A 58,656-nucleotide genomic window follows, 5' to 3' on the forward strand; every position below is an offset into this window, starting at 1 on the left:
GTTTGATCTCCTGAATCTTCAGTCGTCTCTCCTGGATCTTCTGCTGAATTTCAGCCTCCGTCTTCCCCAGTTCAGCCTTCTTTCCATCATATTCTTCTTCCAGAGGGACAAAGCGATGTGACTTGTGGTCTGACTCAGTGCAGAACTGACAGACACACATCTGGTCAGTCTTGCAGAACAGCTCCAGCGGTCTGTCATGCTTCTTACACATCCTGTCTTCCAGGTTCTCCACAGGATCCATCAGCTTGTGTCTCTTCAGGCCTGAGATTCTCTGATGAGGCTCCAGGTGAGTCTCACAGTAGGAGGTCAGACACACCAGGCAGGACTTCAGGGCCTTCTCTTTGGTCCCAGTGCAGACGTCACAGGGAACTTCTCCTGGTTTGGCACTTTGTTGGTCTGGGCAGCTGCTGGCTTTCATCTGAGCTGACTTCCTGAACTGAGCAACCATCTCAGATATGAAAGTATTGACCCGCAGCAGAGGTCTTCTGTCAAAAACCTCTTTACACATGGGACACTGGCAGTGGACACTAACATCCCAGTGCTGTGTGATACAGTTCTTGCAGAAGTTGTGTCCACATGGTGTGAAGACTGGATCACTGAACACATCCAGACAGATGGAGCACAGAAACTGCTCTTCAGAGAGGAGACTGCTGGCAGCAGACATATCTGAGACCTGAAGGGAAAGTGTGAAATAACATTTATTACATAATTCTTGAATGCCAATACCTTAAAAAGGGAAATTTAAGTTAAAAAAAAAGGGGACTACACTCCCATTTTATGCACTTTTAAAGTGTCATCGAGGAGGACTAAGTGTGCAATGATTTAAAAAGCCTTCATTGGCATGTCTAGAGACACTGTTGGATTAATGACAATGAATTTAGCTTCTGTTGAACACCTCATTATTTCTACTGACTCTGTACAAACAGCCTAGAGACAACCCACCTCAGGTCTCCCTATTTTATATGGTTATATGGTTCATTTACCAAACCTGCATGTATTGACTTCATTATACCATAATGAAACTGTCCTATATTGAGGACACAACTGATGTCTTGAATAAAATGTCTGGCCTCAGTAATCTCCATTCACACTTCTTGGTAGCCTATATGCTAACATCTCTATCATGAGTTCATGTCTGCTTTGTGACACGTCCTGATCGGCTGGATATCCAGTTGTTCCTTTACTGTCTTTAACTGCCTGGATCATTCACAATAATGTCTTATCTTTACTGTCTTTAACTGCCTGGATCATTCACAATAATGTCTTATCTTTAGGGACAACATTTACTGTCTTTAACTGCCTGGATCATTCACAATAATGTCTTATCTTTAGGGACAACATTTACTGTCTTTAACTGCCTGGATCATTCGCAATAATGTCTTATCTTTAGGGACAACATTTACTGACAAAAGACTGCATGGTGTTCTAGTTGGCTCAAGTTTTTCTCCCATGAGTGTGTTCATCTGTTTAAAACCCTCTTAATAATCATTTGTATCACTGTATTACTACTCTGTGGTCAGTAGGCTACATTGATGATATTTTCTTGATGTCATATTCAGTGGAAACTTTCATATATTAAATTGTAAAAATTAGAACATTAGATTGTCAATGGATTATTCCCAGGCACAGATTTGACTGACCTCTGGGTCAAACATGAACGCTATGTAACACATTCAGAATTAACAGAACACATTAAACCAATAAGGCCTGCCCACCTGTCAGCTGATGGCCTGATGAAGACCATGCTGATAAAGGCTTTGAAGTTAGTGGGCACTCCTAGCTCTCCTCTTTGTCACTTTAAGAGTGTCTGAAAGCAAGTGGAGTCTTAATTTTTGGACGTACACTAAACACTTCAGTTGAAATCTCTAAAGATAGAGGACAAACCGAATTCCATTCCATTAGGCCTATCTGGATCGGCCGACAGCTCAAGTTTGTGTTATTTTTTGCTCTGTTTCAACACAGTAAATATGATCTGCTGTTACTCACCGCTAGTTTTCTTTTCTTTTCTTTTGAGAGTCTTTTCTCGAAGCTCACTTGAGAATTGGACAGACCCAGGTCTTTTCTCGACTGCAGCAAACAGCAATCTTGTCGCAAGTTACTTTCTCTTTCAATTCCGGAATGTGACGTTGAAATTCGCTCTCCTCCGTTTCCTGTTGCTCCGCCTTTTTCTGGGCGGGGGGGGGGGGGGGGGGGGGTCAAATCAATGTGTTGATTCATTTTTATTCTTACCATTAGAGAGCTGTTGTACCACAAATAGTTGGCACACAAGTTTATTGTGCATTTATTTTTTTATGAACACACATATAAACATGACATCATACAGTGTAATTTGTGATTTCGGCAAAAAATGAGCAGCATACAAATATTGTGTTGGATGGATTGGATTGATCCTGTAGGCCTACTTAATATTTTAGTCTTGCACAGAGCAGAGAGAGGGGAAAATAGAGGTGAGAGAGTATGAGATACGGCTCAGGAGAATTCATATGCGATATTGATGTGATCGCTGCGCTGCATACTTGCCCTAAGTCAAATCCTCCTTTGTAATATGATTACTCATTATGGCTATTAAAATGAATCTTGAAAAAACAATCTTACTTGAGTAGATCAATGTAGCAAGTAAAGGCACTAAGGCAGAGCAAAATCTGCCAACACAACACCTGACAACCTTAAAATGATTAACAGGCATGTTTGTTTGTTTTGTTGTTAGTAAAAAATGATTGTATGTCAAACGTCAAATGCATTTAGATAGATGGAGAAATTGCAAAAAATCTGAATAGTATTACAAAAGTTGCGTCATTATTCCATATTTGCCACACACACACACACACATTCCCTAGAAGAGCTGAGCTTCTGACCACGGCTGGGTCATATTGACTTCCCCTGTGTGATGGCAGGAACATACAGTGTATTAAGAATTCATGGTGCATGTCTTTGACTGCAACCATCCAAAGGCTGAGGGCGGCCACAGCTAGCCAACAGTGGAGACACACACACACACACACACACACACACACACACACACACACACACACACACACACACACACACACACACACACACACACACACACACACACACACACACACACACACACACACACACACACACACACACACACACATTTTAAATACTTTATTTGGTTCCACAAATTACATTTCATAAGCAGGGAAACAAATATATCAGGGTCAATTAATACTGAGTACTTATGGATACACATAGCACCTCCTTCTCCACACTGCTAGACGTTTAAAATACGTATTTCAAATACATTTGTGTATTTTGTCATTTGTATTTGGCTGGACCAAGAAAAATAAGATGTAATTTGTATCAAAATACCTTCAGACCTTGTATTTTGTGTATTTTAAATACATAAAATACTTTTTTTTATGTTATGTAATTTTATTCTCAAATTGACACATTTGACATTTTTGACATTGACACAGGTTTAAACTGTGGAATAAAGAAAGGCAATGTGACTGACATGTCACTTCTACTCTACCTCTGATTGGCTTACCCTCAGAACAAACTCAACCACAAATCAGAGGCAGAGTAGGGTGGGTCTTGAGTCAGACTTCACATAAACTAGTAGTGAAGCATCGTGTTGGTGGAAATTCCCCCAGAGATAAATTACTAATATAAATGTGATGATTCGATATTGTATGCACTGGCCTATCTGCAAATTAAATGGTTTTTCAAACCAGTGTATCATATTAGAGAGACACAACTAATATAATCTGGCTAAGTGGGTGGCGGTGTGTGTGGCGTGGGAGTAGCGGCAGTGTGGGTCACGATTGTGATGTCATCAGTGATGTCACTCGAGTAATTGTTGTGATGTCATCAGTGATGTCACTTGAGCAACTGATGGCCCAACTGTGATGTCACTCAGGCAGTTGTGATGTCATCAGTGATGTCACTCAAGCAACTGTAATGTAGTGTGAGCCAATGCGGTGCACAGTTGCATGATGGCACCTAGGTGGGTGGGCGGTGTCTGTCTGTCTGTCAGTCATGATTTTGGAAGTCCGTGGAGCGGGCGATTTCCATAACTGCAGCCATGGCGCATCATCTCCAGAGTCTCCACCTATATTGTTATGATGTCAGATATCTATGGCTAAACATGGTCAAAGTTTGAAAACTTGAAGTTAACATGTAGATATGCTGCCTGTAAGTCAAAAGCCCTCACAGAAGGTGATTAACAGCTGAAGTGAGGGAGAAATTAGCTGTGCTGAAAAACAGCTAAAACTGAAATGGAAAAACTGTAGTGTGTTAGAGCGTACACAAAGGAGAATACTGTCACAGAGGATGATTTACCATCTAAAGAAACCAGAAAATTTCACATTTGAGAAGATGGAATCAGAGAATTAGGACATTTTTCCTGAAAGAAATGGCTCAAAATGATTAATAGATTATCAAAAAAGGCAATTGATGTAATATTTGGCAATTAAACGATGAATTGACTAATCCTTGCAGCTCTTTATCGGTTTTTATAAAATGTATTTTTATGTATTTTCAAAATACAAAATACGTATTTGTATTTCAAATACATTTTTCAGACCAGTATTTTGTATTTGTATTGTGATACATTTCTTGAGCAAGTTTTTGTCATTTGTATCAAAATACTTTTTGATGTATTTTTGCCCATCTGTGCACACACACACACACACACACACACACACACACACACACACACACACACACACACACACACACACACACACACACACACACACACACACACACACATACACACACACACACACACACACACACACACACACACACACACAGCTCATTCCCATTCAATCCTACACCAATGATTCTCAACCCTTTTCATATCAAGACCTCTAATTTAGTCCACATTAGCGCCACAGACCCCCATTTGATGAGATTGTGTCTCTTGGACCCAAATCTGAGAATATGTTTATTGTTGGATATGATTTTGTCCAGAATTCAAGACTATTTGCTGTACTGTCAACTACTTTTTATAAGTAGCTTTAGTTAACCACATTTCTCCCTATGATTCTCCCTGTTAGCTTTACTGTAGTTAATTTCTTCCCAGTGTGAAGTATTTGATAGCTTAAGCCAGGCCCCCTCCTACCTCACTGACCTGCTCCACCAACATACCCCCTCCTACCTCACCGACCTGCTCCACCACCATACCCCCTCCTCCCTCACTGACCTGCTGCACCACCATACCCCCTCCTACCTCACTGACCTGCTCCACCACCATACCCTCCTACCTCACTGACCTGCTCCACCACCATACCCCCTCCTACCTCACTGACCTGCTCCACCACCATACCCCCTCCTACCTCACCGACCTGCTCCACCACCATACCCCCTCCTACCTCACCAACCTGCTCCACCACCATACCCCCTCCTACCTCACTGACCTGCTCCACCACCATACCCCCTCCTACCTCACCGACCTGCTCCACCACCATACCCCCTCCTACCTCTCTGACCTGCTCCACCACCATACCCCCTCCTACCTCCCTGACCTGCTCCACCACCATACCCCCTCCTACCTCCCTGACCTGCTCCACCACCATACCCCCTCCTACCTCACCGACCTGCTCAACCACCATACCCCCTCCTACCTCCCTGACCTGCTCCACCACCATACCCCCTCCTACCTCCCTGACCTGCTCCACCACCATACCACCCCCTACCTCACTGACCTGCTCCACCACCATACCCCCTCCCATAGCCTCCGCTCCTCCGATGCAAACCTCTTGTCTCCACCACTCAGGATCAAGCTCTGGACCCGGGGTGACAGAGCCGTCTCCCTTGCTGCCCCCTCCCTCTGGAACTCTCTCCCTAAACACATCAGAGACTGCATTAAACTGCCCACATTCAAATCATTACTAGAAACTCACCTGTGCTTTTAACCTGTGATAACTGTATTGTATCTGTATTGTCTTAACATGATTTTCCCTCATTCTTTGATCATTTGTATTGTGTATTATGTTTTTAATGTGTTGTTTACTTGATCTTTTTAAACCCCCTTGTAAAGCGTCTGAATACCATGAAAAGTGCTCCATAAATACAATGTAGTTATTAAATGTATTATTATTGTATCCTTAACCTTATGTATTCATAAGACTGAACAGACACATGGATATAGTTTAGAAGAATAGATAAACAGTCAACTTACTAAGAACGATTCGGGTTCAGGCCGGGCTTGTTGTTTTGGACCTGCTAAGCTCTATATTGTATTAGCAAACACTGCAACAGGAAGTCAGCTCTATATTGTATTAGCAAACACTGCAACAGGAAGTCAGCTCTGCACGGCCAACGCACACCAGCACGACAAAAGTGGCTTGGAGTCACTGCTCGCTTGGTGCTGCAGCTTGATTGGTTGTCTTGCTGTCTTCTGGCCCCTCCTCACGTCGCTGTTGTTACTCTCATCCATCACCAGGTATCCCAGCATGCTTTGGAAGGAGATGACAGACGCATCCAATACACAATGAATGAATGAGGCAAATGACTATAGTGTCACTGTGGTGTGCATCATGTTGAGATGTTACAATGAAACTGGAAAAGTTGTCGTTTTCACACACTCACTTTAATGATCAAAGAAAAACAGGATATGAAAGGAAATACTGAACTCTTCTTTAACTTTAACCCACACACATGATCTAACTAAATCATTATGTCTACATCACATGAACATGAGCCATAACACCACACATTCTGCCAAGAGGAGGAAAAGGTAAAGAGACAAGATACATCAGTAGTTACTGGTCTTCTCTCAGTGGAGACTGAGCCCTATTGAAAGAACAAATTAATAATCTTAATGGGCTAGACAAGTCTGAAAAGTGTTGTTGTTGTTCTATAAAATAAAATTCAACATTAGACTGGCTGCTAGATACCTGAAGTCAAAACATGTGCGTAAATTGTCTTAACTGACAATGAATCCTGAGGCAAATTAATGATCAGTCTAATCTGTGTGATTGACAGGAGAGATGATCAGAGGGGCGGAGTTTTTACCACCATTATTATTGCAGGGACTGAAGTATGGGTAGAGTTTCTCAGTGAAGGTGCAGCCAGTAAAGGAGTAGATCAGAGCTGCAGCATCTACATCATAAAAGGAGACTAGACCCTCCTCATAATCCACAAACACCCCCACCTTCTGAGGCTTCATCTTCAGAGAGAGGAGGACAGCAGGGCCAGCAAGAGCTTTGTACTCATTTCCATTCCTCAACCCTACAGTCCAGTAGCCTTTCCCTGGGCTCAGAGAGGTTTGTCCCTTCCTGTTGCTCAACCCTCTGGCCACTCCCACATCCCAGGCAGTCTTCCCTTTAACCTGAACCTCATAGTAAAACTTCCCTGAAGAGAAGCTCTGCTTTGCTAAGACACAGGCACAAAAAGAAAATCTCTGTGGGTTGTCTGGGAGACTCTTCTTTACATCACCATGATGTACTTGTTTCCCATCATCAGACAGGATGAGATGGGCGTTTGCTGTATCAGGATCGAGAGTCACATCCACTGCAAACTGCTGGACCCTCTTCAGCTCAACATCAAGCAGCTTCTCCATCTCTTTACTGAGTGTCTCCTCCAGCTGAGCCACAGCTCTCCTCACAGTCCCCTCATGTGATGAGTGGACACTGACCTCTGTCCAGTCCTTGGTGTGTGGAGGATTGTTCAGGGATGGGAAGCTTTGGAGGAGGTGAAGGTGGTCTTCAGTGTGTGAGAGCTGCTCCATCTCAGCGGTTCTCTTCATCAGCTCACAGATCTCCTGTTCCAGCTCTTTGATGAAGCCTTCACCCTGTTTCTCTGTTGTTTTCTGCTTCTCTTCAATCGTCTCAATGAGCTCAGCCTGGCCTCTCTCCACAGACTGCCTCAGAGCCGTGAAGACCTGCACACTGTCTGCTATCTCTCTGTCTGCATTTGCATTACTGAGCTCTACTGACTGTTTGATCTCCTGAATCTTCAGTCGTCTCTCCTGGATCATCTGCTGAATTTCAGCCTCCGTCTTCCCCAGCTCAGCCTTCTTTCCATCATATTCTTCTTCCAGAGGGACAAAGCGATGTGACTTGTGGTCTGACTCAGTACAGAACTGACAGACACACATCTGGTCAGTCTTGCAGAACAGCTCCAGCGGTCTGTCATGCTTCTTACACATCCTGCCTTCCAGGTTCTCCACAGGATCCATCAGCTTGTGTCGTTTCAGGGCTGAGATTCTCTCATGAGGCTCCAGGTGAGTCTCACAGTAGGAGACCAGACACACCAGGCAGGACTTCAGGGCCTTCTCTTTGGTCCCAGTGCAGACGTCACAGGGAACTTCTCCTGGTTTGGCACTTTGTTGGTCTGGGCAGCTGCTGGCTTTCATCTGAGCTGACTTCCTGAACTGAGCAACCATCTCAGATATGAAAGTATTGACCCGCAGCAGAGGTCTTCTGTCAAAAACCTCTTTACACATGGGACACTGGCACTGGACACTAACATCCCAGTGCTGTGTGATACAGTTCTTGCAGAAGTTGTGTCCACATGGTGTGGAGACTGGATCACTGAACACATCCAGACAGATGGAGCACAGAAACTGCTCTTCAGAGAGGAGACTGCTGGCAGCAGACATATCTGAGACCTGAAGGGAAAGTGTGAAATAACAACATTTATTACATCATTCTTGAATGACAATACCTTAAAAAGGGAATTGAAGTTGGATAAAAAAGGGACTACACTCACATTTTATTCACTTTTAAAGTCTGCATCTATTGACTTCATTATACCATAATGAAACTGTCCTCCTATATTGAGGACACAACTGATGTCTTGCCTAGAGCCTAGAGACAACCCACCTCAGGTCTCCCTATTTTATATGACAATGGTTCATTCACCAAACCTGCATGTATTGACTTCATTATACCATAATGAAACTGTCCTCCTACATTGAGGACACAACTGATGTCTTGAATAAAATGTCTGGCCTCAGTAATCTCCATTCACACTTCTTGGTAGCCTATATGCTAACATCTCTATCATGAGTTCATGTCTGCTTTGTGACACGGCTGGATATCCAGTTGTTCCTTTACTGTCTTTAACTGCCTGGATCATTCACAATAATGTCTTATCTTTAGGGACAACATTTACTGTCTTTAACTGCCTGGATCATTCACAATAATGTCTTATCTTTAGGGACAACATTTACTGTCTTTAACTGCCTGGATCATTCACAATAATGTCTTATCTTTAGGGACAACATTTACTGTCTTTAACTGCCTGGATCATTCACAATAATGTCTTATCTTTAGGGACAACATTTACTGACAAAAGACTGCATGGTGTTCTAGTTGGCTCAAGTTTTTCTCCCATGACTGTGTTTATCTGTTTAAAATCCTCTTAATAATCATTTGTATCACTGTATTACTACTCTGTGGTCAGTAGGCTACATTGATGATATTTTCTTGATGTCATATTCAGTGGAAAGTTTCATATATTAAATTGTAAAAATTAGAACATTAGATTGTCAATGGATTATTCCCAGGCACAGATTTGACTGACCTCTGGGTCAAACATGAACGCTATGTAACACATTCAGAATTAACAGAACACATTAAACCAATAAGGCCCGCCCACCTGTCAGCTGATGGCCTGATGAAGACCATGCTGATAAAGGCTTTGAAGTTAGTGGGCACTCCTAGCTCTCCTCTTTGTCACTTTATGAATGTCTGGAAGCAAGTGGAGTCTCTTAATTTTTGGACGTACACTAAACACTTCAGTTGAAATCTCTAAAGATACATGACAAACCGAATTCCATTGCATTAGGCCTATCTGGATCGGCCGACAGCTCAAGAAAGAACACAAACGTGTTCTTTCTTGCTCTGTTTCAACACAGTAAATATGATCTGCTGTTACTCACCGCTAGTTTTCTTTTCTTTTGAGAGTCTTTTCTCGAAGCTCACTTGAGAATTGGACAGATCCAGGTCTTTTCTCGACTGCAGCAAACAGCAATCTTGTCGCAAGTTACTTTCTCTTTCAATTCCGGAATGTGACGTTGAAATTCGCTCATCTCAGTTTCCTGTTGCTCCGACTTTTTTTGGGCGGGGGGGGGGGGGGGGGGGGGGGAATCAATGTGTTGATTCATTTTTATTCTTACCATTAGAGAGAGCTGTTGTACCACAAATAGTTGGCACACAAGTTTATTGTGCATTTATTTTTTTATGAACACATATAAACATGACATCATACAGTGTAATTTGTGATTTGGGCAAACAATGAGCAGCATACAAATATTGTGTTGGATGGATTGGATTGATCCTGTAGGCCTACTTAATATTTTAGTCTTGCACAGAGCAGAGAGAGGGGAAAATAGAGGCGAGAGATATGAGATACGGCTCAGGAGAATTCATATGGGATATTGATGTGATCGCTGCGCTGCATACTTGCCCTAAGTCAAATCCTCCTTTGTAATATGATTACTCATTATGGCTATTAAAATTAATCTTGAACAAAAAATCTTACTTGAGTAGATCAATGTAGCAAGTAAAGACACTAAGGCAGAGCAAAATCTGCCAACACAACACTTGACAACCTTAAAATGATTAACAGGCATGTTTGTTTGTTTTGTTGTTAGTCAAAATGATTGTATGTCAAACGTCAAATGCATTTAGATAGATGGAGAAATTGCAAACAATCAGAATAGTATTACAAAAGTTGCGTCATTATTCCATGTTTGCCACACACACACACACACACACACACACACACACACACACACACACACACACACACACACACACACACACACACACACACACACACACACACACACACACACACACACACACACACACCTTTTCATATCAAGACCTCTAATTTAGTCCACATTAGCGCCACAGACCCCATTTGATGAGATTGTGTCTCTTGGACCCAAATCTGAGAATATGTTTATTGTTGGATATGATTTTGTCCAGAATTCAAGACTATCTGCTGTACTGTCAACTACTTTTTATAAGTAGCTTTAGTTAACCACATTTCTCCCTATGATTCTCCTGTTAGCTTTACTGTAGTTAATTTCTTCCCAGTGTGAAGTATTTGGTAGCTTAAGCCAGGCCCCCTCCTACCTCACCGACCTGCTCCACCACCATACCCCCTCCTACCTCACCGACCTGCTCCACCACCATACCCCCTCCTACCTCACTGACCTGCTCCACCACCATACCCCCTCCTACCTCACCGGCCTGCTCCACCACCATACCCCCTCCTACCTCACCGACCTGCTCCACCACCATACCCCCTCCTACCTCACCGACCTGCTCCACCACCATACCCCCTCCTACCCCACCGACCTGCTCCACCACCATACCCCCTCCTACTTCACTGACCTGCTCCACCACCATACCCCCTCCTACCTCACTGACCTGCTCCACCACCATACCCCCTCCTACCTCACTGACCTGCTCCACCACCATACCCTCCTACCTCACTGACCTGCTCCACCACCATACCCCCTCCTACCTCACTGACCTGCTCCACCACCATACCCCCTCCTACCTCACCGACCTGCTCCACCACCATACCCCCTCCTACCTCACTGACCTGCTCCACCACCATACCCCCTCCTACCTCACTGACCTGCTTTATGGGCATTTCATATTTGGGTTGAGCAACTATTTGTATTTACCAATACATTTGTAATTTGTGCATCCTATAATGTGTGTATATGTGCATTCTGTCTAAAGAGGATGTTGAAACCTGTAAATGAGCATAGTTTAAGCTCACATCTCGGGGCAGTATTGATTGTATATGTTAAATGGTCAATTGTGTTATGGGAATTGCTGGTATTAGATAATAGTAATTATCTGTTTGTTTCTGTACTGCATATATTGTGTTAGAGAGCCACCTTGTGGTCCATTTGAGTATGGAACTTTGTTCGTAGTTATATAGCTCAATTGTTTGGTCACTCAATCCATTTGAGTTATTCATGTTTCCATTGTTTATTTGTTTCTTAGGAAACCACACCTAAAGTAATACCTGTATGCAGGACTACGGAAACACATGGGTTGAATAAAAGGACTAAACCTTCTTTCTTGGACTTTTGATTCTGACCGATCACCTGTGGTGGACTAGTGACTCTGATCCGGCACATAAGCAGAAGTTCAGTGGAATAGCCTCAGTCAGTTATTCCTTTTTTTCAGCCCACATTCAAATCATTGCTAGAAACTCACCTGTGCTTTTAACCTGCGATAACTGTATTGTCTTTTCCCTCATTCTTTGATCATTAGTATTGTGTATTATGTTTTGAATGTGTTGTTTACTTGATCTTTTTAAACCCCCTTGTAAAGCGCCTGAATACCATGAAAAGCGCTCCATAAATACAATTTACTGTTATTAAATGTATTATTATATCCTTAAAACCTTACATATTGATAAGACTGAACAGACACATGGATATAGTTTAGAATAGATAAACAGTCAACTTACTAAGAAAGATTTGGGTTCAGGCCGGGCCGGGCTTGTTGTTTTGGACCTGCTAAGCTCTATATTGTATTAGCAAACACTGCAACAGGAAGTCAGCTCTGCACGGCCAACGCACACCAGCACGACAAAAGTGGCTTGGAGTCACTGCTCGCTTGGTGCTGCAGCTTGATTGGTTGTCTTGCTGTCTTCTGGCCCCTCCTCACGTCACTGTTGTTGCTCTCGTCCATCGCCAGGTATCCCAGCATGCTTTGGAAGGAGATGACAGACGCATCCAATACACAATGAATGAATGAACAACTGACTAGTGTCACTGTGGTGTGCATCATGCACCGTTAGAGGAGTGAATAGAGATGTTACAATGAAACTGGAAAATGTGTCGTTTTCACACACTCACTTTAATGATCAAAGAAAAACTGGATATAAAGAAAAATACTTTTTTTGGTTGCAATTTTCAGAACATAGGCTCCGACAAAAACATCAACATCAACATTCCAATGTTACCACTAACCAGCCACGTCAAGTGCTTGTGTGCTTGTAAGAGTTGTGTGCGGGATCCCACGTAAGGGGTCCATGAAAAGACAGCCGGGCGAAACACCCGTCACTCCTAACCTCGTCTAAGTAGGCCAGAAGCTTTAATGATCAAAGAAAAACAGGATATGAAAGGAAATATTTAATTCTTCTTTACCTTTAACCCCCCCCACATGATCTAACTAAATCATTATGTCTACATCACATGAACATGAGCCATAACACCACACATTCTGCCAAGAGGAGGAAAAGGTAAAGAGACAAGATACATCAGTAGTTACTTGTCTTCTCTCAGTGGAGACTGAGCCCTATTGAAAGAACAAATTAATAATCTTAATGTGCTAGACAAGTCTGAAAAGTATTTTTGTTGTTCTATAAAATAAAATTCAACATTAGACTGGCTGATAGTTACCTGAAGACAAAACAACATAGTGTAAACTGTCTTAACTGACAATGAATCCTGAGGAAAATTACTGATCAGTCTAATCTGTCTGATTGACAGGAGAGATGATCAGAGGGGCGGAGTTTTTACCACCATTATTAGTATGGGGACCGAAGTATGGGTAGAGTTTCTCAGTGAAGGTGCAGCCAGTAAAGGAGTAGATCAGAGCTGCAGCATCTACATCATAAAAGGAGACCAGACCCTCCTCATAATCCACAAACACCCCCACCTTCTGAGGCTTCTTCTTCAGAGAGAGGAGGACAGCAGCAGCTTTGTACTTATTTCCATTCCTCAACACTACAGTCCAGTAGCCTTTCTCAGCACTCAGTGTGATGCGTCCCTTCCTGTTGATGGACTCTCTGGCCACTCCCACATCCCAGTCAGTGTTCCCTTTAACCTGGACCTCATAGTAAAACTTCCCTGAAGAGAAGCTCTGCTTTGCTAAGACACAGGTACAAGAAGAAAATCTCTCTGGGTTGTCTGGGAGATTCTTCTTTACATCACCAACATGTACTTGTTTCCCATCATCAGACAGGATGAGATGTGCTTGTGCTGTATCAGGATCCAGAGTCACATCCAGTGCAAACTGCTGGACCCTCTTCAGCTCAACATCAGCAAGCAGCTTCTCCATCTCTTTCCTGAGTGTCTCCTCCAGCTGAGCCACAGCTCTCCTCACAGTCCCCTCATATGTTGAGTGGACACTGACCTCTGTCCAGTCTTTGGTGTGTGGAGGAGTGTTCAGGGATGGGAAGCTTTGGATGAGGTGAAGGTGGTCTTCAGTGTGTGAGAGCTGCTCCACCTCAGCGGTTCTCTTCATCAGCTCACAGATCTCCTGTTCCATCTCTTTGATGAAGCCTTCACCTTGTTTCTCTGTTGTTTTCTGCTTCTCTTCAATCGTCTCAATGAGCTCAGCCTGGCCTCTCTCCACAGACTGCTTCAGAGCAGTGAAGACCTGCACACTGTCTGCTATCTGTCTGTCTGCATTTGCCTTACTGAGCTCTACTGAGTGTTTGATCTCCTGAATCTTCAGTCGTCTCTCCTGGATCTTCTGCTGAATTTCAGCCTCCGTCTTCCCCAGTTCAGCCTTCTTTCCTTTATATTCTTCTTCCAGAGGGACAAAGCGATGTGACTTGTGGTCTGACTCAGTACAGAACTGACAGACACACATCTGGTCAGTCTTGCAGAACAGCTCCAGCGGTCTGTCATGCTTCTTACACATCCTGTCTTCCAGGTTCTCCACAGGATCCATCAGCTTGTGTCTCTTCAGGCCCCTCACTCTCTGATGAGGCTCCAGGTGAGTCTCACAGTAGGAGGTCAGACACACCAGGCAGGACTTCAGGGCCTTCTCTTTGGTCCCAGTGCAGACGTCACAGGGAACTTCTCCTGGTTTGGCACTTTGTTGGTCTGGGCAGCTGCTGGCTTTCATCTGAGCTGACTTCCTGAACTGAGCAGCCATCTCAGATATGAAAGTATTGACATGCAGCTCAGGTCTTCTGTTGAAAAGCTTCTGACACATGGGACACTGGCACTGGACACTAACATCCCAGTGCTGTGTGATGCAGTTCTTGCAGAAGTTGTGTCCACATGGTGTGGTGACTGGATCAGTGAACACATCCAGACAGATGGAGCACAGAAACTGCTCTTCAGAGAGGAGACTGCTGGCAGCAGACATATCCAAACACTGAGACCTGAAGGGAAAGTGTGAAATAACATTTAAATCCCACTGTGACATCATCAGTGATGTCATAAATCCCACTGTGACATCATCAGTGATGTCATAAATCCCAGTGATGTGTGACATCATCAGTGATGTCATAAATCCCATGGATGTGTGACATCATCAGTGATGTCATAATGCAAACCTGCATGTATTGACTTCATTATACCATAATGAAACTGTCCTCAGTAATCTCCATTCACACTTCTTGGTAGCCTATATACTAACATCTCTATCATGAGTTCATGTCTGCTTTGTGACACGTCCTGATCGGCTGGATATCCAGTTGTTCCTTTACTGTCTTTAACTGCCTGGATCATTCACAATAATGTCTTATCTTTACTGTCTTTAACTGCCTGGATCATTCACAATAATGTCTTATCTTTAGGGACAACATTTACTGTCTTTAACTGCCTGGATCATGCACAATAATGTCTTATCTTTAGGGACAACATTTTCTGTCTTTAACTGCCTGGATCATTCACAATAATGTCTTATCTTTAGGGACAACATTTACTGACAAAAGACTGCATGGTGTTCTAGTTGGCTCAAGTTTTTCTCCCATGAGTGTGTTTATCTGTTTAAAATCCTCTTAATAATCATCTTTATCACTGTATTACTACTCTGTGGTCAGTAGGCTACATTGATGATATTTTCTTGATGTCATATTCAGTGGAAACCTTCATAAAAAAAATGAGAACATGCCCCCGGACCCCCTAGGGGTTCAGTGGTCCATGACCTTTGGGTGGGCTGAGCCCACCCCGGAAGAAAATTGTGTACAGTTTCAAGTAAAAATGGATCAAACTGGCGCACTTTGAGATCAAAATGAAGAGACTAGATATATGAAGAACTACACACATCAATATCTTCTTTACCGTTCTGTGGTTTTACAGCGATGAAAAAATAATTGTTTCCCTATATACTGTATACTATATATATTCTGCATACAGGTTACTATATGGTAGAATTATGCTTGCATAAATAATTGGGTGGGCTGAGCCCACCCAAAGCTCTGATGCTAAAACCGCCCCTGCCACTTGCCATAATACACAGGTAGGTTGGAGTGATCTAATGCAGCGTGGAACCAATGTTTTGATGTCGGACTGTTTTCGCATTCATTCCATGGATGATGGTTCATTCATATTGCCAAATATTTGATCGTGTTTTGTTTAGTTTTGCACAGGTTGCACTTTATTGATGTTCTTTTGAAAATATGTGCAGTGCAAAATGGGTTCATTGCAGCCACTAATAGGCTACAGTGATAAGACTTAATGCAAAATTTTCTTGTAAAATATTTCTTATTTTTTGCACAGATATAACTTTATTGATATCGTTATAACAAAGTGATTGCACATTTCATTTGATTTTTATCTGATGGAGCAATCTGGTTAACTTTGTTTGTTCTAGCAAAGTGATTGCAATTTCTGTTTGATTATTTTAATTAATTATTTAAAAAAGCACAGATGTACAGTAGCAGTCACAAGATTTTGTATAAAGTTGAAATGGAAGTCGTTTTTTTATTTGGACAACATTACTGAAAGAAAATAGAAAGGAATAGTCATGATCTTGATGTTATTTCAATAAAAGTTCAACTTGGACCTTTTTGTTACAATTGTGTTGGGGCGGTGGGGCATGAACATTTTTCCTCCTTCAAAGTGGGGCATGACAGAAAAAGTTTGAGAACCACTATCTTAAGCAGAACCCCCCCCCCTGGGGGGGGGGGGGGGGGGGGTGACAGCGATATGCGATATGCAGTTTAGTTGGTGCATTATTGCAGTGATTCCCAACCAGGGTTATGTGTACCCTAGGGGTACTTGAGCAGCTTGCAGGGGGTATACTTGGAATGATTGGGGAATACAATTTACCTCCAAAATGATAAATAAATATATATATATATTCCAAGTCATTTCATAAGCCCATTGTTAAAATGTGATGTGTGTGCCGCAACTAGTTCTGCTATCTAAAAGCATCTGCGTCGTTATTCCATGTTTGCCACACACACACACACACACACACACACACACACACACACACACACACACACACACACACACACACACACACACACACACACACACACACACACACACACACACATTCCCTAGAAGAGCTGAGCTTCTGACCACGGCTGGGTCATATTGACTTCCCCTGTGTGATGGCAGGAACATACAGTGTATTAAGAATTCATGGTGCATGTCTTTGACTGCAACCATCCAAAGGCTGAGGGCGGCCACAGCTAGCCAACAGTGGAGAGACACACATGTGCACACACACACACACACACACACACACACACACACACACACACACACACACACACACACACACACACACAGCTCATTCCCATTCAATCCTACACCAATGATTCTCAACCCTTTTCATATCAAGACCTCTAATAGTCCACATTAGCACCACAGACCCCCATTTGATGAGATTGTGTCTCTTGGACCCAAATCTGAGAATATGTTTATTGTTGGATATGATTTTGTCCAGAATTCAAGACTATCTGCTTTACTGTCAACTACTTTTTCTAAGTAGCTTTAGTTAACCAAATGTCTCCCTATGATTCTCCCTGTTAGCTTTACTGTAGTTAATTTCTTCCCAGTGTGAAGTATTTGGTAGCTTAAGCCAGGCCCCCTCCTACCTCACCGACCTGCTCCACCACCATACCCCCTCCTACCTCACTGACCTGCTCCACCACCACCATACCCCCTCCTACCTCACCGACCTGCTCCACCACCATATCCCCTCCTACCTCACTGACCTGCTCCACCACCATACCCCCTCCTACCTCACTGACCTGCTCCACCACCATACCCCCTCCTACCTCACTGACCTGCATTCTGTCTAAAGAGGATGTTGAAACCTGTAAATGAGCATAGTTTAAGCTCACATCTCGGGGCAGTATTGATTGTATGTTAAATGGTCAATTGTGTTATGGGAATTGCTGGTATTAGATAATAGTAATTATCTGTTTGTTTCTGTACTGCATATATTGTGTTAGAGAGCCACCTTGTGGTCCATTTGAGTATGGAACTTTGTTCGTAGTTATATAGCTCAATTGTTTGGTCACTCAATCCATTTGAGTTATGCATGTTTCCATTGTTTATTTGTTTCTTAGGAAACCACACCTAAAGTAATACCTGTATGCAGGACTACGGAAACACATGGGTTGAATAAAAGGACTAAACCTTCTTTCTTGGACTTTTGATTCTGACCGATCACCTGTGGTGGACTAGTGACTCTGATCCGGCACATAAGCAGAAGTTCATTGGAATAGCCTCAGTCAGTTATTCCTTTTTTTCAGCCCACATTCAAATCATTACTAGAAACTCACCTGTGCTTTTAACCTGTGATAACTGTATTGTCTTTTCCCTCATTCTTTGATCATTAGTATTGTGTATTATGTTTTTAATGTGTTGTTTACTTGATCTTTTTAAACCCCCTTGTAAAGCGTCTGAATACCATGAAAAGTGCTCCATAGATACAATTTACCGTTATTAAATTTATTATTGTATCCTTAATATCCGTATTCATAAGACTGAACAGATACATGGATATAGTTTAGAAGAATAAACAGCCAACTTACTAAGGAAGATTCGGGTTCAGGCCGGGCCGGGCTTGTTGTTTTGGACCTGCTAAGCTCTATATTGTATTAGCAAACACTGCAACAGGAAGTCAGCTCTGCACGGCCAACGCACACCAGCACGACAAAAGTGGCTTGGAGTCACTGCTCGCTTGGTGCTGCAGCTTGATTGGTTGTCTTGCTGTCTTCTGGCCCCTCCTCACGTCGCTGTTGTTGCTCTCGTCCATCACCAGGTATCCCAGCATGCTTTGGAAGGAGATGACTGATGCATCCAATACACAATGAATGAATGAACAACTGACTAGTGTCACTGTGGTGTGCATCATGCACCGTTAGAGGAGTGAATAGAGATGTTACAATGAAACTGGAAATGTTGTAGTTTTCACACACTCACTTTAATGATCAAAGAAAAACAGGATATGAAAGAATACTGAATTCTTCTTTAACTTTAACCCCCCCACATGATCTAACTAAATCATTATGTCTACATCACATGAACATGAGCCATAACACCACACATTCTGCCAAGAGGAAGAAAAGGTAAAGAGACAAGATACATCAGTAGTTACTGGTCTTCTCTCAGTGGAGAGCCCTATTGAAAGAACAAATTAATAATCTTAATGTGCTAGACAAGTCTGCAAAGTGTTTTTGTTGTTCTATAAAATAAAATTCAACATTAGACTGGCTGCTAGTTACCTGAAGTCAAAACATGTGCGTAAATTGTCTTGACTGACAATGAATCCTGAGGATAATGAATGTTTAGTCTAATCTGTGTGATTGACAGGAGAGATGATCAGAGGGGCGGAGTTTTTACCACCATTAGTATTGCAGGGACCGAAGTATGGGTAGAGTTTCTCAGTGAAGGTGCAGCCAGTAAAGGAGTAGATCAGAGCTGCAGCATCTACATCATAAAAGCAGACTAGACCCTTCTCATAATCCACAAACACCCCCACCTTCTGAGGCTTCATCTTCAGAGAGAGGAGGACAGAAGGGCCAGCAAGAGCTCTGTACTCATTTCCATTCCTCAACCATACAGTCCAGTAGCCATTCTCAGGTCTCAGTGTGCTTGTATCCTTCCTGTTGCTCAACCCTCTGGCCACTCCCACATCCCAGTCAGTCTTCCCTTTAACCTGAACCTCGTAGTAAAACTTCCCTGAAGAGAAGCTCTGCTTTGCTAAGACACAGGCACAAAGAGAAAATCTCTCTGGGTTGTCTGGGAGATTCTTCTTTACATCACCATGATGTACTTGTTTCCCGTCATCAGACAGGATGAGCCAGGGATTTGCTGTATCAGGATCGAGAGTCACATCCACTGCAAACTGCTGGACCCTCTTCAGCTCAACATCAAGCAGCTTCTCCATCTCTTTACGGAGTGTCTCCTCCAGCTGAGCCACAGCTCTCCTCACAGTCCCCTCATATGATGAGTGGACACTGACCTCTGTCCAGTCTTTGGTGTGTGGAGGCTTGTTCAGGGATGGGAAGCTTTGGAGGAGTTGAAGGTGGTCTTCAGTGTGTGAGAGCTGCTCCACCTCAGCGGTTATCTTCATCAGCTCAGAGATTTCCTGTTCCAGCTCTTTGATGAAGACTTCCGCCTGTTTCTCTGTTGTTTTCTGCTTCTCTTCAATCGTCTCAATGAGCTCAGCCTGACCTCTCTCCACAGACTGCCTCAGAGCAGTGAAGACCTGCACACTGTCTGCTATCTCTCTGTCTGCATTTGCCTTACTGAGCTCTACTGAGTGTTTGATCTCATGAATCTTCAGTCGTCTCTCCTGGATCTTCTGCTGGATTTCTGCCTCCGTCTTCCCCAGTTCAGCCTTCTTTCCTTTATATTCTTCTTCCAGAGGGACAAAGCGATGTGACTTGTGGTCTGACTCAGTACAGAACTGACAGACACACATCTGGTCAGTCTTGCAGAACAGCTCCAGCGGTCTGTCATGCTTCTTACACATCCTGTCTTCCAGGTTCTCCACAGGATCCATCAGCTTGTGTCTCTTCAGGCCTGAGATTCTCTGATGAGGCTCCAGGTGAGTTTCACAGTAGGAGGTCAGACACACCAGGCAGGACTTCAGGGCCTTCTCTTTGGTCCCAGTGCAGACGTCACAGGGAACTTCTCCTGGTTTGGCACTTTGTTGGTCTGGGCAGCTCCTGGCTTTCATCTGAGCTGACTTCCTGAACTGAGCAACCATCTCAGATATGAAAGTATTGACCCGCAGCAGAGGTCTTCTGTCAAAAACCTCTTTACACATGGGACACTGGCACTGGACACTAACATCCCAGTGTTGTGTGATACAGTTCTTGCAGAAGTTGTGTCCACATGGTGTGGAGACTGGATCAGTGAACACATCCAGACAGATGGAGCACAGAAACTGCTCTTCAGAGAGGAGACTGCTGGCAGCAGACATATCTGAGACCTGAAGGGAAAGTGTGAAATAACAACATTTATTACATCATTCTTGAATGACAATGCCTTAAAAAGGGAATTGAAGTTGGATAAAAAAGGGACTACACTCACATTTTATTCACTTTTAAAGTCTGCATCTATTGACTTCATTATACCATAATGAAACTGTCCTCCTATATTGAGGACACAACTGATGTCTTGCCTAGAGCCTAGAGACAACCCACCTCAGGTCTCCCTATTTTATATGACAATGGTTCATTCACCAAACCTGCATGTATTGACTTCATTATACCATAATGAAACTGTCCTCCTATATTGAGGACACAACTGATGTCTTGAATAAAATGTCTCGCCTCAGTAATCTCCATGCACACTTCTTGGTAGCCTATATGCTAACATCTCTATCATGAGTTCATGTCTGCTTTGTGACACGGCTGGATATCCAGTTGTTCCTTTACTGTCTTTAACTGCCTGGATCATTCACAATAATGTCTTATCTTTAGGGACAACATTTACTGTCTTTAACTGCCTGGATCATTCACAATAATGTCTTATCTTTAGGGACAACATTTACTGTCTTTAACTGCCTGGATCATTCACAATAATGTCTTATCTTTAGGGACAACATTTACTGACAAAAGACTGCATGGTGTTCTAGTTGGCTCAAGTTTTTCTCCCATGACTGTGTTTATCTGTTTAAAATCCTCTTAATAATCATTTGTATCACTGTATTACTACTCTGTGGTCAGTAGGCTACATTGATGATATTTTCTTGATGTCATATTCAGTGGGAACTTTCATATATTAAATTGTAAAAATGAGAACATTAGATTGTCAATGGATTATTCCCAGGCACAGATTTGACTGACCTCTGGGTCAAACATGAACGCTATGTAACATTCAGAATTAACAGAACACATTAAACCAATAAGGCCCGCCCACCTGTCAGCTGATGGCCTGATGAAGACCATGCTGATAAAGGCTTTGAAGTTAGTGGGCACTCCTAGCTCTCCTCTTTGTCACTTTAAGAGTGTCTGAAAGCAAGTGGGGTCTATTAACTTTTGGACGTACACTAAACACTTCAGTTGAAATCTCTAAAGATACAGGACAAACCGAATTCCATTCCATTAGGCCTATCTGGATCGGCCGACAGCTCAAGTTTGTGTTCTTTCTTGCTCTGTTTCAACACAGTAAATATAATCTGCTGTTACTCACCGCTAGTTTTCTTTTCTTTTGAGAGTCTTTTCTCGAAGCTCACTTGAGAATTGGACAGACGCAGGTCTTTTCTCGACTGCAGCAAACAGCAATCTTGTCGCAAGTTACTTTCTCTTTCAATTCCGGAATGTGACGTTGAAATTCGCTCTCCTGCGTTTCCTGTTGCTCCGCCTTTTTTTGTGCGGGGGGGGGGGGCGGGTCAAATCAATGTGTTGATTCATTTTTATTCTTACCATTAGAGAGCTGTAGTACCACAAATAGTTGGCACACAAGTTTATTGTGCATTTATTTTTTTATGAACACACATATAAACATGACATCATACAGTGTAATTTGTGATTTGGGCAAACAATGAGCAGCATACAAATATTGTGTTGGATGGATTGGATTGATCCTGTAGGCCTACTTAATATTTTAGTCTTGCACAGAGCAGAGAGAGGGGAAAATAGAGGCGAGAGAGTATGAGATACGGCTCAGGAGAATTCATATGGGATATTGATGTGATCGCTGCGCTGCATACTTGCCCTAAGTCAAATCCTCCTTTGTAATATGATTACTCATTATGGCTATTAAAATGAATCTTGAACAAAAAATCTTACTTGAGTAGATCAATGTAGCAAGTAAAGACACTAAGGCAGAGCAAAATCTGCCAACACAACACTTGACAACCTTAAAATGATTAACAGGCATGTTTGTTTGTTTTGTTGTTAGTAAAAATGATTGTATGTCAAACTTCAAATGCATTTAGATAGATGGAGAAATTGCCCACTGCTGGGTCATATTGACTTCCCCTGTGTGATGGCAGGAACATACAGTGTGTATTAAGAATTCATGGTGCATGACTGCAACCATCCAAAGGCTGAGGGCGGCCACAGCTAGCCAACAGTGGAGAGACACACATGCGCACACACACACACACACACACACACACACACACACACACACACACACACACACACACACACACACACACACACACACACACACACACACACACACACACACACACACACACACACACACAGCTCATTCCCATTCAATCCTACACTAATGATTCTCAACCCTTTTCATATCAAGACCTCTAATTTAGTCCACATTAGCACCACAGACCCCCATTTGATGAGATTGTGTCTCTTGGACCCAAATCTGAGAATATGTTTATTGTTGGATATGATTTTGTCCAGAATTCAAGACTATCTGCTGTACTGTCAACTAGCTACTTTTTATAAGTAGCTTTAGTTAACCACATTTCTCCCTATGATTCTCCCTGTTAGCTTTACTGTAGTTAATTTCTTCCCAGTGTGAAGTATTTGGTAGCTTAAGCCAGGCCCCCTCCTACCTCATGGACCTGCTCCACCACCATACCCCCTCCTACCTCACCGACCTGCTCCACCACCATACCCCCTCCTACCTCACTGACCTGCTCCACCACCATACCCCCTCCTACCTCACTGACCTGCTCCACCACCATACCCCCTCCTACCTCACTGACCTGCTCCACCACCATACCCCCTCCTATCTCACCGACCTGCTCCACCACCATACCCCCTCCTACCTCACCGACCTGCTCCACCACCATACCCCCTCCTACCTCACCGACCTGCTCCACCACCATACCCCCTCCTACCTCACCGACCTGCTCCACCACCATACCCCCTCCTACCTCACTGACCTGCTCCACCACCATACCCCCTCCTACCTCACTGACCTGCTCCACCACCATACCCCCTCCTACCTCACTGACCTGCTCCACCACCATACCCCCTCCTATCTCACCGACCTGCTCCACCACCATACCCCCTCCTACCTCACCGACCTGCTCTACCACCATACCCCCTCCTACCTCACCGACCTGCTCCACCACCATACCCCCTCTTACCTCACTGACCTGCTCCACCACCATACCCCCTCCTACCTCACTGACCTGCTCCACCACCATACCCCCTCCTATCTCACCGACCTGCTCCACCACCATACCCCCTCCTACCTCACTGACCTGCTCCACCACCATACCCCCTCCTACCTCACTGACCTGCTCCACCACCATACCTCCTCCTACCTCACCGACCTGCTCTACCACCATACCCCCTCCTACCTCACTGACCTGCTCCACCACCATACCCCCTCCTACCTCACCGACCTGCTCCACCACCATACCCCCTCCCATAGCCTCCGATCCTCCGATGCAAACCTCTTGTCTCCACCACTGAGGACCAAGCGCTGGACCCGGGGTGACAGAGCCGTCTCCCCCTCCCTCTGGAACTCTCTCCCAACACATCAGAGACTGCATTAAACTGCCCACATTCAAATCATTACTAGAAACTCACCTGTGCTTTTAACCTGCGATAACTGTATTGTCTTTTCCCTCATTCTTTGATCATTTGTATTGTGTATTATGTTTTTAATGTGTTGTTTACTTGATCTTTTTAAACCCCCTTGTAAAGCCTCTGAATACCATGAAAAGTGCTCCATAAATACAATGTAGTGTTATGAAATTTATTATTATTGTATCCTTAAAACCGTATGTATTCATGAGACTGAACAGACACATGGATATAGTTTAGAAGAATAGATAAACAGTCAACTTACTAAGGATTCAGGTTCAGGCCGGGCCGGACTTGTTGTTTTGGACCTGCTAAGCTCTATATTGTATTAGCAAACACTGCAACAGGAAGTCAGCTCTATATTGTATTAACAAACACTGCAACAGGAAGTCAGCTCTGCACGGCCAACGCACACCAGCACGACAAAAGTGGCTTGGAGTCACTGCTCGCTTGGTGCTGCAGCTTGATTGGTTGTCTTGCTGTCTTCTGGCCCCTCCTCACGTCGCTGTTGTTGCTCTCATCCATCGCCAGGTATCCCAGCATGCTTTGGAAAGAGATGACAGATGCATCCAATACACAATGAATGAATGAACAACTGACTAGTGTCACTGTGGTGTGCATCATGCACCGTTAGAGGAGTGAATAGAGATGTTACAATGAAACTGGAAAATGTGTCGTTTTCACACACTCACTTTAATGATCAAAGAAAAACAGGATATGAAAGGAAATACTGAACTCTTCTTTAACTTTAACCCCCCCACATGATCTAACTAAATCATTATGTCTACATCACATGAACATGAGCCATAACACCACACATTCTGCCAAGAGGAAGAAAAGGTAAAGAGACAAGATACATCAGTAGTTACTGGTCTTCTCTCAGTGGAGACTGAGCCCTATTGAAAGAACAAATTAATCTTCAAATGTACTAGACAAGTCTGAAAAGTGTTGTTGTTGTTCTATAAAATAAAATTCAACATTAATGGTTATTAGTTACCTGAAGACAAAACAACATATGTGTAAACTGTCTTAACTGACAATGAATCCTGAGGCAAATTACTGATCAGTCTAATCTGTCTGATTGACAGGAGAGATGATCAGAGGGGCGGAGTTTTTACCACCATTATTAGGACAGGGACCGAAGTATGGGTAGAGTTTCTCAGTGAAGGTGCAGCCAGTAAAGGAGTAGATCAGAGCTGCAGCATCTACATCATAAAAAGAGACCAGACCCTCCTCATAATCCACAAACACCCCGACCTTCTGAGGCTTCATCTTCAGAGAGAGGAGGACAGCAGCAGCTTTGTACTCATTTCCATTCCTCAGCAATACAGTCCAGTAGCCTTTCTCAGGACTCAGTGTGATCAATCCCTTCCTGTTGATGGATCCTCTGGCCACTCCTACATCCCAGGCAGTCTTCCCTTCAACCTGGACCTCGTAGTAAAACTTCCCTGAAGAGAAGCTCTGCTTTGCTAAGACACAGGCACAAGAAGAAAATCTCTCTGGGTTGTCTGGGAGATTCTTCTTTACATCACCATCATGTACTTGTTTCCCGTCATCAGACAGGATGAGATGGGGATTTGCTGTATCAGGATCCAGAGTCACATCCACTGTAAACTGCTGGACCCTCTTCAGCTCAACATCAGCAAGCAGCTTCTCCATCTCTTTACTGAGTGTCTCCTCCAGCTGAGCCACAGCTCTCCTCACAGTCCCCTCATATGATGAGTGGACACTGACCTCTGTCCAGTCTTTGGTGTGTGGAGGAGTGTTCAGGGATGGGAAGGTTTGGAGGAGGTGGAGGTGGTCTTCAGTGTGTGAGAGCTGCTCCACCTCAGCGGTTCTCTTCATCAGCTCAGAGATTTCCTGTTCCAGCTCTTTGATGACGCCTTCACCCTGTTTCTCTGTTGTTTTCTGCTTCTCTTCAATCGTCTGAATGAGCTCAGCCTGGCCTCTCTCCACAGACTGCTTCAGAGCAGTGAAGACCTGCACACTGTCTGCTATCTCTCTGTCTGCATTTGCATTACTGAGCTCTACTGACTGTTTGATCTCCTGAATCTTCAGTCGTCTCTCCTGGATCATCTGCTGAATTTCAGCCTCCGTCTTCCCCAGTTCAGCCTTCTTTCCTTTATATTCTTCTTCCAGAGGAACAAAGCGATGTGACCTGTGGTCTGACTCAGTGCAGAACTGACAGACACACATCTGGTCCGTCTTGCAGAACAGCTCCAGCGGTCTGTCATGCTTCTTACACATCCTGTCTTCCAGGTTCTCCACAGGATCCATCAGCTTGTGTCTCTTCAGGGCTGAGATTCTCTGATGAGGCTCCAGGTGAGTCTCACAGTAGGAGACCAGACACACCAGGCAGGACTTCTGGGCCTTCCGTTTGGTCCCAGTACAGACGTCACAGGGAACTTCTCCTGGTTTGGTACTTTGTTGCTCTGGGCAGCTGCTGGCTTTCATCTGAGTTGACTTCCTGAACTGAGCAACCATCTCAGATATGAAAGTATTGACCCGCAGCAGAGGTCTTCTGTCAAAAACCTCTTTACACATGGGACACTGGCACTGGACACTAACATCCCAGTGCTGTGTGATACAGTTCTTGCAGAAGTTGTGTCCACATGGTGTGGAGACTGGATCAGTGAACACATCCAGACAGATGGAGCACAGAAACTGCTCTTCAGAGAGGAGACTGCTGGCAGCAGACATATCTGAGACCTGAAGGGAAAGTGTGAAATAACAACATTTATTACATCATTCTTGAATGACAATACCTTAAAAAGGGAATTGAAGTTGGATAAAAAAGGGACTACACTCACATTTTATTCACTTTTAAAGTCTGCATCTATTGACTTCATTATACCATAATGAAACTGTCCTCCTATATTGAGGACACAACTGATGTCTTGCCTAGAGCCTAGAGACAACCCACCTCAGGTCTCCCTATTTTATATGACAATGGTTCATTCACCAAACCTGCATCTATTGACTTCATTATACCATAATGAAACTGTCCTCCTATATTGAGGACACAACTAATGTCTTGAATAAAATGTCTGGCCTCAGTAATCTCCATTCACACTTCTTGGTAGCCTATATGCTAACATCTCTATCATGAGTTCATGCCTGCTTTGTGACACGGCTGGATATCCAGTTGTTCCTTTACTGTCTTTAACTGCCTGGATCATTCACAATAATGTCTTATCTTTAGGGACAACATTTACTGTCTTTAACTGCCTGGATCATTCACAATAATGTCTTATCTTTAGGGACAACATTTACTGTCTTTAACTGCCTGGATCATTCACAATAATGTCTTATCTTTAGGGACAACATTTACTGTCTTTAACTGCCTGGATCATTCACAATAATGTCTTATCTTTAGGGACAACATTTACTGACAAAAGACTGCATGGTGTTCTAGTTGGCTCAAGTTTTTCTCCCATGACTGTGTTTATCTGTTTAAAATCCTCTTAATAATCATTTTTATCACTGTATTACTACTCTGTGGTCAGTAGGCTACATTGATGATATTTTCTTGATGTCATATTCAGTGGGAACTTTCTAAATTGTAAAAATTAGAACATTAGATTGTCAATGGATTATTCCCAGGCACAGATTTGACTGACCTCTGGGTCAAACATGAACGCTATGTAACACATTCAGAATTAACAGAACACATTAAACCAATAAGGCCCGCCCACCTGTCAGCTGATGGCCTGATGAAGACCATGCTGATAAAGCCTTTGAAGTTAGTGGGCACTCTAGCTCTCCTCTTTGTCACTTTAAGAATGTCTGAAAGCAAGTGGGGTCTATTAACTTTTGGACGTACACTAAACACTTCAGTTGAAATCTCTAAAGATACATGACAAACCGAAATCCATTCCATTAGGCCTATCTGGATCGGCCTACAGCTCAAGTTTGTGTTCTTTCTTGCTCTGTTTCAACACAGTAAATATGATCTGCTGTTACTCACCGATAGTTTTCTTTTCTTTTGAGAGTCCTTTCTCGAAACTCACTTGAGAATTGGACAGACGCAGGTCTTTTCTCGACTGCAGCAAACAGCAATCTTGTCGCAAGTTACTTTCTCTTTCAATTCCGGAATGTGACGTTGAAATTCGCTCTCCTGCGTTTCCTGTTGCTCCGCCTTTTTCTGGGCGGGGGGGGGGGGGGGGGGGGGGAGGGGTCAAATCAATTCGTTGATTCATTTTCATTCTTACCATTAGAGAGCTGTTGTACCACAAATAGTTGGCACACAAGTTTATTGTGCATTTATTTTTTTATGAACACACATATAAACATGTAACAGTGTAATTTGTGATTTAGGCAAACAATGAGCAGCATACAAATATTGTGTTAGATGGATTGGATTGATCCTGTAGGCCTACTTAATATTTTAGTCTTGCACAGAGCAGAGAGAGGGGAAAATAGAGGCGAGAGAGTATGAGATACGGCTCAGGAGAATTCATATGGGATATTGATGTGATCGCTGCGCTGCATACTTGCCCTAAGTCAAATCCTCCTTTGTAATATGATTACTCATTATGGCTATTAAAATTAATCTTGAAGAAAAAATCTTACTTGAGTAGATGAATGTAGCAAGTAAAGACACTAAGGCAGAGCAAAATCTGCCAACACAACACTTGACAACCTTAAAATGATTAACAGGCATGTTTGTTTGTTTTGTTGTTAGTAAAAATGATTGTATGTCAAACGTCAAATGCATTTAGATAGATGGAGAAATTGCAAAAAATCAGAATAGTATTACAAAAGTTGCGTCATTATTCCATGTTTGTCCCACATGCGCGCGCACACACACACACACACACACACACACACACACACACACACACACACACACACACACACACACACACACACACACACACACACACAAAGCTCATTCCCATTCAATCCTACACCAATGATTCTCAACTCTTTTCATATCAAGACCTCTAATTTAGTCCACATTAGCACCACAGACCCCCATTTGATAAGATTGTGTCTCTTGGACCCAAATCTGAGAATGTTTATTGTTGGATATGATTTTGTCCAGAATTCAAGACTATCTGCTGTAATGTAAACTACTTTTTATAAGTAGCTTTAGTTAACCACATTTTTCCCTATGATTCTCCCTGTTAGCTTTACTGTAGTTAATTTCTTCCCAGTGTGAAGTATTTGGTAGCTTAAGCCAGGCCCCCTCTTACCTCACCGACCTGCTCCACCACCATACCCCCTCCTACCTCACCGACCTGCTCCACCACCATACCCCCTCCTACCTCACGGACCTGCTCCACCACCATACCCCCTCCTACCTCACTGACCTGCTCCACCACCATACCCCCTCCTACCTCACCGACCTGCTCCACCACCATACCCCCTGCTACCTCACGGACCTGCTCCACGACCATACCCCTCCTACCTCACGGACCTGCTCCACCACAATACCCCCTCCTACCTCACCGACCTGCTCCACCACCATACCCCCTCCTACCTCACCGACCTGCTCCACCACCATACCCCCTCCTACCTCACTGACCTGCTCCACCACCATACCCCCTCCTACCTCACCGACCTGCTCCACCACCATACCCCCTCCTACCTCACCGACCTGCTCCACCACCATACCCCCTCCTACCTCACGGACCTGCTCCACCACCATACCCCCTCCTACCTCACGGACCTGCTCCACCACCATACCCCCTCCTACCTCACCGACCTGCTCCACCACAATACCCCCTCCTACCTGACTGACCTGCTCCACCACAATACCCCCTCCTACCTCACCGACCTGCTCCACCACCATACCCCCTCCTACCTCACCGACCTGCTCCACCACCATACCCCCTCCTACCTCACGGACCTGCTCCACCACCATACCCCTCCTACCTCACCGACCTGCTCCACCACAATACCCCCTCCTACCTCACCGACCTGCTCCACCACCATACCCCCTCCTACCTCACTGACCTGCTCCACCACCATACCCCCTCCTACCTCACCGACCTGCTCCACCACCATACCCCCTCCTACCTCACGGACATGCTCCACCACCATACCCCCTCCTACCTCACGGACCTGCTCCACCACCATACCCCTCCTACCTCACCGACCTGCTCCACCACAATACCCCCTCCTACCTCACGGACCTGCTCCACCACAATACCCCCTCCTACCTCACCGACCTGCTCCACCACCATACCCCCTCCTACCTCACCGACCTGCTCCACCACCATACCCCTCCTACCTCACCGACCTGCTCCACCACAATACCCCCTCCTACCTCACTGACCTGCTCCACCACCATAGCCCCTCCTACCTCACTGACCTGCTCCACCACCATACCCCCTCCTACCTCACTGACCTGCTCCACCACCATACCCCCTCCTACCTCACCGACCTGCTCCACCACCATACCCCCTCCCATAGCCTCCGATCCTCCGATGCAAACCTCTTGTCTCCACCACTCAGGACCAAGCGCTGGACCCGGGGTGACAGAGCCGTCTCCCTTGCTGCCCCCTCCCTCTGGAACTCTCTCCCTAAACACATCAGAGACTGCATTAAACTGCCCTGTTAAAAAGGCCATCCCCTTTTCATCCCCTATTATCTATAAACCCACTACCTTATTATCATTCTCACTAATAGGACCTTCATCATTCATTAGTTTATGGGCATTTCATATTTGGGTTGAGCAACTATTTGTATTTACCTTACATTTGTAATTTGTGCATCCTATAATGTGTGTATATGTGCATTCTGTCTAAAGAGGATGTTGAAACCTGTAAATGAGCATAGTTTAAGCTCACATCTCGGGGCAGTATTGATTATATATGTTAAATGGTCAATTGTGTTATGGGAATTGCTGGTATTAGATAATAGTAATTATCTGTTTGTTTCTGTACTGCATATATTGTGTTAGAGAGCCACCTTTTGGTCCATTTGAGTATGGAACTTTGTTCGTAGTTATATAGCTCAATTGTTTGGTCACTCAATCCATTTGAGTTATTCATGTTTCCATTGTTTATTTGTTTCTTAGGAAACCACACCTAAAGTAATACCTGGATGCAGGACTACGGAAACACATGGGTTGAATAAAAGTACTAAACCTTCTTTCTTGGACTTTTGATCCTGACCGATCACCTGTGGTGGGCTAGTGACTCTGATCCGGCACATAAGCAGAAGTTCATTGGAATAGCCTCAGTCAGTTATTCCTTTTTTTCAGCCCACATTCAAATCATTACTAGAAACTCACCTGTGCTTTTAACCTGTGATAACTGTATTGTCTTTTCCCTCATTCTTTGATCATTTGTATTGTGTATTATGTTTTAAATGTGTTGTTTACTTGATCTTTTTAAACCCCCTTGTAAAGCGTCTGAATACCATGAAAAGTGCTCCATAGATACAATTTACCGTTATTAAATTTATTATTGTATCCTTAATATCCGTATTCATAAGACTGAACAGATACATGGATATAGTTTAGAAGAATAAACAGCCAACTTACTAAGGAAGATTCGGGTTCAGGCCGGGCCGGGCTTGTTGTTTTGGACCTGCTAAGCTCTATATTGTATTAGCAAACACTGCAACAGGAAGTAAGCTCTATATTGTATTAACAAACACTGCAACAGGAAGTAAGCTCTATATTGTATTAACAAACACTGCAACAGGAAGTCAGCTCTGCACGGCCAACGCACACCAGCACGACAAAAGTGGCTTGGAGTCAACTGCTCGCTTGGTGCTGCAGCTTGATTGGTTGTCTTGCTGTCTTCTGGCCCCTCCCCATGTCGCTGTCGTTGCTCTCAACCATCGCCAGGTATCCCAGCATGCTTTGGAAAGAGATGACAGACGCATCCAATACACAATGAATGAATGAGGCAAATGACTATAGTGTCACTGTGGTGTGCATCATGTTGAGATGTTACAATGAAACTGGAAAAGTTGTAGTTTTCACACACTCACTTTAATGATCAAAGAAAAACAGGATATGAAAGAAAAATACTGAATTCTTCTTTAACTTTAACCCCCCTACACACATGATCCAACTAAATCATTATGTCAACATCACATGAACATGAGCCATAACACCACACATTCTGCCAAGAGGAAGAAAAGGTAAAGAGACAAGATACATCAGTAGTTACTGGTCTTCTCTCAGTGGAGACTGAGCCCTATTGAAAGAACAAATTAATCTTAATGTGCTAGACAAGTCTGAAAAGTGTTTTTGTTGTTCTATAAAATAAAATGCAACATTAAACTGGATATTATTTACCTGAAGACAAAACAACATATTATGTGTAAACTGTCTTAACTGACAATCCTGAGGCAAATGAATGATCAGTCTAATAATCTGTGTGATTGACAGGAGAGATGATCAGAGGGGCGGAGTTTTCACCACCATTATTAAGATAGGGACTGAAGTATGGGTAGAGTTTCTCAGTGAAGCTGCAGCCAGTAAAGGAGTAGATCAGAGCTGCAGCATCTACATCATAAAAGGAGACTAGACCCTCCTCATAATCCACAAACACCCCGACCTTCTGGGGCTTCATCTTCAGAGAGAGGAGGACAGCAGGGCCAGCAAGAGCTCTGTACTCATTTCCATTCCTCAACACTACAGTCCAGTAGCCTTTCTCTGGTCTCAGTGTGATTTTTCCCTTCCTGTTGCTCGACCCTCTGGCCACTCCTACATCCCAGTCAGTCTTCCCTTTAACCTGAACCTCATAGTAAAACTTCCCTGAAGAGAAGCTCTGCTTTGCTAAGACACAGACACAAGGAGAAAATCTCTCTGGGTTGTCTGGGAGATTCTTCTTTACATCACCAACATGTACTTGTTTCCCATCATCAGACAGGATGAGATGGGCTTGTGCTGTATCAGGATCCAGAGTCACATCCACTGCAAACTGCTGGACCCTCTTCAGCTCAACATCAGCAAGCAGCTTCTCCATCTCTTTCCTGAGTGTCTCCTCCAGCTGAGCCACAGCTCTCCTAACAGTCCCCTCATATGTTGAGTGGACACTGACCTCTGTCCAGTCTTTGGTGTGTGGAGGATTGTTCAGGGATGGGAAGCTTTGGAGGAGGTGAAGGTGGTCTTCAGTGTGTGAGAGCTGCTCCACCTCAGCGGTTCTCTTCATCAGCTCACAGATCTCCTGTTCCATCTCTTTGATGAAGCCTTCACCTTGTTTCTCTGTTGTTTTCTGCTTCTCTTCAATCGTCTCAATGAGCTCAGCCTGGCCTCTCTCCACAGACTGCTTCAGAGCAGTGAAGACCTGCACACTGTCTGCTATCTGTCTGTCTGCATTTGCCTTACTGAGCTCTACTGAGTGTTTGATCTCCTGAATCTTCAGTCGTCTCTCCTGGATCTTCTGCTGAATTTCAGCCTCCGTCTTCCCCAGTTCAGCCTTCTTTCCTTTATATTCTTCTTCCAGAGGGACAAAGCGATGTGACTTGTGGTCTGACTCAGTACAGAACTGACAGACACACATCTGGTCAGTCTTGCAGAACAGCTCCAGCGGTCTGTCATGCTTCTTACACATCCTGTCTTCCAGGTTCTCCACAGGATCCATCAGCTTGTGTCTCTTCAGGCCCCTCACTCTCTGATGAGGCTCCAGGTGAGTCTCACAGTAGGAGGTCAGACACCCCAGGCAGGACTTCTGGGCCTTGCGTTTGGTCCCAGTGCAGATGTCACAGGGAACTTCTCCTGGTTTGGCACTTTGTTGGTCTGGGCAGCTGCTGGCTTTCATCTGAGCTGACTTCCTGAACTGAGCAGCCATCTCAGATATGAAAGTATTGACATGCAGCTCAGGTCTTCTGTTGAAAAGCTTCTGACACATGGGACACTGGCACTGGACACTAACATCCCAGTGCTGTGTGATGCAGTTCTTGCAGAAGTTGTGTCCACATGGTGTGGTGACTGGATCAGTGAACACATCCAGACAGATGGAGCACAGAAACTGCTCTTCAGAGAGGAGACTGCTGGCAGCAGACATATCCAAACACTGAGACCTGAAGGGAAAGTGTGAAATAACATTTAAATCCCACTGTGACTTCATCAGTGATGTCATAAATCCCAGTGATGTGTGACATCATCAGTGATGTCATAAATCCCATGGATGTGTGACATCATCAGTGATGTCATAATGCAAACCTGCATGTATTGACTTCATTATACCATAATGAAACTGTCCTATATTGAGGACACAACTGATGTCTTGAATAAAATGTCTGGCCTCAGTAATCTCCATTCACACTTCTTGGTAGCCTATATGCTAACATCTCTATCATGAGTTCATGTCTGCTTTGTGACACGTCCTGATCGGCTGGATATCCAGTTGTTCCTTTACTGTCTTTAACTGCCTGGATCATTCACAATAATGTCTTATCTTTACTGTCTTTAACTGCCTGGATCATTCACAATAATGTCTTATCTTTAGGGACAACATTTACTGTCTTTAACTGCCTGGATCATTCACAATAATGTCTTATCTTTAGGGACAACATTTACTGACAAAAGACTGCATGGTGTTCTAGTTGGCTCAAGTTTTTCTCCCATGAGTGTGTTTATCTGTTTAAAATCCTCTTAATATTCATCTTTATCACTGTATTACTACTCTGTGGTCAGTAGGCTACATTGATGATATTTTCTTGATGTCATATTCAGTGGAAACTTTCATAAAAAAAATGAGAACATGCCCCCGGACCCCCTAGGGCAGGGGTGGGCAACTATTTTTCATGGGGGGCCACATGAGAAACCCAGATTGTTGCCGGGGGCCGAACAAATATTATCATGCCGTAACCCATGGATGGGTAACTTTGATGATATGAGGGCCACAAAAAAATTTCCTCGCTACCAGATTTTGCTGAGGGCTGAACGGCGCCAGCGCGAAAAATTTGGGGTCATTTGAAGCCAGGTTTAGAGGAATAACTCATTTTAAATTAACAATTGTGATGTCATTATTCAGTCTTAACCACCAATATTTGATCCTTTTCCTCACTCACTCCTATGTCACCACCTGCTCTCCCTGCAGGGCTTGAAATTAACTTTTTTCACCACCTGCCAATATGGCTGCTAGATTTTAAAGTTACCAGCCAATTACAATTTCCACCCACCGAAATGTTTTTCTTGAAATAAACCAGAATATGAGTGGGTTAATTTAAGCATAAGTATCAATAAATGGCCCTGGATTCTCAAAGCCTGTGTTGAGAGTCACACAAGAACAAAAATACACTCTTGAAGCTAAATAAATCCAAAACCAACAAGTTAATTATTTAAATTTCTACTTCAATGTAGAACAGTCATTTCTTACACATGAGATTACTTTTAGCCTTTTAGTCATAAATATTATTGAAAGATATTCCATATTCCAGACTGAAATGCTATAACAGAAGAGTATTGCCCAGAATGACATGAACATTTGGACACTTATTCAGCGGGTATATTGCATGTTGCGTTCAAGTGCACTGTAAAAAAAAAAAAATTTTTTTTTTTTTTTTTTTTTGCAATTCCATCGCGGGCCACACAGGGGGCGCCCGCGGGCCGCATACGGCCCGCGGGCCGTATGTTGCCCATGTATGCCCTAGGGGTTCAGTGGTCCATGACCTTTGGGTGGGCTGAGCCCACCCCAGAAGAAAATTGTGTAGTTTCAAGTAAAAATGGATCAAACTGGCGCACTTTGAGATCAAAATGAAGAGACTAGATATATGAAGAACTACACACATCAATATCTTCTTTACCGTTCTGTGGTTTTACAGCGATGAAAAAATAATTGTTTCCCTATATATACTATATATATTCTGCATACAGGTTACTATATGGTAGAATTATGCTTGCATAAATAATTGGGTGGGCTGAGCCCACCCAAAGCTCTGATGCTAAAACCGCCCCTGCCACTTGCCATAATACACAGGTAGGTTGGAGTGATCTAATGCAGCGTGGAACCAATGTTTTGATGTCGGACTGTTTTCGCATTCATTCCATGGATGATGGTTCATTCATATTGCCAAATGTTTGATCGGGTTTTGTTTAGTTTTGCACAGGTTGCACTTTATTGATGTTCTTTTGAAAATATGTGCAGTGCAAAATGGGTTCATTGCAGCCACTAATACAGTGATAAGACTTAATGAAAATTTTTCTTGTCAAATATTTCTTATTTTTTGCACAGATATAACTTTATTGATATCGTTATAACAAAGTGATTGCACATTTCATTTGATTTTTATCTGATGGAGCAATTGATTGATTGATTGATTGAGTTCTTTATTGATAATGAACAAACAGTATATACAGAATACATATATACATACACAGGCCCACCATTATCAAAAGGATAAAAAACGCAATAAAGCTAATAGCTTATTTCCATTGCGGTCCTTAAGATGACTGTGATAAAAAGTGTACTGTTGTGTGCCTGGATGTGTGTAAGTGTGTAACAGTATGAGTGCCTCAGGCACTTGTCAGCGTGGGTGTGCCTGCCACGCAGGGGGGAGAATAGTATGGGGAAGTAGGGCACAGTGAATAATCAATAAAAATAAGCATAAAATAAGATAAAAGACAATTAGTGCTATTAAAAATAAACCCAACAAATCCTAATAAAATACGTACAATAAGATATAATCAAGTAAAATAAATAAAATAAAATAAAATCTAATAAAATACAGGGTCGATTGAAACACCGGCTCAGTCACTGGCTGGCCGATAACAGGTCGCCCCCCACCTCAAACACCTTGGCTACCATCAAATCGAGCATACCCATACTGTACAATATTATAATACAATATACTATAATATTATATATCATTACCATACAATATTATATATTATATAACAATATAATCCCACAGCATAGCATAATACATTAAATCCAGGTTCTGCTTCTCCTGATCCAATTCTTGACTTTAACTTTGAAAGAATGATAGGAGCTGATCGTCTTAATCTCAGCTGGGAGACTGTTCCAGGCTACTGCCGCTGAGTATAGGAATGAATTCTGGCCAATGCATCTTTTGCATTTTACTGGGACCAAATCTGTAGGGCTCCCTCTAGTGCCGTGACCATGTACGTCACTGACCTTAGTGAAGTAATTTCTGAGGTATTTTGGGACAACATTGTTGACTAATGACTATCCTGTGGACCATGCCGAGTTTGATTTGTGCTACTCTCTCATCTACTCTGAGCCACTTGAGGCTGTCGAAATGAGACTGTTGTAGGTGAGTCCTGGGATTCAATTGTAGAATGAGTCTAACTAATCTATTTTGAGCTGTCTGGAGCCTGTTTTTCAGTGACAATGTGATGCTGGTGTACCATGAGGAACATGCGTAATCGTATTCAGGCACGTGCACACATAGACATGAAAGGGGGATTGAGCCCCTGCCTTTTTTTCAGTCTGTAAAAAGTGCTTTTTTTTTTTTTTTTTTTTTTTTATTATAATACATTTTTCTTTTTCATTCCAACAACACATGAACAAAACAAACAGCTCAGACACATTAAAAAATAAAATAAAAAGTGCCCTTTCCTGACCATGAATGCATTTCTAATGGTGCTTTGTATGGAAATTGCCCTTTCCATGCCGTCAGTGAAGGCAGCATTCAAAGAGAAATGCCTTTTCCGAGCTCTCTTGGCCTTGAATGCATCATTTGTAATAGGCCTCTGCATGGAGCAGTGTTTTTCTAAACTGCCCCTGAAGGCACCAACCCAAAAATGAACCCAAAAATGAATGAATAAATAAATACATAAATAAATAAACCACCCAATAAATAAATAACCAAAATATAGGGAACAAATGCAGAATTGTTGCTCTTGAAAATATTTTTTACTTTACACTATTGGAAAGGGATGTTGTGTTGTTGAATCCGCAAAAAATAAAAAAAATTCTAATACACCTTATCTAAATCTTCTGTCTTGCTTTTTAGAATTATGGTTAAAATGCATGGTATATTACAAGCCTCACTCAGTATCATTCAATGTTTCTGCCTGTGTTGCTATCTGTTGTAGTACAACAACCTAAAGGGAGAAAAGGAGCAAATACATATTGATGCTTAAATGATTTCACAACAGTATTGCAACAGCATGCAACTTTTATATACTAATATTATTCAGTTATGGAGTTATTTTTCCGTGACAAGTCTCATCCTAAAATGAGATATTCCTCTAAATCTGGGTAAAATCGGAATATTTAAAATGAGTTATAGCCCTAAATTGGCCTTCAAATTGCCTCAAATTTCCGTGCCCTTTTATTAATTTGAGCCCCTGCCCCTCTAATGTTCTGTGCACGTCCCTGATCGTATTGACACTGAACCAGGGCTCCCGCTAGAATTTCCAAAGCATACCTGTTAACAGAGGTTGAAATCCTGGTGAGGAATTTCACTCTCTGGTTAACCTTTTTGGCTACCCTCTGCGCCATGCTCTCTCCTGATAAGGTGTTGTCCAGCACACAGCCCAAGTATGTGACCTCCTCTCTGGCTGAGACCTCAACTTCTCCCACCACAACCCTAAACCCCGGAGACCTCCTCAATTTAATGGTAGAACCAAAGAGGATGGCTTCTGTCTTACCTAAGTGGAGGGACAACCTGTTATCAATCAGCCAGCAACTGATCCTGAGTAGTTCTCGGCTGAGGATCCTTTCTACCTCCCCTTTATCTTGATGTGATACCAGTAGAGCAGCATCGTCCGCAAAAAGAAGCAAATCACAATCACAGGCAGATTTCATGTCGTTGACATATAAAAGAAATAAGACTGGACCTAAAATGCTCCCTTGAGGCACCCCACAAGTTGGCTCTAGTGAAGATGACATGGTGCCATTCACTTCCACCACTTGCTTCCTACCCCTTAGGTATGACTCCACCCACCTTAGCGAAGCACTGTTAAAACCCATAGCCTTCATTTTAAATAGCAGTATATCGTGGTTCACGGTGTCAAAGGCTTTTTGTAAATCTAATAAAACCATTCCACAATATTTACCTTTATCTACTTCTGTTCTAATTTGGTCTGTCAGATACAGCAAACATGTGTCTGTTGAGTGAGATATTCTAAACCCCGACTGATACTCATACAGGATGTTGTTTGTTGACAGGTATTCATTTATTTGCTCAAAGATGATTCTTTCCATTACCTTTGACACCGTGCTGAGGATCGAGACAGGACGGTAATTCCCCGGGTCTAATTTATTTCCTTTTTTATAGATAGGAATAACTCTGGCTGATTTGAGATCAGTGGGAAAATGCCCCTTTTCAATGGACATGTTTAAAATAAATGTTATACATGGAGCAATTGTCTCCGCTGCGTCCCTCAAGAATCTGGCGGGAATTTTGTCCTGTCCTGTTGCCTTCGCAGGGTTGAGGGCCTTGAGTTTTTTTTCCACCGTGACCTCAGACACACTTGAGAAAGAAAAGGTATCTGCCAGGATACCTTTCTTCCTGTAAAACTCCCCCACCTGTTTATTTCCATATTTGCCACTCGGACTGGGCAATTTATTTACTAGTTTGTTTGCTATAGTAATGAAGAACGTATTTATATAATTAGCTACATTGGTATGTCCTGTAATCAGCGTGCCTCCTATATCTAAGTTCATGTTTTTAGCTTTTGTCTTGAGCCTGTTCCCGTATCCCGTCATTTTCAAACACTTCCACAATTGTTTAGGATTTGACTTATTTTCTGTTATTTTTTCATTGTAGTATTCCGCCTTGGCTATCTTAATTAATCTAGTTACTTCATTTCTAAGTGTTTTAAACTCAATATATAATTGCTCTTCGCTATTTTTTCTAAATCTAGTGAACATGTCATTTCTGGACTTTATTGCTCCAATTATTTCTGTGTTCATCCAATCTGGTTAACTTTGTTTGTTCTAGCAAAGTGATTGCAATTTCTGTTTGATTATTTTAATTTATTATTTAAAAAAGCACAGATGTAGGCCTACAGTAGCAGTCACAAGATTTTGTTTAAAGTTGAAATGGAAGTCGTTTTTTTATTTGGACAACATTTTTGAAAGAAAATAGAATGGAATAGTCATGATCTTGATGTTATTTCAATAAAAGTTCAACTTGGACCTTTTTGTTACAATTGTGTTGGGGCGGTGGGGCATGAACATTTTTCCTCCTTCAAAGTGGGGCATGACAGAAAAAGTTTGAGAACCACTGTCTTAAGCAGAACCCCCCCCCCCCCCCCCAAAAAAAGATCCAGACAGTGATATGCAGTTTAGTTGGTGCTTTATTGCAGTGATTCCCAACCATGGGTACGTGTACCCTAGGGGTACTTGAGCAGCTTGCAGGGGGTATACTTGGAATGATTGGGGAATACAATTTACCTCCAAAATGATAAACAAATATATATATATTCCAAGTCATTTCATAAGCCCATTGTTAAAATGTGATGTGTGTGCCGCAACTAGTTCTGCTGGCAAGTGTCAACTGCTACACTGTTCTGCTACTGATAATGGCAAAAAACAACTAAAAAGCCCAAACACCGACAGTTCAGTGAAACATATATTTTGTATAGATTTACGTGTATGTAATCATCACCACGCATGAGTGAGGGGTACTATTGTCATGGAAAAACAGCTCAAGGGGTACATAAGACAAAAAAGGTTGGGAACCACTGCTTTATTGCACAGAGATGAGACGAGCATACCAGTTTGTTTCTAGTTGGTTTCCAATGCTGCTCTTGGTCTGTGGTCTGGTGAGAACTGTGTGTGCTCCCCCTCACCTGTACCTAATGATCTCCTGTTACCTGTGCCTATTATTATACAACTCTGTGATCCCATGACCGCCACCAAGTGTCCAAAAATAATACTGCAAGATATCTAAACAAAATAATATGACATGATGCCAACAACAAACATAAATGACTCCAACATTGTGATTTGGACAAACAATGAGCAGCATAAACCTATTGTGTGTTTCTCTGTCCTCAGAAGCAGTCCTGGCTGGATTGATCCTGCAGGCTACTTAATATTTGAGTCTTTCCCTGTAGGATATATTTTTAAGCTTGATTTTTACTCAGGCTCTGGAGCTGGATCAGCTTAACAGAAGGGGTCATAGGGGTCACATTTGAAATCATAAGGGTCAAAGTCGGAGGCTTTCTGCTCCACTGGTGCTTCAGCAACATGTTCCACGTAGTGGTGGTCAGGACACCCAGAGCGTTTTGGTAGCTGGAGGCATCGGCGCCGTGGACCTGCTCCAGGTGACGCATCTGCTGATACAACATCCTGATCCTGTCAATCTCATAGAGCTGCAGAAAGACAGACACATCGGTACAGGAGAGAGAGAACACATAGAAAATGTTAGTGGATCACATGAAAGGACAATACCTATGGTAGTAGCTATATAGAACTCAGGCTGAGATATCCCTTTAAAAAGCTCATCCCCATTCAATCCAACACCAGTGATTCTCAAACCTTTTCATATCAAGACATTTTGTCTCTTGGACCCAAATCTGAGAATATGTTTATTGTTGGATATGATTTTGTCCAGAATTCCAAGACTAACTGCTCTACTGTAGGTGGCAGAGGGAGAACAGTGAAACTATGATCAAAACAGTCATCCCTCTACATTCTCTAATCGCATTAACTTTTTTTTAAATCAAATAATTGTGAAGTTTAACAATTCAGCAATTTCCTGAGGACTCCCCTGGAACCCCCTCAAGGACCCCTGGTGGTCCCCGGACCCCACGTTGAGAACCACCGTCCTTAACTCACTCCTTCAATGTGTCCGATGCTGTTGTAGAAGCGGTAGTAGGACTGGAAGTCAGGAGTGCTGCGGTACCACTTGGGTTCAATGTTCCTCCTGGATCGAGTCAGGAAGTGGTGTGCTTGAGCAGAGTGGATGCTGACTGCCCCTGCAGCTGCATTCACTGTGGAAGAAGACAGAGGCAGAGGCAGAGGAATCAGGGAACAGAGGAGTTATGGCAATTTTGCTCCAATGCAATTTCTCATTAGCAGAGTATTACTTTGTTACTCAGTCACTCAAGAATTGGAGGGGAAGAGTACTGGGGTGATGGGACTTTTTGATAACTGAACTTTTCTTACTCTGAATTTAGGCTATTATACTACTTAATATTAGTATAGTAATCATGAAAGCAGTTTGGGGAGTAGTGAACTACAAACAAATTAATGTAAACTAAACTTAGCTTGCTGGTAGTTAGACTCAAGTAGTTAATTACTTTTTTGTCATTTTTTTGTACTTGAAACTATAAACAATTCTGGACCATAACAATCTGACATTGCTTGCACTTCCATATGAATAGTGGGGTATTTTATGTTTTTGGCTTATGTGACACTGACATAACAATTGGGCACTTTTTGCAATAAACTGAATTGAGTGGCATTTTTCTGCTGGCATGTGACTTTTTTGTATTATTTTGTTATAAGTAGTTTGAACTACATTTTCTGAGTAGCTTTAGTTAATCAAATTTTAGTATTTGGTAGTTTAAGCCATGGTGCTCATTGGGGCCCGGGGACCCCCAGGAGTCCTTGAAGGGGTTCTATGGGTCCCCAGCAAAAAGGCTACCGTAATTTATTTTCACTAGAATACCAACCATAAGTATAACACAAGGGCAGACTGTATTTTGGTTGTGGGTTTCATACTCACACCCGCTCCCGTGACCACATCACCCCTGTCCTCCATAACCTCCAGTGGCCCCCTGTCCCACAACACATCCAGTTCAAAGTCCTCCTCCTCACTCACAAAGCCCTCTATAACCAGGCCCCCTCCTACCTCACTGACCTGCTCCACCACCATATCCCCTGCCGTCGCCTCCGCTCCTCAGATGCAAACCTCTTGTCTGCACCACTCAGGACCAAGCGCTGGACCTGGGGTGGTAGAGCCTTTCTCCGTTGCTGCCCCCTCCCTCTGGAACTCTCACCCCAAACACATCAGAGACTGCATCAATCTGCCCACATTCAAGTCATTAATCAAAACTCACCTGTTCAAAAGTGCTTTTAACCTGTGATGACTGTGTATTGTATCTGTATTAACATCATTTCCCCTCATTCTTTGATCATTTGTATTGTGTATTCTGTTTTTAATGTTGTTTCCTTGATATTTTTAGACCCCCTTGTAAAGCGTTTTCGAGTACCATGAAAAGCGCTCTGTAAATAAAATGTATTATTGTACAAAAGTGAATCCCTCGACTTCTTATTAATTAAATGTATTATTATTCTAACCATAAAACCATATGCATTCATAAGACTGAACTGACAAATGGATATAGTTTAGAATAGATCAGGGGTTTTCAAAGTCTGAGACTGTGGGCCTCCCCCCAGACAAAGCTTGGAAAGAGGAGCCCCCTCGCTCAATTCCTGGATGCCTATGGGATCATCATGATTGTGTTATTTGATACCATAGACACTCAACAATTAAAGCCAAGATGGCCTGAGATTGGTGTTTGACATACTTCAAACTACACCAAATACATATATATATATTTTTTTTTACATAAATTTGTTTCTAACTCTGGGAAAGTGGGGAAAACTGTCAAATTCCCCCAAACGATTGTATCTCTCAACTATCTCTTTAACCAAATCAGACACATTGAGGATATTCTATGTGATCACCTTTTGATAACTAATGTAATATTGTTTCACTTCACTGAGCGTCGCCTGAAACTGCTTGGAGCCCCCCTGGGGAGGCCCGCCTCCCACTTTGAAAACCCCTGGAATAGATCAACAGCAACTTACTAAGAACATTTCGGGTTCGGCCCCATAAATGCAGCCAATGGGACAGGCCGGGCCGGGCTTGTTTGTTTGGGCCTGATCTAAGCTCTATATTGTACTAGAAAACACTGTAACAGGAAGTAAGCTATGCACAGCCAGTTGCACACAGCAAAGTGGCTTGGAGTGGCTGTCCACCCTGCCCCGCTGCTCGCTTGGTGCTGCAGCTTGATTGGTTGTCTTGCCGTCTTTGCATTTGACATTTTGAACTTAGCCCCTCCTCATGTTGCTGTAAATGCTCTCATCCATCGCCAGGTATCCCAGCATGCTTTGGAAGGAGATGACAGATGCATCCAACACACAATGAATGAATGAACAACTGACTAGTGTCACTGTGGTGTGCATCATGCACCGTTAGAGGAGTGAATAGAGATGTTACAATGAAACTGGAAAATGTGTCGTTTTCACACACTCACTTTAATGATCAAAGAAAAACAGGATATGAAAGAATACTGAACTCTTGTTTAACTTTAACCCCCCCCCACATGATATAACTAAATCATTATGTTTACATCACATGAACATGAGCCATAACACCACACATTCTGCCAAGAAGAAGAAAGGTAAAGAGACAAGTAACACCAGTAGTTACTGGTCTTCTCTCAGTGGAGAGCCCTATTGAAAGAACTTAATCTTCAAATGTGCTAGACAAGTCTGCAAAGCGTTGTTGTTGTTGTTCTATAAAATAAAATTCAACATTAGAATTGTTATTAGTTACCTGAAGAAAAAACAATAATGTGCGTAAATTGTCCTAACTGACAATGAATCCTGAGGAACATGAATGTTTAGTCTAATCTGTGTGATTGACAGGAGAGATGATCAGAGGGGCGGAGTTTTCACCATCATTATTATTGCAGGGACTGAAGTATGGGTAGAGTTTCTCAGTGAAGGTGCAGCCAGTAAAGGAGTAGATAAGAGCTGCAGCATCTACATCATAAAAGGAGACCAGACCCTCCTCATAATCCACAAACACCCCCACCTTCTGAGGCTTCATCTTCAGAGAGAGGAGGACAGGAGTGTCAGCAGCAGCTGTGTACTCATTTCCATTCCTCAACATTACAGTCCAGTAGCCTTTCTCTGGGCACAGTGTGATGTGTCTCTTCCTGTTGCTCGACCCTCTGGCCACTCCCACATCCCAGCGAGTCTTCCCTTTAACCTGGACCTCGTAGTAAAACTTCCCTGAAGAGAAGCTCTGCTTTGCTAAGACACAGGCACAAGAAGAAAATCTCTCTTGGTTGTCTGGGAGATTCTTCTTTACATCACCATCATGTACTTGTTTCCCGTCATCAGACAGGATGAGACGGGGATATGCTGTATCAGGATCCAGAGTCACATCCACTGCAAACTGCTGGATCCTCTTCAGCTCAACATCAGCAAGCAGCTTCTCCATCTCTTTACTGAGTGTCTCCTCCAGCTGAGCCACAGCTCTCCTCACAGTCCCCTCATATGATGAGTGGACACTGAGCTCTGTCCAGTCGTTGGTGTGTGGAGGATTGTTCAGGGATGGGAAGCTTTGGAGGAGGTGGAGGTGGTCTTCAGTGTGTGAGAGCTGCTCCACCTCAGCGCTTCTCTTCATCAGCTCAGAGATTTCCTGTTCCAGCTCTTTGATGAAGCCTTCACCGTGTTTCACTGTTGTTTTCTGCTTCTCTTCAATCGTCTCAATGAGCTCAGCCTGGCCTCTCTCCACAGACTGCCTCAGAGCAGTGAAGACCCGCACACTGTCTGCTATCTCTCTGTCTGCATTTGCCTTACTGAGCTCTACTGAGTGTTTGATCTCATGAATCTTCAGTCGTCTCTCCTGGATCTTCTGCTGAATTTCAGCCTCCGTCTTCCCCAGTTCAGCCTTCTTTCCTTTATATTCTTCTTCCAGAGGGACAAAGCGATGTGACTTGTGGTCTGACTCAGTGCAGAACTGACATACACACATCTGGTCAGTCTTGCAGAACAGCTCCAGCGGTCTGTCATGCTTCTTACACATCCTGTCTTCCAGGATCTCCACAGGATCCATCAGCTTGTGTCTCTTCAGGCCCCTCACTCTCTGATGAGGCTCCAGGTGAGTCTCACAGTAGGAGGTCAGACACCCCAGGCAGGACTTCTGGGCCTTGCGTTTGGTCCCAGTGCAGACGTCACAGGGAACTTCTCCTGGTTTGGCACTTTGTTGGTCTGGGCAGCTGCTGGCTTTCATCTGAGCTGACTTCCTGAACTGAGCAGCCATCTCAGATATGAAAGTATTGACATGCAGCTCAGGTCTTCTGTTGAAAAGCTTCTGACACATGGGACACTGGCACTGGACACTAACATCCCAGTGCTGTGTGATGCAGTTCTTGCAGAAGTTGTGTCCACATGGTGTGGTGACTGGATCAGTGAACACATCCAGACAGATGGAGCACAGAAACTGCTCTTCAGAGAGGAGACTGCTGGCAGCAGACATATCCAAACACTGAGACCTGAAGGGAAAGTGTGAAATAACATTTAAATCCCACTGTGACATAATCAGTGATGTCATAAATCCCACTGTGACATCATCAGTGATGTCATAAATCCCAGTGATGTGTGACATCATCAGTGATGTCATAAATCCCATGGATGTGTGACATCATCAGTGATGTCATAATGCAAACCTGCATGTATTGACTTCATTATACCATAATGAAACTGTCCTCCTATATTGAGGACACAACTGATGTCTTGAATAAAATGTCTGGCCTCAGTAATCTCCATTCACACTTCTTGGTAGCCTATATGCTAACATCTCTATCATGAGTTCATGTCTGCTTTGTGACACGTCCTGATCGGCTGGATATCCAGTTGTTCCTTTACTGTCTTTAACTGCCTGGATCATTCACAATAATGTCTTATCTTTACTGTCTTTAACTGCCTGGATCATTCACAATAATGTCTTATGTTTAGGGACAACATTTACTGACAAAAGACTGCATGGTGTTCTAGTTGGCTCAAGTTTTTCTCCCATGAGTGTGTTTATCTGTTTAAAATCCTCTTAATAATCATCTTTATCACTGTATTACTACTCTGTGGTCAGTAGGCTACATTGATGATATTTTCTTGATGTCATATTCAGTGGAAACTTTCATAAAAAAAATGAGAACATGCCCCCGGACCCCCTAGGGGTTCAGTGGTCCATGACCTTTGGGTGGGCTGAGCCCACCCCGGAAGAAAATTGTCTACAGTTTCAAGTAAAAATGGATCAAACTGGCGCACTTTGAGATCAAAATGAAGAGACTAGATATATGAAGAACTACACACATCAATATCTTCTTTACCGTTCTGTGGTTTTACAGCGATGAAAAAATAATTGTTTCCCTATATATACTATATATATTCTGCATACAGGTTACTATGGTAGAATTATGCTTGCATAAATAATTGGGTGGGCTGAGCCCACCCAAAGCTCTGATGCTAAAACCGCCCCTGCCACTTGCCATAATACACAGGTGATTATTTTAATTTATTATTTAAAAAAGCACAGATGTAGGCCTACAGTAGCAGTCACAAGATTTTGTTTAAAGTTGAAATGGAAGTCGTTTTGTCAATAAAAGTTCAACTTGGACCTATTTGTTACAATTGTGTTGGGGCGGTGGGGCATGAACATTTTTCCTCCTTCAAAGTGGGGCACGACAGAAAAAGTTTGAGAACCACTGTCTTAAGCAGAACCCCCCCCCCCCCCCCCCCAAAAAAAAAGATCCAGACAGTGATATGCAGTTTAGTTGGTGCTTTATTGCAGTGATTCCCAACCAGGGGTACGTGTACCCTAGGGGTACTTGAGCAGCTTGCAGGGGGTATACTTGGAATGATTGGGGAATACAATTTACCTCCAAAATGATAAATAAATATATATATATTCCAAGTCATTTCATACGCCCATTGTTAAAATGTGATGTGTGTGCCACAACTAGTTCTGCTGGCAAGTGTCAACTGCTACACTGTTCTGCTACTGATAATGGCAAAAAACAACAACTAAAAAGCCCAAACACCGACAGTTCAGTGAAACATATATTTTGTATAGATTTACGTGTATGTAATCATCACCACGCATGAGTGAGGGGTACTATTGTCATGGAAAAACAGCTCAAGGGGTACATAAGACAAAAAAGGTTGGGAACCACTGCTTTATTGTACAGAGATGAGAGGAGCATACCAGTTTGTTTCTAGTTGGTTTCCAATGCTGCTCTTGGTCTGTGGTCTGGTGAGAACTGTGTGTGCTCCCCCTCACCTGTGCCTAATGATCTCCTGTTACCTGTGCCTATTATACAACTCTGATCCCATGACCGCCACCAAGTGTCCAAAAATAATACTGCAAGATATCTAAACAAAATAATATGACATGATGCCAACAACAAACATAAATGGCTCCAACATTGTGATTTGGACAAACAATGAGCAGCATACACCTATTGTGTGTTTCTCTGTCCTCTGAAGCAGTCCTGGCTGGATTGATCCTGTAGGCTACGTAATATTTGAGTCTTTCCCTGTAGGATATTATTTTAAGCTTGATTTTTACTCAGGCTCTGGAGCTGGATCAGCTTAACAGAAGGGGTCATAGAGGTCATGTTTGAAATCATAAGGGTCAAAGTCGGAGGCTTTCTGCTCCACTGGTGCTTCAGCAACATGTTCCTCAGCTGGTGCTACCTCCTCTTTCACCACTTTCTCCTCAATGGGCGCAGCCGGTGAGGCAGTTTCTGTGATGGGGCGGGGAGGGTGGTCGACGAGGCAGTCGGGGTCCCAGTAAGGGTCACAGTCGTACTCCATGCCCTTCACAGGAGGTGGAGGTGGAGATGGGGGTGGGACAGACATTTTGGGAGCAGGAGGTGGGGACGGAGGGGGAGGTGCAGCAGCTTTCATCTCCTCCTCTGTCATGGGCCTGCAGGCCGGGTTGTGGCGCGGGTCGCACAGCACCGGGACGGCGCCCGTCGGCAGGTAGACGATCTAAGGCTTGCAGAGCTTGTCGGCAGGGTTACACAGGAAGATCACCTGGGCGTCGGCCATTCATTTACAAATTGTATTATTGTACAAAAGTGACTCCCTGGACTTCTTATTAATTAAATGTGTTATTATTCTAACCATGAAACCATATGAATTCATAAGACTGGACACATGGATATAGTTTAGAATAGATCAGGGGTTTTCAAAGTATGAGACTGTGGGCCTCCCCCCAGACAACGCTTCAATTCCTGGATGCCTATGGGATCATCATGATTGTGTTATTTGATACCATAGACACTCAACAATTGAGCCAAGAGGCCCTGAGATTGGTGTTTGACATACTTCAAACTACACCAAATACATACAGGTCTGTCTGAAGGCATTTATTTGTTTCTAACTCTGGGAAAGTGGGGAAAACTGTCAAATTCCCCCAAACGATTGTATCTCTCAACTATCTCTTTAACCAAATCAGACACTTTGAGGATATTCTATGTGATCACCTTTTGATAACTAATGTAATATTGTTTCACTTCACTGAGCGTCCCCTGAAACTGCTTGGAGCCCCCCTGGGGAGGCCCGCCTCCCACTTTGAAAACCCCTGGAATAGATCAACAGCAACTTACTAAGTTGCAAGAACTAAGCTCTATATTGTACTAGCAAACACTGTAACAGGAAGTAAGCTATGCACAGCAAAAGTGGCATGGAGTCTCTGTCCACCCTGCCCCGCTGCTCGCTTGGTGCTGCAGCTTGATTGGTTGTCTTGCCGTCTTTGCATTTGACATTTTGAACTTAGCCCCTCCTCATGTTGCTGTAAATGCTCTCATCCATCGCCAGGTATCCCAGCATGCTTTGGAAGGAGATGACAGATGCATCCAACACACAATGAATGAATGAACAACTGACTAGTGTCACTGTGGTGTGCATCATGCACCGTTAGAGGAGTGAATAGAGATTTTACAATGAAACTGGAAAATGTGTCGTTTTCACACACTCACTTTAATGATCAAAGAAAAACTGGATATAAGGAAAAATACTTTTTTTGGTTGCAATTTTCAGAACATAGGCTCCGACAAAAACATCATCATCAACATTCCAATGTTACCACTAACCAGCCACGTCAAGTGCTTGTGTGCTTGTAAGAGTTGTGTGCAGGATCCCACGTAAGGGGTCCATGAAAAACAGGATATAAAGAAACATACTGAACTCTTGTTTAACTTTAACCCCCCCCCCCCCCCCCCATAATAAAACTAAATCACTTTGTCTACGTCACATGAACATGAGCCATAACACCACACATTTTGCCAAGAAGAAGAAAGGTAAAGAGACAAGTTACATCAGTAGTTACTAGTCTTCTCTCAGTGGAGAGCCCTATTGAAAGAACTTAATCTTCAAATGTGCTAGACAAGTCTGAAAAGTGTTTTGGTTGTTGTTCTATAAAATAAAATTCAACATTAGACTGGCTGCTAGTTACCTGAAGTCAAAACATGTGCGTAAATTGTCTTAACTGACAATGAATCCTGAGGAACATGAATGTTTAGTCTAATCTGTGTGATTGACAGGAGAGATGATCAGAGGGGTGGAGTTTTCACCAACATTATTAAGACAGGGACTGAAGTATGGGTAGAGTTTCTCAGTGAAGGTGCAGCCAGTAAAGGAGTAGATAAGAGCTGCAGCATCTACATCATAAAAGGAGACTAGACCCTCATCATAATCCACAAACACCCCGACCTTCTGAGGCTTCATCTTCAGAGAGAGGAGGACATCAGCTCTGTACTCATTTCCATTCCTCAACCATACAGTCCAGTAGCCATTCTCAGGTCTCAGTGTGCTTTTATCCTTCCTGTTGATCGACCCTCTGGCCACTCCCACATCCCAGTCAGTCTTCCCTTCAACCTGGACCTCGTAGTAAAACTTCCCTGAAGAGAAGCTCTGCTTTGCTAAGACACAGGCACAAGGAGAAAATCTCTCTGGGTTGTCTGGGAGATTCTTCTTTACATCACCAACATGTACTTGTTTCCCATCATCAGACAGGATGAGCCAGGGATTTGCTGTATCAGGATCCAGAATCACATCCACTGCAAACTGCTGGACCCTCTTCAGCTCAACATCAGCAAGCAGCTTCTCCATCTCTTTCCTGAGTGTCTCCTCCAGCTGAGCCACAGCTCTCCTCACAGCCCCCTCATATGATGAGTGGACACTGACCTCTGTCCAGTCCTTGGTGTGTGGAGGATTGTTCAGGGTTGGGAAGCTTTGGATGAGGTGAAGGTGGTCTTCAGTGTGTGAGAGCTGCTCCAGCTCAGCGGTTCTCTTCATCAGCTCAGAGATCTCCTGTTCCAGCTCTTTGATGAAGACTTCCGCCTGTTTCTCTGTTGTTTTCTGCTTCTCTTCAATCGTCTGAATGAGCTCAGCCTGACCTCTCTCCACAGACTGCTTCAGAGCAGTGAAGACCTGCACACTGTCTGCTATCTCTCTGTCTGCATTTGCATTACTGAGCTCTACTGACTGTTTGATCTCCTGAATCTTCAGTCGTCTCTCCTGGATCTTCTGCTGAATTTCAGCCTCCGTCTTCCCCAGTTCAGCCTTCTTTCCTTTATATTCTTCTTCCAGAGGGACAAAGCGATGTGACTTGTGGTCTGACTCAGTACAGAACTGACATACACACATCTGGTCCGTCTTGCAGAACAGTTCCAGCGGTCTGTCATGCTTCTTACACATCCTGCCTTCCAGGTTCTCCACAGGATCCATCAGCTTGTGTCTCTTCAGGCCTGAGATTCTCTGATGAGGCTCCAGGTGAGTCTCACAGTAGGAGGTCAGACACCCCAGGCAGGACTTCTGGGCCTTGCGTTTGGTCCCAGTGCAGACGTCACAGGGAACTTCTCCTGGTTTGGCACTTTGTTGCTCTGGGCAGCTGCTGGCTTTCATCTGAGCTGACTTTCTGAACTGAGCAACCATCTCAGATATGAAAGTATTGACCCGCAGCAGAGGTCTTCTGTCAAAAACCTCTTTACACATGGGACACTGGCACTGTACACTAACATCCCAGTGCTGTGTGACACAGTTCTTGCAGAAGTTGTGTCCACATGGTGTGGAGACTGGATCAGTGAACACATCCAGACAGATGGAGCACAGAAACTGCTCTTCAGAGAGGAGACTGCTGGCAGCAGACATATCTGAGACCTGAAAGGAAAGTGTGAAATAACAACATTTATTACATCATTCTTGAATGGCAATACCTTACACATTGAGTGCCACAGCGCTTCAGTAAAATCGTCTGGAGCCTGTGCCAGATTCACTTCCATTCAGTTGAAAACAGCTATAGAATTTTTTCTATTAGGGCTATATTGACAGGGCTGGACTTTAATGAAACATTGAACACTCCTGCTTCTTCCAAAGAAGAACTTTTGTTTCTAGACAGTTCCATTATGAAATGACAGCCTCTGAAAAAAGTGCACTTTCAAGGGTTTTCTGCCGTTTTTTTTTACTTTTCAAGATATAGTCACTTTTATGAATACCTTTTGCACTCTAATTTCGAGCACATTCACTGACTCTGGCTGGTGTTTTCTGATGTGGTGGCGTGGTGTGGTTTCTGTGCAGCCTGCGTGCCCCCCCCCCCCTCTCCACCTCTGAGCTGCGGGCTCCTCCCCACACGCACCGAGTCTGTTTTCTCACAGACTCCGTTTTTGCCCCGGACGGATCCCAGCGCGCAACAAGGAAATGCCAAACGCGACTGAACGAAAAGGTTTGGCCGTTCGGCTTCGGATGCTGGCTTTCTGGCAGGGAATCGTGTGGAGATAGATAGAAGCAGAAGAGCTCAGTTGTGGGCGCGGATGCAGCCGAGCCAACTGTCCGCTGCAGACAGAGCAATCTATACGGCTCTGGCTGAAGCATGCATCGGTTTCCCCTTTGATCACGTCTTTCCCTGCTGTCTCCTGCACAAAGTAAAGGATCTGAGGTGGGTGGCGCAGCTCCCGTGTCGATGTTTAAGGTTGTGCCGTGTGATCCCTTGAAGGGATTCATGCTCACTGGCTAGGTACGACCTTAAACAGCAGAATTATGGAATAATATGAATTATGATTTTAGGACGTCCACAGACGTCCTTGGCACTCCTCGTTACATTTTTTTAGGACGTCCAGAGACGTCCTTGGCACTCAATGTGTTAAAAGGGAATTGAAGTTGGATAAAAAAAAGGGACTACACTCACATTTTATGTACTTTTAAAGTCTGCATCTATTGACTTCATTATACCATAATGAAACTGTCCTCCTATATTGAGGACACAACTGATGTCTTGAATAAAATGTCTGGCCTCAGTAATCTCCATTCACACTTCTTGGTAGCCTATATGCTAACATCTCTATCATGAGTTCATGTCTGCTTTGTGACACATCCTGTCTTTAACTGCCTGGATCATTCACAATAATGTCTTATCTTTAGGGACAACATTTACTGTCTTTAACTGCCTGGATCATTCACAATAATGTCTTATCTTTAGGGACAACATTTACTGACAAAAGACTGCATGGTGTTCTAGTTGGCTCAAGTTTTTCTCCCATGACTACATCTGTTTAAAATCCTCTTAATAATCATTTGTATCACTGTATTACTACTCTGTGGTCAGTAGGCTACATTGATGATATTTTCTTGATGTCATATTCAGTGGGAACTTTCATATATTAAATTGTAAAAATGAGAACATTAGATTGTCAATGGATTATTCCCAGGCACAGATTTGACTGACCTCTGGGTCAAACATGAACGCTATGTAACATTCAGAATTAACAGAACACATTAAACCAATAAGGGCCCGCCCACCTGTCAGCTGATGGCCTGATGAAGACCATGCTGATAAAGGCTTTGAAGTTAGTGGGCACTCCTAGCTCTCCTCTTTGTCACTTTAAGAGTGTCTGAAAGCAAGTGGAGTCTATTAATTTTTGAACGTACACTATACACTTCAGTTGAAATCTCTAAAGATACATGACAAACCGAAATCCATTCCATTAGGCCTATCTGGATCGGCCGACAGCTCAAGTTTGTGTTCTTTCTTGCTCTGTTTCAACACAGTAAATATGATCTGCTGTTACTCACCGCTAGTTTTCTTTTCTTTTGAGAGTCTTTTCTCGAAGCTCACTTGAGAATTGGACAGACCCAGGTCTTTTCTCGACTGCAGCAAACAACAATCTTGTCGCAAGTTACTTTCTCTTTCAATTCCGGAATGTGACGTTGAAATTCGCTCTCCTCCGTTTCCTGTTGCTCCGCCTTTTTCTGGGCGGAGGGGGGGGGGGGGGGTGTTCAAATCAATGTGTTGATTCATTTTTATTCTTACCGTTAGAGAGCTGTAGCACCACAAATAGTTGGCACACAAGTTTATTGTGCATTTATTTTTTTTATGAACACACATACAAACATGAAACATTATTTTCCCTTCTCCAACGACTCTTCTTCTTTTTTGCTGCTCACCGGTTCAACTGCTCAACTGCGCCACCTGTCAGTCACCGCATGTGACTGACAGAACGACACAGGGCAAACCCCATACTTGACACATGATGTAATACCCCATGATGCGGTGGCGCAGTTGAGCAGTTGAACCGATGAGAAGCAAAAGAGAAGAAGAGTCGTTGGAGAAGGGAAAATAATGTTTCCGGACACACAAATAACCCAAACTTTCTTAAAATACGAGTTAACAAAGCGCGGCCTCAGCGCGGCCTGCTCGACAACATCCGTGGCAACAAGGTGCGTAGTTTATATTAGTGATTGGTGCATGTTTGAAGCTTGTAGATCGCTAAATGTGCAACTTTCCCTCGATAAAGGGGTCGGGCGAGCGCGACTATGATGGGAGAGGTACTCGAGTGAAATAGTCGCGTTTTGCGGCTACCTGTAGGCCTACTTAATATTTTAGTCTTGCACAGAGCAGAGAGAGGGGAAAATAGAGGCGAGAGAGTATGAGATACGGCTCAGGAGAATTCATATGGGATATTGATGTGATCGCTGCGCTGCATACTTGCCCTAAGTCAAATCCTCCTTTGTAATATGATTACTCATTATGGCTATTAAAATTAATCTTGAAGAAAAAATCTTACTTGAGTAGATCAATGTAGCAAGTAAAGGCACTAAGGCAGAGCAAAATCTGCCAACACAACACCTGACAACCTTAAAATGATTAACAGGCATGTTTGTTTGTTTTGTTGTTAGTAAAAAATGATTGTATGTCAAACGTCAAATGCATTTAGATAGATGGAGAAATTGCAAAAAATCTGAATAGTATTACTGCGTCATTATTCCATGTTTGCCACACACACACAAACACACACACACACACACACACACACACACACACACACACACACACACACACACACACACACACACACACACACACACAGCTCATTCCCATTCCATCCTACACTAATGATTCTCAACCCTTTTCATATCAAGACCTCTAATAGTCCACATTAGCGCCACAGACCCCCATTTGAAATGATTGTGTCTCTTGGACCCAAATCTGAGAATGTTTATTGTTGGATATGATTTTGTCCAGAATTCAACACTATCTGCTGTACTGTCAACTACTTTTTATAAGTAGCTTTAGTTAACCACATGTCTCCCTATGATTCTCCCTGTTAGCTTTACTGTAGTTAATTTCTTCCCAGTGTGAAGTATTTGGTAGCTTAAGCCAGGCCCCCTCTTACCTCACCGACCTGCTCCACCACCATACCCCCTCCTACCTTACCGACCTGCTCCACCACCATACCCCCTCCTACCTCACCGACCTGCTCCACCACCATACCCCCTCCTACCTCACTGACCTGCTCCACCACCATACCCCCTCCTACCTTACTGACCTGCTCCACCACCATACCCCCTCCTAGCTCACCGACCTGCTCCACCACCATACCCCCTCCTCCCTGACTGACCTGCTCCACCACCATACCCCTTCCTACCTCACTGACCTGCTCCACCACCATACCCCCTCCTACCTGACTGACCTGCTCCACCACCATACCCCTTTCTACCTCACTGACCTGCTCCACCACCATACCCCCTCCTACCTCACTGACCTGCTCCACCACCATACCCCCTCCTACCTCACTGACCTGCTCCACCACCATACCCCCTCCCATAGCCTCCGCTCCTCCGATGCAAACCTCTTGTCTCCACCACTCAGGACCAAGCGCTGGACCCGGGGTGACAGAGCCGTCTCCCTTGCTGCCCCCTCCCTCTGGAAGTCTCCCTAAACACATCAGAGACTGCATTAAACTGCACTGTTAAAAAGGCCATCCCCTTTTCATCCCCTATTATCTATAAACCCACTACCTTATTATCATTCTCACTAATAGGACCTTCATCATTCATTAGTTTATGGGCATTTCATATTTGGGTTGAGCAACTATTTGTATTTACCTTACATTTGTAATCTGTGCATCCTATAATGTATGTATATGTGCATTCTGTCTAAAGAGGATGTTGAAACCTGTAAATGAGCATAGTTTAAGCTCACATCTCGGGGCAGTATTGATTGTATGTTAAATGGTCAATTGTGTTATGGGAATGGCTGGTATTAGATAATAGTAATTATCTGTTTGTTTCTGTACTGCATATATTGTGTTAGAGAGCCACCTTGTGGTCCATTTGAGTATGGAACTTTGTTCGTAGTTATATAGCTCAATTGTTTGGTCACTCAATCCATTTGAGTTATTCATGTTTCCATTGTTTATTTGTTTCTTAGGAAACCACACCTAAAGTAATACCTGTATGCAGGACTACGGAAACACCTGGGTTGAATAAAAGGACTAAACCTTCTTTCTTGGACTTTTGATTCTGACCGATCACCTGTGGTGGACTAGTGACTCTGATCCGGCACATAAGCAGAAGTTCATTAGAATAGCCTCAGTCAGTTATTCCTTTTTTTCAGCCCACATTCAAATCATTACTAGAAACTCACCTGTGCTTTTAACCTGCGATAACTGTATTGTCTTTTCCCTCATTCTTTGATCATTAGTATTGTGTATTATGTTTTTAATGTGTTGTTTACTTGATCTTTTTAAACCCCCTTGTAAAGCGTCTGAATACCATGAAAAGCGCTCCATAAATACAATGTACTGTTATTAAATGTATTATTATTGTATCCTTAAAACCGTATGTATTCATAAGACTGAACAGACACATGGATATAGTTTAGAATAGATAAACAGCCAACTTACTAAGAAAGATTTGGGTTCAGGCCGGGCCGGGCTTGTTGTTTTGGACCTGCTAAGCTCTATATTGTATTAGCAAACACTGCAACAGGAAGTAAGCTCTATATTGTATTAACAAACACTGCAACAGGAAGTAAGCTCTATATTGTATTAACAAACACTGCAACAGGAAGTCAGCTCTGCACGGCCAACGCACACCAGCACGACAAAAGTGGCTTGGAGTCAACTGCTCGCTTGGTGCTGCAGCTTGATTGGTTGTCTTGCTGTCTTCTGGCCCCTCCCCATGTCGCTGTCGTTGCTCTCAACCATCGCCAGGTATCCCAGCATGCTTTGGAAAGAGATGACAGACGCATCCAATACACAATGAATGAATGAGGCAAATGACTATAGTGTCACTGTGGTGTGCATCATGTTGAGATGTTACAATGAAACTGGAAAAGTTGTAGTTTTCACACACTCACTTTAATGATCAAAGAAAAACAGGATATGAAAGAAAAATACTGAATTCTTCTTTAACTTTAACCCCCCCACACACATGATCCAACTAAATCATTATGTCAACATCACATGAACATGAGCCATAACACCACACATTCTGCCAAGAGGAAGAAAAGGTAAAGAGACAAGATACATCAGTAGTTACTGGTCTTCTCTCAGTGGAGACTGAGCCCTATTGAAAGAACAAATTAATCTTAATGTGCTAGACAAGTCTGAAAAGTGTTTTTGTTGTTCTATAAAATAAAATGCAACATTAAACTGGATATTATTTACCTGAAGACAAAACAACATATGTGTAAACTGTTTTAACTGACAATCCTGAGGCAAATGAATGATCAGTCTAATCTGTGTGATTGACAGGAGAGATGATCAGAGGGGCGGAGTTTTTACCACCATAATTAGGACAGGGACTGAAGTATGGGTAGAGTTTCTCAGTGAAGGTGCAGCCAGTAAAGGCCAGCTCTGCTTTGCTAAGACACAGGTACAAGGAGAAAATCTCTCTGGGTTGTCTGGGAGATTCTTTATGACACCACCATCATGTACTTGTTTCCCATCATCAGACAGGATGAGATGGGCTGGTGCTGTATCAGGATTGAGAGTCACATCCACTGCAAACTGCTGGATCCTCTTCAGCTCAACATCAGCAAGCAGCTTCTCCATCTCTTTACTGAGTGTCTCCTCCAGCTGAGGCACAGCTCTCCTCACAG

The 58,656-nt window shown here is 43.3% G+C and overlaps 7 protein-coding genes across 7 annotated transcripts in view; all 7 read right to left on the reverse strand.

The window, feature by feature from the left end:
• Nucleotides 1-664, reverse strand: part of LOC310792308 (uncharacterized protein) — a gene marked incomplete at both ends in the record, with an annotated part of 11,496 nt that extends 10,832 nt beyond the window's left edge. Inside the window, one exon of the mRNA XM_083654031.1 lies at nucleotides 1-664. This exon is cut by the window's left edge and continues 963 nt beyond it. Within this exon, the coding sequence (XP_083510157.1) occupies nucleotides 1-664 (664 nt within the window).
• A 6,276-nt stretch (nucleotides 665-6,940) lies between these two features.
• Nucleotides 6,941-8,578, reverse strand: LOC310791706 (E3 ubiquitin-protein ligase TRIM21-like; the record flags this gene model as incomplete). The annotated part of the gene is made up of 1 exon (XM_083653361.1): nucleotides 6,941-8,578. The coding sequence occupies one exon, from the start codon at nucleotides 8,576-8,578 to the stop codon at nucleotides 6,941-6,943; it is 1,638 nt and encodes a 545-aa protein (XP_083509487.1).
• A 4,855-nt stretch (nucleotides 8,579-13,433) lies between these two features.
• Nucleotides 13,434-15,065, reverse strand: LOC310791713 (E3 ubiquitin-protein ligase TRIM21-like; the record flags this gene model as incomplete). The annotated part of the gene is made up of 1 exon (XM_083653368.1): nucleotides 13,434-15,065. One exon carries the CDS (start codon nucleotides 15,063-15,065, stop codon nucleotides 13,434-13,436), a length of 1,632 nt encoding a protein of 543 aa, XP_083509494.1.
• Nucleotides 15,066-19,415: 4,350 nt separating this feature from the next.
• LOC310791708 (E3 ubiquitin-protein ligase TRIM21-like) lies at nucleotides 19,416-21,098 on the reverse strand (the record flags this gene model as incomplete). Its single annotated transcript, XM_083653363.1, has 1 exon — nucleotides 19,416-21,098. The coding sequence occupies one exon, from the start codon at nucleotides 21,096-21,098 to the stop codon at nucleotides 19,461-19,463; it is 1,638 nt and encodes a 545-aa protein (XP_083509489.1). The 3' UTR covers nucleotides 19,416-19,460.
• A 4,606-nt stretch (nucleotides 21,099-25,704) lies between these two features.
• LOC310791716 (E3 ubiquitin-protein ligase TRIM21-like) lies at nucleotides 25,705-27,336 on the reverse strand (the record flags this gene model as incomplete). Its single annotated transcript, XM_083653371.1, has 1 exon — nucleotides 25,705-27,336. The coding sequence occupies one exon, from the start codon at nucleotides 27,334-27,336 to the stop codon at nucleotides 25,705-25,707; it is 1,632 nt and encodes a 543-aa protein (XP_083509497.1).
• A 5,630-nt stretch (nucleotides 27,337-32,966) lies between these two features.
• LOC310792309 (uncharacterized protein) lies at nucleotides 32,967-52,427 on the reverse strand (the record flags this gene model as incomplete). Its single annotated transcript, XM_083654032.1, has 5 exons — nucleotides 32,967-34,610; nucleotides 41,657-41,839; nucleotides 42,306-42,460; nucleotides 48,866-49,262; nucleotides 50,805-52,427. 5 exons carry the CDS (start codon nucleotides 52,425-52,427, stop codon nucleotides 32,967-32,969), a joined length of 4,002 nt encoding a protein of 1,333 aa, XP_083510158.1.
• LOC310791702 (E3 ubiquitin-protein ligase TRIM39-like) lies at nucleotides 45,109-46,749 on the reverse strand (the record flags this gene model as incomplete). The annotated part of the gene is made up of 1 exon (XM_083653357.1): nucleotides 45,109-46,749. The coding sequence occupies one exon, from the start codon at nucleotides 46,747-46,749 to the stop codon at nucleotides 45,109-45,111; it is 1,641 nt and encodes a 546-aa protein (XP_083509483.1).
• Nucleotides 52,428-58,656: the final 6,229 nt, after the last annotated feature.

This window comes from Poromitra crassiceps, assembly GCF_964638095.1.
Source record: "Poromitra crassiceps genome assembly, chromosome: 17".
Lineage (NCBI taxonomy): Eukaryota > Metazoa > Chordata > Actinopteri > Beryciformes > Melamphaidae > Poromitra > Poromitra crassiceps.